Source organism: Triturus cristatus, chromosome 6, assembly GCF_964204655.1.
Source record: "Triturus cristatus chromosome 6, aTriCri1.1, whole genome shotgun sequence".
Classification (NCBI taxonomy): Eukaryota; Metazoa; Chordata; class Amphibia; order Caudata; family Salamandridae; genus Triturus; species Triturus cristatus.
This window is the reverse complement of record NC_140589.1, coordinates 1,730,407,700-1,730,479,788: the sequence shown is the minus strand read 5'-3', so window position 1 is coordinate 1,730,479,788 and position 72,089 is coordinate 1,730,407,700.

Here is a 72,089-nt window from a genome sequence, read left to right as displayed (position 1 = left end):
ACACAGACACTCAGACACCTACTCACACACCCATTCAGCTACTCTCACATACACTCACAGACCCACACAACCACTCACACACACAGTCATACAGCTACTCACACAACAGCAAAACCACTAACACACCACTCACAGACCCACATAACTACTCCCACACCCAGTCACAGACCCATACTACCACCCACACACCCATTCAGACACCCACAGTACTACACACATACCCAAAACATTACTCAAACACCCACTCATACATCCATACAGCCACACACACACCCAATCACAGATCCATACATCCACACACACACCCAAATACAGATTCATACAGTCACTCACACACCCATTCACCGACCCATACAGCCAACTACACACCCACTCACAGACCCATAACAAGTCACACATCAATTCACGCACCCACTTACTGACCTACATAGCCACTCACACTTCAAGTCACTGACCCATACAGCTACTAACACACCCACTCAGAGACCCATACAGCTACTCATACACCCACTCACAGAACACTACAGACACTCATATACCTAACAAATCACTCACACACCCACTTACAGACCCATACAGCCAATCAAACACCCAGTCACTGACCTATACACCCACTCACACACCCACTCTTAAAAGTTACAGTTAGGAAATAAAATTTAAAAAAAGCATTAGAAATTCTTTAAAAAACAAAGGTTACAGGAACATTATTGTTGGGAAATAACACTAACTATTCATTGAAAATTCACACAAAAAAACTAAAGGTTAAAGGGATTTTGTTTTTAATGAAATACCATTAAAAAACCATAGGAATTTACTGAAAAACCAAAGGTTACAGGGACGTTATAGTTAAGAAATAGGATTATTAAAACCTTCGAAATTCACTGAAAAAAAACAAAGGTTACTGGGAGTTGTAGTTAGGCTCGGATTTCAGTCATATAAAACCAGTGAAATTCAGCAGTTATAGATACATGAGCTAACTATAATGTATGCCCCCACAATGCAATGACTGTTTATATATATATATATATATATATTACCTACTGGCGGTCGCCAGTAGGTAGTTATAGTTAGGACCCTGTTTCCATAGGAAAACCGCAACATTCTATTTGGAATAACTTTGGCGCCGGTCGACGAATCCTCGCGAAATTTATAAAATAGGTGGGGCGCTACGCTCCGCTCCTACCCTGAAAGTTTCGGGGGGATTCGTCAAGCGGGGGCTGAGAAAAAAGGGGGGTCCCAAAACGCGTTTTTCCCATGCATTTTTCCAAAGGACCTTTAGACACAGCTACAGCCCGAACGGCTGAACACAGTTACTTGAAATTTGGCAGAGAGGTAGTCCTCAGGTCAAGGAAGTGCCTTTTGTAGGTCTGGTGTAAATCTGTTCAGTAGTTCCTGAGAAAATAGCATTTAAATCAATATATATATCTGTGGCAGCTTACGGTGCGCTTACGGTGTGCTTACGGTAAGCTTACCGTACGCGTACGGTGCCGTGCGCGAGCGCGAATCTGATTGGCTGTTAGATCTTAGTAAACATTCGAATCGGTCGAAACCAGGAAGCGGCGGCCGCCATTTTCTCTCTCGCACTCTGAGGGGGGGTTGAAAAACAAAGGCCAAAAACATGTAAAGGGGCTGTTTAGACAGCTCCTAAGCACCTAGCCATGATGAAGGAGTCCCCAAAGATCCCCCAAGGCCAAAAAGGCAATTTTAATTTTTTTGAAAATTTGCCAATTACGCTTACCGTACGCGTACGGTAAAAATTAAAAAAAAAAAAACAATTATCCATACTCTCCCCACCCCGTGTGCAAATGGTGCCCGCAGAGCACCATTTGTGCATGGCATATATTTTAGCTAAAAAATTAAAAGATTACCTTTCACAACGAAGCGCATAATATGTCCTCCATGTGCGCACGGTGCGCGAAGCGCAACGTGCGTCCATGGCCCATCTAGCGTAACGTGGGCACGCGGTGCACGTAGCGCACCGCGTGCCCACCGTGCGTGCACGGCACTAACTGCGTAAAGTTGGCGCGCGGTGCGCGAAGCGCACCGTGCGCGCACGGATTGAACTGCGTTAAGTGGGCGCGCACGCCACGAATGGCGTAAAGTAACTTAGCATTTAAAAAACCGTACAAATTCACTGAAAAAACCATAGGTTTCACACACGTTATAGTTAGGAATTAGCATTTAAAAAACCTTGCAAATTCAGTGAAAAAACCATAGGTTTCACACATGTTATAGTTAGCTGGACATTTTACTGATAAAAAACCATTGAAATTCCCCCGTTATAGTTAGTGCAGGCAACTATAACTCACGCGACCGCAATCCTCTGCTGATGACATATGTGTCTTTATGAAAAAAAAATATTTGTAATATATGTATAGCTAAAATTTAATGGAAGAAGACATGGGCAAATAAGTGTCTAAATACAGTATTAGCATCAGCAGAGGATTGCGGTCGCGTGAGTTATAGTTGCCTGCACTAACTATAACGGGGGAATTTCAATGGTTTTTTATCAGTAAAATGTCCAGCTAACTATAACATGTGTGAAACCTATGGTTTTTTCACTGAATATATATATAATTCACTTAAAAAACCATAGGTTTCACACATGTTATAGTTAGGTGGATATTTCTCTCGTAAAAAAACCAATGAAATTCCCCCGTTATAGTTAGTTCAGATAACTATAACTCGCGCGACCGCAATCCACTGCTGATGACGTCACATATAACATCACTCATGACATGCTCAGTGGCATCACTCATGACATCACTGATGACATCATCCTTGTGATAGAGTGGCGGCCGTGTGAGTTATAGGTATCTGAACTAACTATAACGGGGGAATTTCATTGGTTTTTTACGAGAGAAATATCCACCTAACTATAACATGTGTGAAACCTATGGTTTTTTAAGTGAATTTGCAAGGTTTTTTAAATGCTAATTCCTAACTATAACGTGTGTGAAACCTATGGTTTTTTCAGTGAATTTGTACGTTTTTTTAAATGCTAAGTGCACGGTGCGCGGCTATAGATATGTATGTGCTTTTAACTGCAATTTTCTCAGGAACTACTGAACAGATTGACTCCATATATGCAAAAGGCACATCCCTGAGCTGAGGACTACCTCTCTGCCAAATTTCAAGTAATTCTGTTCAGCCGTTCGGGCTGTACCTTGGACTAAAGGTCCCTATGGAAAATTGCATGGGGAAAACGCGTTTTGGGACCCCCCTTTTTTCTCAGCCCTTGCTTGACGAATCCCCCCGAGACTTTCAGGGTAGGAGCGGAACGGAGCGCCCCACCTATTTTGAAAATTTCGCGAGGATTCGTCAACCGGCGCCAAAGTTATTCCATTGCGGATTACCTATGGAAACACGGTCCTAACTATAACTATCTACTGGCGACCGCCAGTAGATTATATATATATATATATATATATATATATATATAAATATATATATATATATAATATGTTAGACTTGTCAGCCTTAGGTTGGTCTTGCCCCAAACCTTTTGCCTGCTTGCCTCCAATTTCTCTGTATTCATTTTGTTGGCCTTAGGACTCTTAGCACTTTGCCACTGTCAACCTGTGCTAAACGGCATGTGCTCTTTCCCCTAAACATGGTTTGAATGACTCATCCACAATTGGCATATTTAATTTACCTATAGGTTCCTTGTAGAGTGCGCTTCATGTGCCTGGAGCCTGTAAATTGAATGCTATTAGTGGGCCTGCATCACTAATTTTGTCACCCACGCAAGTATCAATGCAAATATGTCTCAGGCCTGCTACTGCAGAGCCTGTGTGTGCAGTTTACACTCCCATGAAGACTTGGCATTTAAAACCACTTGCCTAGTCGTAAGCTCCCTTTTTATTTTACATGTCACCTATAAGGTAGGCCCTGGGTAGCCCCTAGGGCAGGGTGCTATGTAATCAAAAGGTAAGGCATGCACTTTTACGTTTTGCCTGTCCTGGTAGTGAAAAACACCCCAAATCATTTTTCACTACTGTAAGGCCATCTCCGCCTTAGGTTAACATTGGGAATTCCTTATTACACTTTTAACCTGTAATTCCTGATTGAGAAAGAGTAGATCTGTCATGTTTCATATAATTGTAATTGTAATGATACATTCTCTTTACTGTTAAAGTCTACTATATTATTACCCTTTAAAAAATGGCCCTTTTAGAAAGATTCTCAACAAATCACAGAATGTTGGGCCCTAGTCAGTAAGGCTGGGTCACTACAACAACAAAATTGCCACTACTGACTTATATTCACCAATGATACTTTAGTCTGTGGTCAGACAACCAAATTGTATGATCACCATTTATTTTCACACTTTTTTATCCTTTTCAATTTTTTACAAATTCCAACTCTTTTCATTCTATTCAACAAATTATTATCATAAATCACACACAGCACATACATAACACTATTTACATTGACCTCTCACATCAACATGTACAGATGAACCCCAACATAACACATGAAATATCATGATCAATTGATACCGTTTTATGAACCATACCATATCATAACAAATCAAACTTTTTTGTGAAAACAAAGACAATTGTGCCCACATTCTGACTTTACCAAGCATATCCGGAGCTTCTTTACTACATCATATATTTAATGCTCCTCTCTTTGGCTATAAAAGCATACAGTGCTACAATAAAGACTCAGAAGGATAATAATAATGCACTTCTTTGTTCAATGACAACCCTAAGCATCAATGTTTCTGATTTCAAATGCAAATGATGGTTAAAAAACGGTTGATGCGTTTTGAACCCCTTGAGTATTCTGCCGTTCTCCTCAGAACTCAGAACGAATATGCGCTGTGAACCAAAAATACAAACACTAGACAGTTTTCAATGGTCTGTACATCCAACAGCAAATACACTACACCATCATTATTTTCATCAGTTACCCTAAGTTACACGGCAAAACAAACAAGCATTTGCAATACAATAGGCCTCACATTTGTTAAAGTTAGAGATGTTGATTTTGAAAATGACAATGTTTTTTAGTTTTGTTTTTTATTTGCAGTGTAGCTAATATATTTGCATAGCGCAATTGTCATTTGTATAAAAAAGCAAAAGTAAAAAACTGTGTCATTTTTAACACCAACTGCTCTAACTTTATGAAATGCGAGATCTATTGCATTGTAAATGCTTGTAGAAAGCTACTGATAGGAAGAAGAGAAACAGGAGGGAGTTTAAGGTGTAAGGAATAAAAACGGGAGGAGAGAGGGTTATAAGAGGATGAGAGAATGCCGACTCGAGAAAAGAACAACGGGTAAGAAAGATAGTGGGGAGTAGCGACAAGGGAAAAGAGAAGATAGGAGGCTAAACTAATAAAGAAATGGGAAGGAGAGGGGAGCGAGAGAGAGGGAAAGAAAAAATTGTACGAACGAAAAGGGGAAATTAAACAGGTGGAGGAAGTAGAGGAATTTAGTACTCTCTTGCAAGATCCTTCCAGCAGAGGTTGATGATGGCAAAAGTGTCCTATCTCCATGGAGAGCAATGAATCATGAGCAAAAATGAAAAAGAGTTTTTACATCTGTACTGCAGGATTCTGACATAGTGCGATTAGATAATTTACTCTGCTAACTCCATTCTTTGCATAATGGGAACAAGGGGCTTGTGCCTGGCCTTCACCACAGTGTGAAAAAATATTACGTTCAAATATTAAAATTGTGAGGCTTATTGTATAGTTTCAGTTAAATCATTTATGCTGAAATAAATAGGCCAAATTGCTTTTCACCATTGTTTCAGTCAGTTGGTTTGTGTACTTTCATAGGTTTACATCAAAAGATTGAATACTACTCGCTTGACACAATGATTTCTAGCTACCTGTACATTGTGCAGGGATTATCACATTTTTCTACATGCCCATGAGGTTTCAAGACATTTCCACATGTGGATTTTCATTAATAATATTGTAAATGTTTCCGGATTTGTAGACATGTGTGATGAAGCAGTGCGTGGCATTTAGACTTTGTTACATAAAGTGGTTGGTTATGGTGGCAACCTAAGACTGTTTTTTTGCCTTTGTACCAGAGTTGAGTGCATCTAGATTTTTTACACACTACAGATTTTTTTGGGATTTGTTTTTAAATCTGTATGTACATGAAGGAGGCTCAGCACTTACATTTCTTGTAAATATGCCTTCTTACAATCACACCGTGTTTTCTTATATTGTTTTGGGGCTTTGATTTGTATTTCTGTCACTCTTGACTCATAATAAGTTTACCTTGCAGTATCAGATTCTTGAGTCTGAGAATATGCTGGCATACAGGGGCCGATTCCGATCCTGGAAAAATATTCCCCGTACGAATCGTATCTGGATTTTTTACCGTATGAATCGTACAAGTCCCGTACAAACTGGCAAGTACGATTCGTACGTGAAAAAGTCCATACGAATCACATTGGGTAAATTCCCTGACACGTCCTCGGGTCGGAAAAGGTGTCCGACACGTCCCCGGACATTTTTACGTCCGAATCTGAAAACTGAAGTCCAAGCGCGCAAGTACGATTCGTACCGTCCGTCCGATTGTACAACCGTATGGTAAAAAGACCGTCCGGAGCGAACTCCTATAGCAACCATTGCGAGGTCCAAACAGGTGCCCGGTACGCGCCGAACACCCCCCCAGCCTCCCGTATGTATGCGCCTTCCCCCCCAGCCCGGCGGAGGTATGCGCCGTCCCCCCCCCAGACCCCTGTATGTACGCGCCGTCCCCCCCACAGCCCCCGCGGATGTATGCGCTGTACCCCCAGCCCCCCGCGGATGGATGCGCCGGACCCCCACCCCCGTAGGTACGGCGCGGACCCCGACCCCTGTAGGTATGGCGCGGACCCCCACCCGTATATGTATGGCACGTACCCCCACCCCCGTGGGTACGGCGCGGACCCCCACCCGTGTATGTACGGCACGTGTATGTACGGGACGTACCCCCACCGTGGACCCCCACCCGTGTATGTATGGCACAAACCCCCACCCCTGTAGGCACAGCGCGGACCCCCACCCGTGTATGTACAGCACGTACCCCCACCCCTGTAGGTACGGTGCGCGGGGGTGGGGGTACGTGCCGTACATACAAGGGTGGGGGTCTGCGCCGTACCTACGGGGTGGGGGTACGTGCCGTACATACACGGGTGGGGGTCCGTGCCGTACCTACGGGGGTGGAGGTACGTGCCGTACCTACACGGGTGAGGGTCCGCACCGTACCTACAGGGGTGGGGGTAAGGCGCGTCCATTCGCAGGGGGCTGGGGGTATGGCGCGTCCATCCGCGGGGGGGCTGGGGGTACGGCACGTCCATCCGCGGGGGGGCTGGTGTTACGGCGCGTACATACGGGGGACTGGGGGGGATACGGCGCGTACATACGGGGGGTGGGGGGGAGACGGCGCGTACATACGGGGGGCTGGGGGGGGACGGCGCATACCAGGCCCTCTATTCCGCTCACATCACGGCGTCCTTCGCTTTTTCGGCACTTTTTGGGTGCCGTAAAAATATTGCCGTCCGGACTGCTGTCGGTACGAATCGTACTTGCTGGGACGTAAAAACATGCCTAACTCCTCCGGACGTCACGTTCGCGGTGTCCCGGATCACATTCGTATGGATTTTGCTGTCGGTCGGTGTTTTTTCCGACTCGTACGGAAATGGTGTTTCCGTACGAATCGTACTTGCAAGTTTGTATGGTGTTTTTACCGGGTACGAGTCGGACGGAGAAAACGCTCCGACCGACGGTTCGTACCCGATTTTTCCAGGATTGGAATCGGCCCCTAGGTAGTTATTAAGCACACACACCTAAAAATATCTCTATTACTTGAAATGCTGCTAATATTTTTGTAGGCAAGGCCACACTGAGAGACATAGACTAGACACATTTGTGGAAATTTCACAGTAGTTTGTCATCCTTATTTTAAATGTGTACAGATTTTACCTCCAAAGAAACATAAAAATGGCTCCTTTCTGAGGGGTTTATTGGGATGGCGGGCGGATGGCCGCCGCCGGTGGCAACCAACAGACCGGCGGCGGACATCCGCCTGCGATCGCAACCCTAAATACCTCCGGTCACATTAGCATGGCGGTGACGACCGTGGCGGTGAGAATCTCCGCCCACCACTTTTCCGCCGGTACCAGTCCACACTCATGCCTAGCGGGCGGAACTGAACCATTACAATGATGCCGGTGCAGGGCCAGGCTCTGCCGGCATGATTATGATGCCGGTGGTAGCCAGCCTTTCCGTGGCGGTGGAACCGCCATGGAAAGGCATGCGGAGAATGTCTCTGGGGGCCCATTGCGGGCCCCCAATGTGTTGTGGGGGTGTGTGTGTGCACTGGGGGGTACCCATGGTACCCCCCTACATGTCCCTGTACAAGGTGGCAGGCACTGTGCAGTGCCTGCCACGCGGTGCAGTGACATGCATGACATGCTCCTTTTCACACCATGGTGGTGCTGCTGGCAGCAGGAACCGCCGCAATATTAATCGCCAGAATCTGACCGCCGTGGTTGGATTTCGACTGCGGAGCATCCTAATTGGACTGGCGGTTATGCCGCTGTACTTGCGGGCGGTCTTTTCCTGCCACCATGGCGGTCAGGGAGATTTTCCGACCATCATCCTAATAGGCCCCTGAGTGTGGTACTGTCTGTAATGCAGTTTACAGAGAGGCACAATTGAGGAAGTGTGGTGGTTGCTTGTTGCCTACTGAAGAGAGATCATTAGAAAGGGGTTTAAACACACTTGTATGCCAGTATTTGAAAGCAGTTGTAATGTGTGTGTAATGTGTGTGGAATTATGCACTGGTGTTTAAAATACTCACTTTCTTAGCAGTAAACAGGGTGGCCTTTGTTGTCAATGGCGTCATGTTGTTTCTAGTTAATTGTGGCGAGGGTCCACATTGTAGGCCTGACTGGCTTTACGAGCCTTCCTGATCACTGGTGCAATCAAGGGATAGTGACATGCGTTGTACTGCTGTGCCCAGGATAGAAAAGGACTCCAGATATGCACTCTCTGGTGACCATGGGGTCTTCTTCTGGGAGGATATATTTACAGGACCACTGATTTCAGTGTTGATGTTTCCTCACAAGTGGACCAACTGTGTCCTTATCTGAACATATCATTGGCTGTCCCCCAGGACATGATTAGGCGCCTTGATGCCCATTGGGCTGAGTTCTGCGCGTTATAAATTTATTTTCATTCATTTCATTCATTCATTCATGATTATTGTGCACACTTAGCAGACTTTGCATTTTTTACCAAACGTGAGGATGCCTGCAACTCACAGAGGAAGCTCATATTTTACTTTTAAATGCTTTGGTCAGAAAATAAAATGATCTTTCCTATGTTGCATTTCTGTTTGCCATATTTTCCCCAATTGCACGATCTGTAGAATTTAAGTAGTGAGTACCAAAATGGACGCAACTTTGTTTCTGGTTACCGCACATATGTATTGCACATTAAACACTTTACAGTGCAAGGAGTGACAGTTACAAAATAAATCAAACTGGGAGAGAGGGGCTAGAGGGGAGAGGCCAGGACTGGCTGAAAACACAAGATGAAAGTGCTTGTGTTTTGAACTGATCCTTGTTAATTTGCAAGCAATTAACGAGGATTAGCTAAAAACACACGCACTATTTACCCAAACTTACCCAAGTCCCTGGGAAGTTCATGGATCCTTCCTTTTCCCCCTCCTCCTCGTCCATAGCCAGGTTGCGAGAGTGAACGTGGGAAGGCTGGTCTTGGGCAGGTGCAGGAGCACTGGCTACAACCGGAGGAGAGGCAGCACTGTGTGTGTGTAGAGGTGGGGACAGAGTAAGGGAGGGTGGGGGTTGGCCCAATATGGAAAAACCAGGCAAACACCATGAAGGAGACACGCTACACTAAGCTAAGAAAAGAAAGCATGGCAGAGGAAAAGTGAAAAAAAAATGAAAAGGTAAAGAAATAGAAAATAAATGGCAGGACGGCCGCTTTCAGCATGCGGATTGCAGCGCCAGTTAAAAAAAAAAGACAATTCAAAGAATTGAAAGCGTTAGAGGAGAGCTTTGGCGCCGCAAGTAACAATCGGAAAAAAGAAAGACGGGACAGCCATTACTATCGCTGAGGCTGCAAGTACAGCGCATGCAAACACTATACTAAAAAGTACGGTGGGCGCCAGCAGCTAATTGGAACTGGAGTGGGGAGTGGTGAATTAAAAACAAGTAACCATACCATTGCAGATGCCCAGTACAGCATGGGAAGTGGTGTTAAAACAAGTAGTCCCCAAATAACCTCATAAACAACTACAGCGTAAGGTAACTGTAGTTGGCCAGTGCCCTGACCTAAAAAAACAGAAGTGAAGTTTGGGAGCGCATTACCAATAAGGAGTCAGGAAATGCCAGTGATGCAGGAGTGACCCAATGGAAGCAGAATTCAGGATTACACTCTCTATAGAGAAATGACAGCAGGTTTTGCAGATAGCACATGCGCAATGATGCTCAACCAAAAAAGTAGTCGGATAAGCTAATCAGGCTAAAAGAGAAACAAATTCAGACCGAATTACACTGACACTTTCTGTTAGAACATTTGAAGGCTGGCACTATACCGTGGGGACTGCAGATAAAGAATATTGCAGTGATTTTCGCTAAAGACCCAGGAAACAAGAAAGAATGCAGCTCCATAGGCACAAAATGCAGTAGAAACCTAATGGTTCTGATGATAGAAACGGCACAAAGATTGTCCAAGCAACAATTGGAAGAAATGTTTTAACTGGAACAGGAAATTGAGGACAACCAGTCAATGTTGGATGCCAAAGCTTTATTGGCCAAAATTGAAAAGGATATTGCAGAGTTCATAGATTTTACCATCAATCAAAAGAGCTCTACTTTCGAAAAAGATAAGAAATCTTTTAATCTGGAAACAGTCTACCACTATCTTCAAAACAATTTTTACACTCAACCAGATTCAAGGAGATTTCTACCAAGATCTCAAACTAGATCCAGAAGACAATTAATTTCTTTTTCACAGGAGAACCTGACTTAGGAGAAGATACTTCTAATCAAAACCAACATAATAGAAATCAGCCTACTTTTTTAGGGAGAGGCCGAGGAACAAACTGATACACAAATGAACCGTGGGAGCTGACAACCCGTCGACAGGTCAGTGATTTCTCCTGTTTTTAATTTGATCAATAGACCCCTTTTCAAACCTGAAGAAAATATTTGGGAGAAAAAACCCTCATTTATCAAGCTCACCAATTTTCAGGACTTTAAAACAAATCAGCATTTTGTCCATCACCTAATAGCATTTCTTGTTAAGTATTAATTTTTGAACAAATAGTCCTGTCAGCCATTCAGTAATTGGAAGAAAAACCAAAGAGCATCTCTTACTTCTTTAAAACAAGATGCCTCTATAGTCATCAAGCAGTAAGATAAAGGGGGAGCTACTGTTATTTGGTCAGCAGAAGACTATAGAAGAGAAGGCGTAAGACCACTGGTGGATGAAGAGTTTTATCGTAAAATCAATGGAGAACCAAAAAGGAAATTTAAGTAGAGATTGCTGGATTATTGAATCAAGCATTTGATGAGGGTATCATTGGACCAACAGAATATGAGTTTCTAAAGACAATAAACCCACAAATACCAGTTTTTTATTTACTTCCTAAGTTGCACGAAGACTAAGTGGCCTCTCAGAAATGTCTCATAGTTTCCAGAAGTGATTCCATCTTGGAACTCATTGCAAAATATGTTGATGTGTTTTTGAAGTCTTTTGTGCAACGAGTCCTATCGAACCTGAGAGGCACTACGGACTTCATAAACTAGATAGAAGGTTTGGAGATTTGTTCCAAAACCCAAAGATTGTTGACCCTTGATGTCATTTCTCTTTACACTCAAATTCATCAGGATGATGGACTTGAGTCTTTAGAAAATATTTTGGATGCAAGACTGAGACCACACCTGGTTCCAACGGGCTTTATTATAGAAATAGCCTGATTTGCATTGAAAAAAACTACTTTAAGTTAGGAGAGGATTTTTTTTATACAAGATAAAGGGACTGCCATGGGTTATCCCTTTGCTCCAGAGTTGGCACAACATGGGGAAGTTTCGAGGAACGTTACACATACCAAAATAATCATTTTCAGCATATTTATATTTCAAAATGGGTAAGGTTCATTGACGATATTGTTTGTGTTTGGACCGTGCAAGAGGAGTTATTGAACCGGTTTTTATGATGGTTGAATCATAGATCTTCTGACATAAAGTTCTGTTTAAACAGCAACCCCTCTAAGATAACATTTCTGGATGTGGAGGTCATAGAAGATAATGGGTATTTGAAGACCACTTTGTATTCAAAACCAACGGATCAGAATAAGGCATTGTACTATTCACGCAATCACCCATAAAGTCTTTGGTACAATTTGCAGTTTGGCCAATTTTAAGGATGAGGCGCAATTGCTGAGAAAAAACTATTTTTTTTTTTCATGCCAACATTTTGGTAAAAGAACTCAAGGAACTTGGATACCCCAAAACATGGTTGAAACAATTGATGAAGAGAGCCCGGTGGACTCAACAAGAATCACTTCTGTCAAAAAAGGTCAAAATAAAATCTGAACTTTTGGTCTGTGTATCAACGTATTCTCCTAAAACAATAAGCTCCAACGGTTTATCACAAAAAACTGGCATTTAATAGCAAAGTTGGATAACTCATTCGCTAGACTGTTGTTTGCTCTAAAGGAAGAACATAGCATATGGAATCAAGTGATCCATACCTACTTACAGCCACCATCAATAAAATGTGACCTGTGACAGCTTTCCAACTCAACACCGGTCGAAGAGCACCACAAATGTGGAATGTGTATTTGTTGCAATCAGAATGCAGAGGGATCAGATTTAATATACAAAAATGTAATATGGAAATATAAAACATTTTCCAATTGTAAAACCAAAAACGTGGTTTATCGGGTCATGTGCCCCTGTGAGAAACTATACATTGGGAAGACTAATCAAGAAATTTGTCAAAGGATTACGCAACATAAATCCAGAATATGGCAAAAAGTGTGTGCTACACAGCTAGTAAATCACTGGATTGAAAAACACCATGCAGAAAATGATTTACATTGGACTGTTCTAGAAATATTTCTTCAAAAACTACGAGAAGGTGACCTCAAGAGCCAGTTGGTAAAGTTGGAAGCCCATTTGATTTTACGCTTCAAAACGGTAAGTGATGGGTTGAATGAAATGACAGAGCTTTAAAACCAGTGAGAACTGTTCTCTTTTATGAATAAAAGTAAACCTCTATGTTTTTGTATTAAAGTACAATTTGGGACTACAATTCCCATAATGCTCCAAAATTGAATAACATTCATCTGATGTCGAAGTATGTCGTGGCCAGTCGGTAGCCTCAAGCTGGATATGAAGAAAAATTCACAAAACAAAGTGTTTAAAAAACTGATTTCAAAGACCTTTCCAAAGTGTTAGAACTATCCAGGGAAGTCAAAGTAATGCATTGATGCATCTGTGCACACTCGTAAATGGCACTTCAATGGGAACAGTTTATGATTCTGCTGATACGTTGCTTTCCAAGAAACACAGTTTCATATTTTCTCCCGTCTGTTTTAGATAGGAGGTTGGAGGTCAGCACCAAATAAACCATCCACCGTTTGATGGCTTTGAAATAAATCATGAGGACTCCAGTGCCATTTAGAATGAGTAATGGTTGTGTCTCAATGGCGTTGTCGAAACCGGTTTATTTTAATGAGAATACATGAAAAAACGAATTTAGTCACATTTATGGTGTCCATTGGTTTTGCAGTTTGGAAGTAAGAGGTCAGCCCGAAAGGGCTTCACTGCCAGGTTGTGGTTTTAAAGTAATAGGGTTCATCTGTACATGTTGATGTGAGAGGTCTATGTAAGTTGTGTTATGTTCATGCTGTGTATGATTTTATGATCATGATATTATTGAGAAGTAGTAGGCCTGTCATGTTTCATTTCATTAGAATGGTAATGATTAATCCTCTTTACTGGTAAAGTCAAATTTATCATTACCCTTTAAAAATTTCACTTTAAGAAAGATTTAATTTTTCTGCTCTCAGTCCTGTGTGCCTGCAGTCTGTCACCAATACACGTCTGGGGTGAGTGAGAGCTGGACTTTATGCATTCCCTCTAGACAACCACACACAAAGGGAGCTTAGGCGTGTCTGAGTGGCCATCCACATCCTGGGCAGGATGGGAGGGAGGAGCAGACACTAACACCTGAATAGGCAGTGGCCTGTTCCCACACAAAGTTCTGCACACCCACCTGGAGGGAGTCTGGATCCAGAGCTGGGAAGGAGGAGGACCTCTGTGCACTTACACACCCTTCTTTGAAATCACCCCATTTCAAAGGCATCACTGAGTATAAGAACTGGCCTTCTGATCCTACCACTCCAGTACACTACTGAACCTGTGAAGAACTTTGCCAAGAGGAAGGCTTGCTGTGTTGCTACAAGGACTGTCCCTCTGCTGGACTTTATTTTCCCCCTAATAAAGGGAACACATAATTGCAAAACAGAGTTTGCAGTATATGTTTTAACGTGTACATGCAACTTGAGATACGTGGGCAGTACAATATTACCAGTGGACAAAAGAATATTGCAGCACATGAGGTCCATATCCAACAGCGATCATGTCTTTCCAGTGGCGTGCCGTTGTGCAATCACATCACAATAAAGACCGAAACAAATTAAATGCTTTGTAATCGATGCAGTATCCTCCAGTAGGAAGGGAGATGACTGTGCTAAAATGTTGAGAGAGTTAGAGATGAGATATGAGATACATCATTAAGTTGGATTGTAGGGCACCAATGTGTTTAAAGTTTGATAAAGAACTGCACTCAAGTTTGTAGAAGACATGCAGAAATAGTAGGGTATATGGATGGACTGCAACTGACAGATTAGGGTAGGATATAATCCAAGAGGAGAGATAAAGACAGAGAAATAGGGGAGAGAGGAGAAAAAACAGGTAAACCAGAAAAAACAAAGGAAACATTAGAAACTTCAAGTTCTTGATCTCCACTTTGTGGATTTATAAGTTTTTTTTTTTTCATAGGACCAATACAAACAAGCTGTAGTTAGGAAAGGGAGTAGCTGTTGTCCCATACACAGATGGGGTTGTCAGATTATCATGTAGTGCAGTTGAATATTTCCAGTTTGGCTACAAAACAAATAACTCTCGTAGGCTCTTGTTACCGTCACCGTTGCTGATTCCTGTGTCCACGCGTGTGGTGTGCCCTGCTGAGGCATTTCTTCTACAGCGGACTACGGACTCTGGGGATTCTGGTCAGGACTGCGAGGCCCAGGGCGCACTGCTCCATCTCTATCGCCCGCACCTGGAGACCTCTTCCTAACCCCTCCCCTGTTTATTTAAGCCACGCCTCCTCCCTGCGCGAGCGGGACGCGAGCGGGGCGCAGTCCGGGGCTAAGCCCGGGCAAAGGGTGGGCCCTCTTAGGCCCTCAGAGGCCGAGTGAGGCCGGGCAGGGCCTGGTTATTAACGGGTTATTGTCAGTTAGCGTCTTTAGTATTGAATACCCTGGGTTACATTGTCACCATGTCCCAAAGTTCTATTAAAACTGTTAATGATTTGTCGGGGGGAATGTCATCTGGTCCGTTGGACATCTATTTTAAAAGGGTACTACCCGATGAGGAAAAGGATAATATTCTAGCCAAAAGAAGAACAGAGCGTCGTCGCTCAGTGGAAAGTTTAAAGCTTAGGGCTCCTGACGGTCTTATTTCCCAGGATTCTTATTGCGACGCGCTAGTCCCAATGGCTTGCTCGACCCTCCCTCTCAGGTGAGTGACTCCCTACCGTTAGGGGAGTGCGCTCCAACATCTAGTGCCCTTATGGCTCAGGATATTTGTGAAATTCCCCCCCTTAGTCTCCCCAGTACTCCTCAGGTTTTAAATAAACCCACTCCCTCACAAGGTAAACATGTTAAGAAGCATACTAAGTCCATTAAACTGGCCACGACCCAAGGTCCTCCACCGAGTAAAAGAAGACGCAAGAAAGGGGGTGATCCATCTAAACACAAGTTTAGCCACATTGATTTTGGGAAGCATTCATTGAAGACTGCTGGTTCTGCACAAGGGGAAGGAGCTGTAGAGATTTCCATGCTTAATTTGCCCCTCCCCTCTTCAACTACTATCATAGAACCCGAGGTGTACCCCACTGTGTTATCTCCTATTCCTGCTTAACCAGCATTATCAGCTGCCCCCCCTGTTATCCAAGTTGACGTCTTGGGCCTTTTGATTAAGTCTCTCATCTCACCCATCATTGAAAGTTTATTGAGAGTTGAGAAAAGACTTGCTGACTTAGATTCCGCCATAAGTAGGATAATGGACCCGATTACAGGCTATACGAACAGGGCCTCCCCTACTGCCTCAGTACCTACTATGGTATTACCTAATCCCATTCCCCATTCTACTAAGGTTACAACCCAGCCCACTAACCAGACAGTTTCCAACCGACATGGGTTATTGCCCCATACAACTGTGAGTATTCTGGGTGAGACTACTACTAGCGATTCAGGGGGAGGGGCAAGTAAACGCACACAAAGGGTCCTTGTGGGAAGAGAGGGAGAGTTCCTGTAATAGAAGGCCCCAATTAAATAATATGCCGCAAGTTGATCTACCCCCTGAAGCAGTGCCTTTGGTGGTTGTCTTGACGGGGGTGCCGCCTTTGGCCAATAACAAAAGAGAAGAGTATAGTCAGCTGAAAAATAAAACCATGCATTGGCTTAGTATTTACAGACCAATTGAGGAGAACATTAACGGGGAGATATTGCATGTTAGGCGCCTTTCTTGGTTGGGTGGTAGAAACAAAAACATCAAGGGTGACATTGTTTTAGTAAATTTTAGAGACCCTCGAGCGGTTGATCATATCCTGAATGGGCACCCAGGAGATGGTAACAATTGCATTATTCCACGAGCATTAACATATTTTTACCCTAGATCCTTGGTGTTCCCTTCTCCTTCTATAAACAAGCAGGTTTTATCTTACCCAAACTCCCTGGGAGCACCCATCTCTAGTCATCCGGCACACGACCACTATTTAACTATTGCAGCCGACTCCTCAAGGTGGAACCTTGTTCCCCCTAGATCTAATAGAAACTATAGGAGGAATTGGGTACACCCGAGGCCCTTTACTCCCTTGGAGGCAGTGAACCGGTTTGAGGTGCTCACTAGTATGGAAGACTGCGACTGAAGACTACAGGTTCCTCAGGGCATGGAGGGACGAGCAGGCATAGCCAGCCCTGAGGCCAGTACTCGTGAGTTGTATACAGAGGCCACTGGTTCTGATCCCGGGTTCAGGAGCTTAACCTCGGCAATTGGATCTGCCACTGGAAGGACTGTGTCCCCCACTTTACCCGTGTTCCCGGGCAACAGCGCTGTAGGTTTTCCACCGCTAAGCCCACTACACCAAACAGACCTTATAAGAACTTTTACTCCACTCGCTCTAGTCGAGAACTTGGGGGTCCTTTCTGACCTACACGCAGTAGACAACAAGGTTATCCACTTGATCTTGTGGAATGTGGCTGGGTTGCAAAGAAAGCTGGCTCTCCCTGAGTGGAATTCTCTTATTGAGAAGTTTGATGTTTGCATGTTCCAAGAAACCTGGAGTATAGTCCCAGTACATAAATCTGGATATACCACCTTTTTTCAACCAGCTCAAGGCTGTGGTAGAGGTAGACCAGCTGGAGGTTTACATGTCTGGATAAAAATTTCATTGAACTGGGTTGTTACTAACCACGACTCTGGGAGTTGGGGCATCCAACATATCTCATTTGAGGGACCAACCAAGGGCAGCAGGATAGATTTATTTAACATCTACTCAAGAGGGATCACGGGGAATACCACCTCAAGCACAGTATCTATTCTAGACCAGGCATTAGCCAATTGTTACCCCTCCTCTAAAATTATTGTGGGGGGGGGACTTTAACTGTACTTTTGAGCCCCTGGGTGGTGATGACCCCTTGGGTATAGAGGAGATAGATTCCAGATGGTCTATCCCGGCTCTGTCCTTGGCTCCAATAAAAAAAATGGTCTTCAAAGGTAATACAGCTCAACGCCCTCACCGTGGAACATAACCTTAGAGCTCTCAATGGCAGGACTCCCTCTGATCCCGACGGTGCGATGACCTTTAATAGGCTCAGTAGCCCGTCGAGAATTGATTATATTTTAATAGATGTGACACTATGGTGTGACTTAATAGACATGGAGGTGGTCCCCTCACAAGACAGTGATCACAACTCTCTATGTATGAAGCTAAGTTGGGGGAAGCGTATTGATGACAGGAGACTAACCCACCTGCGGTCCACCAATGAGGTGGTTCCATTCCAGGGTAACCGTAGGTTGAAATGGGACAAAGTTCGCCCACAGGTTGAGAAATTGACAAGGATTAGGGCGTTAGTAGTAGATCTGACTGTAGAATTGGCGGCCCACGATCAGGGTTGTGGGTTCGCCCAGGGTATGTCTTTTGTACAGGCTTATAAAAACACAGTAGAGGAAGTTGGGAATTTCTTTTTAATCCAAAATACAAAGGGTAGTGGGGAAAACAAAAAAAACAATATGACTAAACCAAGTAACCCTTGGTACTCGGCCCATTGCAAGGCAAAAAGAAACGAGATCAGAGTTGCCTTGCGTAAAAAGAGTCAACCATTAGTCAGTGCAGCCAGGAAAGAATACGCAAAGGCTTTGGAGCAGGCTAAGCGTGAGTGGGAGGAACAATATTGGCAGGACCTTAAAGCTGCTTCCAAAAGGAAGAACCCACTGCTGTTTTGGGACCTGATTAATAAAGCAAGGTCGAATAGTTCTCCCCCACTAGTCAATCACATAACTAGCCAGCAATGGCATTCCCACTTTTCAGCATTGTATGGTGGGACAGAAGTGGCCCCCTCTTCCCCTGTCCCCGCCGCTAGAGTCCCCCCCTTACAGCCGGTTTTGGATCCCTTTCTGTCCTCCGAGGTGATGCTGGCTATCAGGCACCTGACCCCGAAGAAAGCTGCTGGCCCAGATGGGATACCAGGAGACCTCCTACTGGAAGACCCGGAACTTTGGGCCAAACTTATTGCCCAAATAATGAACCTGATTTCCAAGGGTTTCCCCGTCCCAGAGTCATGGAAGGGTGCGGAGGTAATTACTGTCTTCAAGAAGGGTGCCAGAGATGATCCTGCCAACTACAGACCGATCAGTTTGATCGATGTTTTACAGAAGGTGGTTGGCAGGGTTATCATTATGAGGGTAGGCATCTGGATGGAGGAGAGGCAAATTTTTTCCCATTTACAAGCTGGGTTCCGTCAAAAGGTGGGCACGATGGACCAGGTCTTCCGCTTCTTTGCGATCTATTGGAAGACAGTTACCATCAACAAAGGTAGTTTATACCTAGCTTTCATAGACCTCAGGATGCCGTTTGACCTGGTCCCTCGTGATAGGCTGTGGGAAGTTCTAGAAAAGATGGGCTTCCCAGGTTCCCTCTTGGGCTTTATTGTGCAACTTCATGAGGGGAACTATGCGAGGATCAGATGGGGTACCCAAGGTCAATTGACCGAGAGGATTCCCGTGAGGAGGGGTGTACGCCAGGGATGTGTTATGGTGCCAACGCTGTTTTCCCTCTTCGTGAACTGAGTGGTGGACCATCTGAGAGAGGATCCGGCTGATGCTCCATCCCTGGCAGGTGAAAAAATCCCTACACTCCTCTTCGCGGATGACACCATTCTGATCTCCAAGTCCCCGTCTGGTCTCCAAAAGCTCCTGAATCGTTTTAGCACATTTTGTACTGACAGAGGTCTTATTATCAACACCACAAAAACAAAGCTCATGGCCTTAGCACCATCTGCTAGATTTAGGAATAATCTTTTGCTCAATGGTGAGCCCCTGGAATTGGTGGACTCTTTTGATTATTTGGGCATCAGGGCAACAATCGGATGAGCTGGAAAGACCATCTGGTCAAGATGTTGCTAAACCACAAAAGAGTCTCAGGGGCGGTCTTGCGAGAGCACCGGGAGTCCAAGAGTAAGCCAGTTGCACCGCTCCTTGCAATCTATGAGGGCCAAGTTCTACCATCTGCCCTCTACGGCTCCGAACTATGGGGGTTCGAAAATATTTCTGAGCTAGTCAGGTGTGAAAACAAGTTCTTGAGAGACGCGGTTGCCCTTCCTGCCTCTACCCCGTTAATTCCCTTGAGGGCAGATATGGGCAGGCGTCCGCTCAGGGATTTGGTACGCCTACGCCCGTTACTCTTCTGGGTCCGTTTGCGAAGGACTAGGGAGCTCCACAAGTACGCCGCAGCCCTAGACGAACTAATTTTGCTTAACTCTAACAACAGAATTAAGTGGTTGAGCAATCTGAGGCAGCTGGTTGTCCTTTTGGGTTTGAGTGATATTTGGGAAAGTCAAACCCCACCGCCTAAGCTAGTGATTAAACAGCTGTACTGGGATTTAGTCCAGATAGAGTCCATTACTAGTAGCTCAGGGGGATCTCTATCCGAGCGATTTTTGTCGTTCAAATGGGTAAGGTGCTTTGAACCATTTTTGGACTACATTGAGATACCCTTGGATAGAGCACTTTATCTAAAGGTTAGGTTCGGGATCCTTCCAGTTAATGATTTTACTTCGGGGTGGAAAAAACAGGATGGTCCACCGAACTCATGCCCTGGTTGTGCAGCACCTACTGAGTCTGTGGCGCATCTTTTTTTTGCTTGCCCAGCATATAGGGTAGCAAGAAGGATTTGGTTAAAGCCACTATGTAAGGGGCTGGGTCTTTGATGCCACAAAATGGCTCTGCGAATACTCTGCACCGACACGTCTTCTATTGCTATGGTCTGCGGAGTAGGCACATTTTTGGAAAGTGCTTGGAGGTCACGCATGAAGCGCATCAAGGCCCTGCCCCTTGTCACCTAACAGCGAAAGGCTTTGGTTTGGATGCCCCTACCCGTTGTCATTGTACTCCTTGTTTTGATGTTTCCTTGCTTCACATTTTATTGTATTGCTTATTGTTTTCTTTTATGATGAATTTTTTTATCGAATAAAGAATTGAATTGAAAAAATAACATGGAGCAATTGTGCAAATGATGTTGTAGAAAAGATTAGATTAGAACACTCATAAAGCGCATGGCTGCCTCGGCAAAGAGGCGTCCCAGCGCTGAAGCCAGATGAGAAGGCTTACAGCCTAGGGATTAGAGTTGAGAGAAGAGCCATGTCTTCACAAGCAGTCTGAAGACTTGGTGGTCATAGATGCTACAAATGTGTATGGGAAGGGAGTTCCTTAAGGATGGGGCCAATCGCCTAAAAGACCGGCCACCAGATCTGGCTCTTTGGATGCGTGGTGTATGAGCGAGCATAAGAATAGCTGAGCGAAGTGCACGCGGTGGGGAGTAGAGGGAGCACAAGCCACTCAGAATATCTGGGCCAATGCCAGTCAGAATCTTATGCACGATGCAGAGTTTCTTGAAATGTACTCGATGTGCAAGGGACAGCCAATGCAGATGAGAGAGAAGATTTGAAGCATGACTGTTCTTAGGGAGAAAAAAGATGGCACGTTCTGCAGCGTTCTGAACCCGCTGCAATTAGTTCACTACAGCCTTATTAGAGCCAAGGAGAAGCACGTTACAGTAATCTAATAGAGCCAATATGGAAGCTTGGATGATCATCTGCCGATTTTGGGCATTAAAAAGACCGAGTATCGGTTTAAGGTAGGCCTGGGCAAAAATTTCGTTCCGTTCGCGGAAATTGCGATAATTTGACATTTTTGCGTTCCGCGGAGAGCGCGAAAATGTCAAAAATTCCGGTTTCCGCAGCTTGGCGATAATTTGTTTCTTGCTCGCGCTGTAAAATGATACATTCTCTCGCGCGCGCGATCGCCTTACCTGAATCCCTGCGTTCGCCGACAAGTTTTCTTGATCCGGTCGCGTTCTCCATGAGATGTTGTATTGTTTTTAGCCATTTGCGCTGTCTCGCGACAGTTCGCGCCCGCAGTGACGTCATGCGTCGCGCGATCACGTCTTTCTTCTCGCGATCATGCACCGCGAGAACAACTCAAAACAAGATGGCCGCGCCCGCAAGCAACCACATGGGTAAGTTGGCGACCCGCAACCATGCAGAAAATCTCGCGAACATGCCGGAAAAAAACTTCCGCATCTTTGCGATATTTCTGCTTGTTTGCGATAATTTTAAACATTCTCGCGATAATTTGCGAAGGTTAATTCCGCAAATTCCGCCCACCCCTAGTTTAAGGCCGCGTAGCAGACCAAAACAATTCCCTGCCACTGATTTGGCATGTGTCTCAAAGGTAAGATCTTTGTCGAGCATAATGGCCAAATTTCTCACTGCAGGTTTAGGGGCCGGAGGGACTCCAAGGGCTGGAGGCCACCATTCATTATTCCAAAGATGGGAGTCTTTGCCAATCAGAAGGATCTCAGATTTCGCAGAGTTCAGCTGCAATAAGTTAGCTGTCATCCATTCTGCAATGGCCAGAATGTCTTCTCTAAACTTCATTCTGTCCTGGCTGGGATTGTTAGACAAGGTGATCACCAATTGGGTGTCGTCAGCGTACGACACCAAGGAGATTCCCCTTGCTTTGGCCATCCGCGCCAGTGGATTCATGTATATGTTAAAGAGCGTAGGGCTCAGCGCCGAGCCCTGAGGGACCCCACAGCGTAGTGGATGAATACGGGAGGCAAATTGAGGGGCTATCACTTTAAAGGTCCGATCGACCAGGAAGGGGGAGAATCACGACAAGGCTGTATTACTAATCCAGACGGTGGAGCAAGACTTTGTGGGAAACCGTATCAAATGAGTTCCTGCCAGTATCTGCTATGGATTTCAGTTGTTCTACCACCGTCAGCAATGCAGACTCGGTGCTATAACGTGGTAAGAACCCATTTTGAGAGTAGTCAAGTATATGATTAGCTTCCAAAAAGTGTGTTAGTGTCGAGTTCACATGGGCTTCCAGAATTTTACATAAAAATGGGAGCAGTGATATTGGACGATAGTTTTCTGGCTTGGAGGTGTCTAATGCAGGTTTTTTTAAGGAGTGGGACCACTTTTGCATGTTTCCAGGATTTTGGGATCACCGCCGAAGCGAGGGATAAATTCAGTAGATCAAGGCACTTTGGTAGGGGACCCTGTTGAGCTTTTCCTGAAGGCGTCTGATCTAAGGGGGTCATCTGGAGATCCTGATTTAATTTTAATCACTAGTCCTTCTAGGTCTTCGAGGAGGGTAATAGGTAGAGATGTGAGTGAGACGGTCTCAGGGCGGATGTTCATATTCCTCTCATTGATGTCATGAGTTCCAGCGTGATCAAAGTTATGGTAAATGCCCTCTGCTTTCTCAAGGAAGAAATTAGCCAGATCGTCGCATTGTTGACTGGAGGAGATGACACTGCCCTGAGCCGAAGGAGGAGTGACCAGATACTTTAGAAGAGAGATAATGGTTTTACTGTGATTGGTGCTGGTGGTAATCAGGCTAGAGTAGTGGGCTGCTCTAGTTTTATGCACTAGTTTGTGGTAGGATTTGATAGCTGCTCTATACTGAGATTTAGCCTGAGGGTCATATATGCGTCTCCATGCTCTTTCTAGAACTTATCATTTCTTCCTAGCTAGGGTCAGTTCCTCATTAAACCAGGCATTGGCCCGTGATCCTTTAGAATGGGTGAGTTTGAGAGGAATGCAGGTATCAAGGGCTTAGGTTACGCACCTATGAAAGAGTGCATCAGCCTCTTCCATATTAAAGGATCTGTCTGGAGGATTTGTCCTCAAGGCTGTGAGAAAAGCCTCCTGGTCAAATGTATGCCATGGCCGTTCCAGTGAGGGGGGCTGAATAGACTGGGACTTAAAGTCGCATTCGGATGAGAGAGTGATCTGTCTAGATCATGGAGAGCAGAGTTAGAACTTCCAGTGACTCGAGGTTAGAGAAAACAGGATCAAGGAGGTGCCCGGCGCTATGCGTAGCGCCGGGAACCAGTTGGGTCAATTAGCAGGCTGCTAAGTCTCCTAGGAGGCTAAGAGTATCTGGGGATTCTAGCATTTCCAGGTGGAGATTCAGATCACCTATAATATTGAAATTGGCAGTCTGGAGAGCTAAGATTGAAGTGGTACTCGCCAGGGCTTCTCTAAAAGTTTTAGATGGGCCAGGTGGACAATAGATTAGGAGGCCAGAGAAAGTGAAATTAGCACTCATAGCAATTTTAAAAACATGCATTGCATAGCAATGTTCGTGCTCATCTGATTAACAATTTCTACCAAAGCAGTCTGTGGATAATAGCCAAACATGAATGTCACAGCAGAGCAGTAACCAACCTGTCTCTCAAGCAATGTACGTTCAGTTGCTGCAATCGATGATACCAGCACTGCTATGCATCTGTGGAGTGTGATTGTAGATAGTTTTTGAGGGGCTGCCAAATATCACAAGTGCATGAAGTGGCGGATAATAGTGTAGCGTAAATGTCGCTTACAGTGTCACAGTAGGTGAGATCTCGGATCCACGCTTGTACTGACGGCATTGGCATCCTGCCTCAGTGCAGGGAAACTTGCCTCTTAGCTATCAGGAGGGCAATAGCACTAAAACATCTTATACTTCTTTTAAAAGGCTTAACATATCTTAATAGGGCTGTTAGCGGTTCAGGGGGTATATTATGTTCTACCATGATAAAGAGACGGCTAAATACATTAACCCAATACGCATTTACCGGGGTGCAAGTCCAAGCCAGATGGAAAGAAATCTGCTTCAATAATACTGCATCTTGCACAGGCACTAGACAATGTGGGATTCATCTTGGCCATCAGTTTAGGAGTAACATAGATTCTATGTACATATTTAAAATATAATAGTTTGTGTTTGTAGTTATTCGAGACATAAGGCATCTGTGAGCAACAGTAACGCCAAATGTCGTCAGTTATGTTTATTTCCAGATTTTGCTCCCAAAATGTACATGCTTTTGTGCCCACAGTTGGGCGGAGGGTGAGTGGCAGATGGTACATGCGGAAAACCAGGTGGGCACTGTCAGGTGAGGTTATGACAAGTGTAAGTGGCGGGAAATCGTCCGGTTGGGACGATTTATCAGGCAGCATTTTTAATAAGGAACTGCAGGTTCTATGAAGCAAAAATATGCCCATGTGTGTATTAGCGCTTCGTGCAGACAACTCCGTAGTAGAACATGGCTTGAAATCATGGAGCAGATCACCCAACTGCAAAAGTCTGTTTTTAGTTGGCGCTTTTTTCGTAATTGTTTCTAAAGTAGAGGGTATCGCAGGGTTATCAGTTAGCAGTATTTGTGGGGAGTATAAAGATGCGTGGTTTAAGTACTTTCGCAGTTTAGTTCATGCCCAACATGTAGTTGGAACAGTTTGAATTTCAGTGGGGATTTCAGTGGGGACTCGGGGGACCCTGTGGTAACAATGTCGATAAGGCATGTGGGTGAATCTGTGACCAGTCAGGTTTGAGATATTGCAATCTGGCATCTGGATGATACCAATAGTACTAAAGTGAGTTTGGGCAATCAAATAGTACAGATAAAAATCAGGGACACCGGAACCACCTCATTCAAATGGCATGGTTAGTATGGTCCAGTCCACTCTCGGTTGTTTACCTGCCCAAACTAGTCGAATTATATGTGAAAGGAGGGTATCGAAAAAGGCCATTGATAAAGATAAGGGAATATTTTAGAAAAAGGTACAGGAAGCACGGAAGTACACATCTTAATGAAAGCAATTCTGCCTGCTATAGAGAGCGGGAGTTTTGTCCACTTAAGGATTTGCGAGTCTAGTTTGGTCGATCGCAGGCCCGTAGTTCAACCGAATCACCTCAGAGGCATCACAATGTAAATAAACCCCAGGTATTTGGGAGGTTCAGTGCACCTTCGCAGGGGGAACTCAAAGTCACAGGGATGGGTACCAGAGGTCAAGGCAAATATTTCAGATTTGGTCCAGTTGATGACCAGACCTGAATACACACTGAAATGGACCACTTCTCGCAAAAGAGGGGGCAAATTTTCCTCAGGACGGCGTACAAAGAGCATAACATTGTCTGCGTAAAAAGATGCAATGAGTGGTCCCGTATGGAGCTGTAACCCGATGTGTAAGTGGCGTTCCTGAATGTGACAGGCAAGTGGATCCATGGCAATTATGAAGAGTAGTGGTGAGAGCGGACATCCCTGTCTGGTGCCCTGAGTCAAACCAAACTGCTGTGTGATCTGTCCATTAATTTTAAGTTGAGCAACTGGAGAAGAATATAATAAACAAACTAAGTTTAAAAAACCTATAGGAATCCTTAGTTTTTGCATAACTGCATTTAAAAAAGGCCATTCTAATGAATCGAAGGCCTTTTCGGCGTCTAGCAACACTGCAACTGCCGGCAGGGTAGGCTCCATTTGGTTTATTACCAAAAAAACTGTGCGTAGGTTAAGTGTCGTTGATCGTCCCAGTATAAAACCAGCCTGAAAAGGGCACAATGAGGTGTCAACAAGCAACGCTAATCGAGTGGCTAGTATTTTAGCAAGGATTTTGTAGTCGTGGTTTAATGGCGAGAGAGGTCTGTAGGACTGGCATTTCTGAGGGGACTTACCAGGTTTGAGTAGTAATGTAATAATTGCCTCCCGCATAGTCAGTGAGAGGGTACAAGTCTGCAATGATTCGTCATATACTTCAAGGAGGCGGAGGGCTAGTTTTTGTTGATACGCTTCGTAAAAATCTCCGGTAAGTCCGTCAGATCCTGGAGCGTGGCTGCTGGCTAGATATTTTATAGATTGTTTAATTTCGTCAAAGTCAATTGGGGAAGCTAAGAATTCCCACTGCCCATCCTCAAGCCACACCATGGCTATTTATTGAAGATATGCATCAAGGGCCTCTCCAGTGGGTGGGTATCTCGACCGATACAATTTGGCATAGTAGTCAAGAAAAACCTGTGTCCCTGTTGGCACCCGCCGGTCAGTGTCCACGTCCAGATGTGTGATAAATGTAGACTGATATTGTGGTCTAAGAAGGTGTGCAAGTGTTCTACTGGGTCTTCACGGATCACAGCATCTGTGAATTCAGACATCAAAGCTGAACGGTCGTGTAAAAGTGTCATGGTGGTTTGCATAAGGATATCTATGTATTTCAGTTTCTGCTCAATTTTTCTCAGTTCGGTCCGAATGGAACGCAAGACTCCAGCGTGCTTGGAGATACAAACACTGCAGATAAATGCCTTAAAGGTGTCCCAAAGCATGTGTTGAGGCTCAACCGAGCCCTCATTCAGCCCAAAGAATTCAGTTATAGCGTCGCCGATGTCGCTATGGAACACGGAGTCCATAAGCGCATTCGCAGAGAATCTTCACAGAGGACGTTGCTTGGGAATAGATGGAAAAGAGGCTTTGAATAACACCGAGGATTGATCTGATATGGTACGGGGGAAAAATTCTATGCTGCGCACCACTGTCATTAGCTGTGGTGTTAAATACCAATGGTCAATGCATGACCAGGTGCCATGAGGGGCTGAATTGAAAGAATAATTACGAACTCCTGGGTGATTAACACACCAAGGGTCCACCAGTAGTGGTCATCTCAGTAGTGAGATGAGGTCTTTAGTGGCCAGAGGCTTAGTGAGTCGGCCTGGTCCAGTAGTATCAGTGGTAGGGTCTAATGTAATGGTAAAATCCCCCCCTTCAGTATAGTGTCTGAGCCAAAACGTTCCATATGTGATGAGATTGTGGTAAAGAAATCGGGTGAGTCAACATTGGGAGCATAGACATTGACCAACAATATGGGCTGCCATCTAATAATCACCTGGACTAGCAAAAATCTACCATCTGGGTCTGATATAACCGACATAGTGCGAAAGGGGCGATAGCGGTGCACGAGTACACACACTCCACGTGAATATATATAGCAGGAAAATAAACAATGTTGCCCCCAGGACGCTGCAAAGCCATGAGTCGGGAGGGGCGCATAGTGCGTCTCCTGCAGGAACTCTACCTGTATGGAGTGTCGTGTCAAATATGTCAACACTTGTGTACTCTTTTTGGGACAGGAAACCCCTGTTACATTCCAGGACAGACATCTAACATGTAGGTCAGTAATGGTAGGTCCGTTCATGGTCGCATCAGCACCAGTGTTTGGCTATGAATAAGAGTATCAAAAGACTAAAGCGGAGCATGTTGCACATGGTAGTAAGCTCCAAAAAAATAAAACAACTATTTAACCATAACCAAAAATAAACATCCCACTGTAACACCCCACACCCCCATCGGATACTCAAATATAGGGCACCTGGTGAATCCCCAGAAGAAAATGAGAAACAAAAAGAAAAGGAGAAGAGGAGAAGATAGAGACATAGGGAAATTTCCAGGGGGAAGTGGCAATACTCCAACAGAGCCGTCACATGTAGAAATAGTCACTGTTCGATCGACCCCCACTCAGCCTGCGCTAACTTACAGGTCCATACCATCGTACACAGGAGAGAATAAGGCAAGGACAAATTATACATAGTCTAGGGGCCAAAAAATGCTGCGGATAATTGCAGTCGACCCAGGCGGTTTCGTCATGATAAAAAAGAGAATACAGGGGTTGTGTGGCGTTTCATACCATATCATATCTATGAACTTCAAGAAACCTGATATAACAAGGGGAGAGAAGAGGAAAAAAAATGTCAGGCCACTGAGTGGCGTTAGTCATCCTTGTCCAGTCGCTGCATCGATTATTGGTGATTTTTCCGGAATTTGGCCGCAGAGTCCGGCGTGTCGAAGATCTGTGATTTGTTCCCAATCTGCACACGAAACCTGGCAGGGTATAACATCGCAAAGCGTATGTTAGCTTTTTGTAATGAGCGTTTCACTTCCGCATATTTTTGGCGGGCATCCTGTATCGTGGGGGTGAAATCAGGGAACAGGGAGATGATGGAGCCCTGAAAGGCAAGTGAACAGTGTTCCCTGGACAGTCGAAGTGCGGTGTCTCGATCGTTGTAATTAAGCAGCTTGGCGATAATAATCCGAGGTTTCGCTGCCAGGGGAAGCGGTGGACCCAAGGATCTATGAGCTCATTCAACAGCAAACGTGTTCGAAAAGGCCTCCCTGCCAAAGAGATCAATGAGAATGGCTTCGATGAATTTGGTCCTGGGGCCTGTGTTGGTGGATTCTACAATCCCTGCAACCCGCAGGTTGTTTCTGCGTGAACGCGCTTCTAAATCCTCGGCCTTCATCGCCAGTTGTTTAAGGAGGCCTTCAGATCTGTCTAATCTTTTCTGGATAGAGGGATGCCCATCCTCTAAATCCGATATTCTCTGCTCAACTTTGTCTATTCGGGTATCATGTCCATCTAATCTCCTGTTGATATTATCCAGGCGAGTAGTCAATGTGTCAAGCTATAAATCAATGGATTGGAATCCCGCCATGAGCTCTGCTAAAATAGCTGCCGCTCCATCTAATGAAGACTGCTCCAGGCTGGAGGCCCCGTCTACTTCATCGCGCCGAGGGGTCTTGCCCTCATCAAAGTTAAACTGCTTCTGTTTCGGGTCAGTGTGGACCATCATTGCACTCAGTGGAGGTTAAAGTACAGCTATGTCTATAGGATAGCCAGTGAATCGCCAGGGCAAGAGAGCAGGGTCAGCTGGTGCCAGCTCATAGTGTAATGTCTCTGGAGCATATTATCAAGTCAGGCGATAAAATTATCGCCGCTTTAGCGGCAGAAAACTGCAGCTAAAACGGCGAAAATGGGCTTGATAATATGCTCTATGGAATTCCAATTGAAGCCCATGTTAGATGTGAAGGATATCTAACCTGAGCTTCAATTGGAATTCCAAAGAGCATATTATCAGGCCCATTATCGCCGTTTTAGCTGCAGTTTTCTGCCGCTATAGCGGCGATAATGTTATCGCTTGTCTTGATAATATGCCCCCAAATCTGGTGCAGTCTACCAAATGGGAGCAGTGAAATCAGAGTGGTATTGTACCGGTCTGATAACCAGAACTGTACACCCAGCCAATCTGATACAAGGTACCATCCTGGGATAACGATGTCCTGGTTCAGTATGGCATCCAAACAACTAGAAGTGAAGAGAGCGAACTGAACAAGGAAGATGGAAGCGGGTCTCATCATCAGCTGGTGGCAGCCCCGCCCTCGAGCATTTCATGGCGCAGCAGGGCAGTACGCATCAGAGTGTTAAGGAAAGGACTCTCGATAGAGCTCTATGCCACACTAGCGGTATTCACTTTGGGCAGGTCTAGGAAATGGTCATGGTGCATCCCAGTGCAGATCAGTGCGGGGCAAGTGTTGTGTATATTTCAGCAGCGCCACAGCCAAATCGGCCTAACCAGGCCCCTCCCGTTTTCCAAGTCAGGGAACAGGCCACCTCCATTACCGCTCAGCTTGCCGCAACTCCCGATTTCAATGGGAAAATGGCGTCAATCAGGCTCCGAGAAATGCAGGTCTTCACTCCGCGTAGCAACTCCGCAGCACAGCGCGCTCGAAACCGGAGGCACTCCATAGGTCCGCACAAGCCGAGCCTTGCCCTCAGGCTCACCCGAGTCCCCTGTCGACTCAGGGCCTCCGAGGGCCTCGTCAGGCTCAGGATCGCAGCGGTAAGATTGTCGGGTTGCCAACACCTCCGGATGTCACTCTTGGTGTCAAGATCTTCCTTACCGTGTCAGCTGTCAGTTCGCGGTGCCGGTGTTAATTTTAATAGCCAATTTTTGCTGGCTGGTGGCCTTTTTTTGCGTGGCAGCTCTGGAGATTTTGAGTTAGGCGGCCATTTTGAAAGCCGGCTCTGCCACGTCCCCCTCAAACAGATGAATTTAAGGGGTTTTGTACAATGTATTCAGCACATAGTGGACAGACATTTTATGGGCAACTTCCACATGCACATGGCTCAATAGATGGATATCTATATCTATATCTATCGATATATATATCTACTTTGATATACAACGAGAAACAAGACAACCGGTACTGATATTGCATCTAATAGATTGTTTAGGTCTAGAACTATAGCCAACAACTGCCGAATTCAACAACAATCTCCCCCCTACCCTCCCTTCCCAACCCCCAGGCATGCCATGATCGGCCCCTTCAGTAAGTAGGTGGATGTCTGGCCACCCTCGTCTCAGTTCTATAATCTGATATCAACAGTACTACTTGTACCTTTAATATGCTAGGCACACAAAGTGCTACAAACTCATCTATGGGGAAAAATGGTCCTTCTTAGTCCATTAATTAAACCTTCCCAAGCCTACCAACCGTGCTGTATTTAATCAGCTAATTTCCTCTAGGTCATCAGTTGGGGGGTCATTCCATTCCTTAGTTCCTCCACCACTACTGCCCAAGCTCTAGCTGCCTCTAGTGAACCCTGACTTCGCTTGGCCTTTCTAATCTGGACCACTCCCTCATAGCCTGACCAGCATAGTACCTCTCTTTTCCAATTTTATGGACTGGGACCCCACTGCCCCTTCCAGTTCCAGGCTATCTCTCTTTTAGCTAGGAGAAGCGCCAGGTCCTAAAATCTGCGAGTGACTCTAGTCGTGGTAGTATGCGGGAACCAATTGAGGAGGCAGTGTTGTGTATGGTGAACCTCTCTATCTAGCACCCCAGTCAGCGTGTCTATGATCGTTTTCCAAAATCCCTCCAGATTTGGGCAGCCCTAGAACATGTGGAGGAGCCCTGCCCCTCCCTCTGCGCACCGAGGGCATCTAGCATCCGTCATCGCAAAGTAACGGTTTATCCATTCCGGGGGAAGATATGCCTTATGGAGCACATAAAAGTTAATAAGTATAAAACGTGCATTCCTAGCAACCTTAATAATGCAGCTGAATAGACCATCGCACACTTTCACCTCTATGGAGCCCCCAGATCGACCTCCCAGCTCGTCCGTAGGTTATCCAGTGGGGACAAACCCTCATTTCAGAGGTGACGGTACAGGCATGTGATTGCTTTGTATGTTCCTGAGGATAGCACAATGTATTGGAACCCAGCTGATACCGGTGGTTCCACCATCCTCTTCTTGTAGTGTTTCTGTATTGTTATCTTTGGTGTTGTGGTAAATTTTTGCCTGTAAGTACAAAAGTCATCTACGCTCCCATATCACGTCCTGTCCTACATTGGTCTGTCTCTACCTGCGGTGGCCGAAAAGAGGCATGATTTTCTCTAGTTTACACGGAGGCCTGTGACTCTTTCTAGATACATGAGTAGCTTTCTTGCACCCATCAGGTCTTCCCTCGTATACTGGAGGAAGAGCAAGAGATTGTCAGCGTATAACACAATATAATGTTGGTCCACTAGTATCGTCAGTCCCTTGTATGGGTTCCTAGACCGGGTGTGATATGCCAAAGTCTCCATGGCCAGAGCAAACAGGAGTGGCAATATGGGGCAACCTTGTCTGGTGCCCCTGGTCACTTGATATCTGTTTGAGGTCATTCTCTCAGTCCTCACCTTGGGCAGGGATTCCGCATAAAGCAATCTAGTCCAGGTCACAAACCCCTGTTCTAGGCCGAGCTTTTCCATTACGCAGTAAAGATAAGGCCATTCCAGGCTATCAAAAGCCTTCGATATCCACCACCAAATCGTGGATTCCTCTTTAACGTACGTACTCACCTCTAGTACTCTTAGTAGCCTTCTGATGTTGTTGGCTGTGCTATGCCCCGGTATAAGCCCTGCTATGCCCCGGTAGAAGCCCTCCTGGTCTCTGTGTATAATGGTACTCATATATGGGAGGAGGCAAATAACAAGGATTTTGCTTAGGCCCTTATAGTTGAGGTTGAGCATAGATAAAGACCTGTAAGCTGTGTTGTCAACGGGGGACTTGCCTATTTTCAAGAGTGGCACCACCAGGGCTTCTTGTGTCGTTTCGGGGAGTCTCCCGGTTCGATCCCTCTCTTCAGGTGCTCTTATCATGTAATTTCTACAATCAAAGCACCATAACCTTTCAACCTCCTCTGCTACTCGCTCCTTTGCTTCAAGAAGCTGATCCTGTAATCCCCATGTTGCGGCCCAAGTTGTTATATCCCCCTTAGCCGTTGTTCTGCATCTAGCATCTCTTTAGGAGGGGTTCTGATCCCCACCACTTCAGATATATATCTTCCCCTGATGACCATCTTAAAGGCTTCCCTTACTACTTGGGTGTCGGTACCCCACCCATCATTCTCCTCAAAGTATTGGATAATGGCATTTCTAATCACAACTTGGAATATAGAGTCTTCAAGGGACTCTGGTTTTAGGCTCTATATAGGGATACAGGGTCAGGGACTTACCCATTTCACTCCCAGAAGTAGGGGGTTGTGATCAAAAATCATCCTGGCTAGGTACTCGCTGGTTACAACTAGCTTGTGTATGTCTGAAGTACAGCATATCATGTCTAGTCACACATGTAAGTCATGTAGGTGAGAGAAATATGAGTAGTCTCTCTCAAGTGGGTGATGCATCATCCAGGAGTCTACCATTGCCCACTAGGTCTGACATTCTTTTAGGCCCTTTCCCGATCCAACTATTGGAGCGCCTCTAAGTGGTGGGTGGGAATGGTCTAGTTCTATATCTGCTATAGAGTTATAGTCTCCACCCATTAATACAGAGCCTATCAGGTGTGGAGCCATTGTCCTGGATAGGGCCAAAAAGAATGAGGGGGGCCATATATACTCTCTATGGTGATATCACCTGTCTAGTTTGCCATGCACCGTCACATATCTTCCCTGTGGGTGTACTAGTTGTCCAGTGCATTTAAAGGGCACCCCTGCCTTAATCCACACCAGTACGTCTCTGGCAAATGCAGAGTAATCTGTTTAATAAGCCTGCCCCAGCCATCTACATTGGAGAGCTGCCCCTCCTTAGCCTTGAGATGTGTATCTTGTAGCAGGGCAATCGGTATTCCCCTTCTGGCTAAATAGGTGTATTCTTTGTGTCATTTGGTCATGGAGTTCATCCCCCTGACATTCCAGGTGTGGACTTTATATTCTACGGGGTTACTGGTTTCCTATCTGTTCTCTCTTTCCTTGAAATTATCATTGCCCACTTGGCCCACCATGCACGCCCCCCCTTGGTAATCCCCAACTCCCAACATAAATACAAACTCCCACACCCCAGGACAGGCATAAGAACAAACCCCATCCAAATCAGACACCAACAGGTGTCCATTCGCTGGGACCGCCCACATATCAACAATCAGGGTGGGCTGGTATTACAGTTTCGGATCGGAACTCCCCATCCCGGGTCTTCCCCATCACAATGACCGCAAACCTCTGGTTACAGCTCCAATTTTTTCTGTGGAGGCATTATCTCTTCAGAGGCATCAGGCTCCCACCGCTGGTGAGCGTTCTATCTCAGCTTGTTACGATTGTCCCTAAATAATCTCATCTGCCGTTCTCGGGGTGATCTTAAGCAGTTCAATGTCGGTGACCTCTGCAGAGCTAGTGTCCTTGGTCATCTCAGAGTTCCTGTCTTCTAGTTCACTGACCGATGAACATGGCCTCCCATCTGTGTTCCTAAGTTCTGTAAGTGCCCTAATCACTTTTCCTCGTTCACGTTGGGTTTCTGCTAGTGTGAGGGTTCCTTTCTTAGTGGATCCTGGTTTGCATCTGTGGGTCTCGGGTCGCCTGGGTTCACCTCTCGGTTGAGCATCCAGTCCTGATTCGATCCAGTTCCAGGCATCTTGCGGGGTCTGGAAAAATTGTTTTCCAGTGGGTGCGATCACCCATAGATGTGCCGGGAATATCATTGCATAGGGGACATTCATCTGCCTGAGACGGCTCTTCACCTTTAAGAAGGTTGCTCGTTGCTTTTGTACTTCCCTGGTGAAATCTGGGCAAATCATCACTTTGCTATTATTTATTGGGAGGTCTCTCCATGCCCGAGCTTAAGCCAGAATGTGGACCCTGTCTCTACAGTGAAGGAGTTTGGCTATTATGGGGCTTGGAGGCGCCCCTGTTCTGGAGGGGCAGGCAGGAACTCTATGTGCCCTCTTCAGGGCGTAAAATTGGGAGAGACCCTCTGGTGTAACTTCTTTGTCATTTAAAAACTCATTCATTTGAGGTGAACCTCTCAGCCAGCCGTCGGTGGTCATCTTTCAGCAATTTGAGCTCTGTCCCTATGCTGTCTATCTTAGTCTCAAGTGCTTCTCTAGATACTTTTATTGCTTGCATTATGTCACAAAGTGTCGGGTCATTCCTGGGTTCTTCCTGTTGGGCCATCTCTGTGTCCAGCTCATCGTCCCTCTGGCTGGACGGGCGCCCTAAACATAGGCCAACTGGCACTGGTTTCTTGACGGTTTTCCCCATAGCCTTTGGATTACGTCCCCTACAATTGTCTCTATCGCTGCCACTCGTCAGAGGGAGGACACCAGAGTTGGGGCTCCTCTCTCACCCACCTCCAGCTTCTCCTGATCTCTATCGTAGATGGCGGGGACCTACCCGTCTCCAGGGATCACCATACTCAACTGGGGTACGTGCTGTGGTTTTACACGCCTGTTTGGAACATCCCCCAGGTGGACCCAAGCTCTGTCTCATAATAGTTCACAATCAGTCTGGCAGTAATCAGATAACTGACTGAGGGTGTGCTCCTCTGAAAATCTCAGACTGCTGCCCCTGACATACCTGGCCACTTCTTGTCTTGCGCAGCCGCCTTTATTGTTAATTTAGCCCTCCAATACATTTTTTCTATGTGGCCTGGGGAAGTGGTGGTCCCCAGGGCCTGGGTCTGAGAACCTCCCTCTTTATTAACACGTGTGCCTGGGGAGGTGGTTGGTCCCTGGGGCTTTCATAAGCCCCAGTTTTAGACCTGGCACCTTGGCGTGAGTTTCCCTTCCACTTTTTGCTGATGTGCCTCATTGTGATTTGTTGGTGTTAGCCGCTCAGAGCACTGTGCCACTGCTGATCAGTGCCACAGTGCAAGTGCTCCCTTTGAAAAGTGCATACATTGATTGGTGTCCATGATTGGTTCATTTGGTTTACTGTCAGCCCCTAGTAAAGTGCACCAGGAGTGCCAGGGCTTGTAAATACAAATACCGCTGGTGGGCTTGCAGCACTGGTTGTGCCACCCACAGAAGCGGCCTAGTAAAATGTGTCTAGGATCTGCCACTGCAGAACCTGCGCGCAGTCTGGTACTGTCGCGCTGACTGCGCAAGTGCACCCACTTGCCAGTCCCTAAACCTTCCCTTAACTACATATTAGTCACCCCTCTGGTAGGCCCAAGGGCAGGGTGCATTGTAGGCATAAGGTAGGACATGCCCTGATGTGTGTGGCATGTCTTAATAGTGAATTACAGCCATTTTCGTTTTTCACTATTGAAGGCTACCTGCTCTCCATAGGCCAGAATGGGCTGCTGGAATTACTACACCCTGTAATCCCAGTGGACTCATAGAGCATGGTAGGAAGTCATGTTTAGTATGCCTGAACTCAGAATAATAGAATACTTCTTTTAGTAAAGTTTATTTTAATATCCTGCGTTTGTAAATACTACTTTTAGAAAGTTAGTATTTACTGATCTGGCCATTCAGTCCGCCTCTGCGCTGTGTGTGTGTGTTCTGCCTAGTAACAGGGAAGGAGCAGGGCTGGGGAATTCCAAGAGACAGGCTGGCTGCCAGGTGGTGGGTAGAGAGATTACACCAGGATGGGTGGGAGGAGTACACCTTGACTCTTGAATAGACCTGTGCTCTGCCAGCACAAAGCCGGCTCCGCCCCCTGTGGAGCGGCTGATGTCTCTGCCCTGCTGCTGAAAGGAAAGCGCAGAGTCACCCTAGAAAAGTGCTCCGGAACTGGACTGAGCCAGGCCCCCTGGCGCTAAAGAACAAAAGAATCACTGTATAAAAGTAGGAGCCTGGCTCCTAAGAAATCAGATCCTGTTTGCGCCAAGAAGAAACTCTGCCTGAAGGAGAAGGACCTGGAGAAGCTGAAGGAGGAATACTGTCTCTCTGCCTGAGAGACTGGCCTGCAGTGGGTGCCTATCTGCTGGAAGGAGAAGGAAAGCCTGAAGAAAAATACTTTAATTCAACTTGTGCTTTTACAAACAATCTCCAGGGGTGAACTTGCCCCCTGACCTGCGCCCCAGGAACAGTGGGCGCTACCACCCTGAAAGAAGAGGAGAAGTGCCGTGGGTAATTCCGCAAGCTGACCCCTGGGAACCTGTACATCCCCTGACCTCACTGAGCAACGCGACTTCTGCTGCTGGTGTGGCTGCAAACAAAGTAAAGGCCTGACAGCCCGAGCACCGTGAACAGCTGCACCCTCGAGCCGTAGCTCGCAAAGTAAGGAGGAGAGTCCTGCGTCTGAGCGCCGAGCCCCTGTGACCCCGCCGGGTTGTGGAGGCTCTTGTGAGGACCTGAAACGTGCCCTGGTTCGCCATACCAGGACGAAGCTGACAGCGCGCTGCGCTGGGAAATCAGCCCCGAGGCTGCCCTTCTGCTTCTGACCCCCCCTTCGTGGCAACCTGCATCCTGCCCGAGCGCCCCATGAAGCTCCGCCATCCCCTGGACGCTTGGGACGCCAGCGCGACGTGGGACACCCCTGGACTGGACTGCGAGGCCGCCACGAACCTTCCCGTGAAGCTGCAAGGTATTGTGCCCCTTCGCGCTAAAACGTACGGCCCGCACTGCCCGTTGTACGAGCCGTACCTGCCTTGACAGTTTTGTGTGCTGGAGTGTACTGAGTTCGAACCGTACTGCCTTTGAAGATATTCCCCGCACTGTTTGAACCGTACTGCCTTTGAAACTAGTCACCGTACTGTTTGAACCGTGCTGCCCTTGAAACTAGTCACCGTACTGTTTGAAACCGTACTGCTTGCACCGTACTGCCGTTCAAAGAATCTGGGTTCGCACTGTACTTTCAAGTAACCCGTGTTCGCACCGTACCGGTGCTTTAATCCATGTACGGCGCGTCCCTGGCTGTCCGGACCGTACCGCATTAAAAGATATTGCCGGTGCTCACGCGAGAAGCGTGGGACTCGGCAAGCGTACTCCGGCTCACGCGAGAAGCGTGAGAAACGGCAAGGTACTGCAAAAACCTTGCCCAGAGCATCCCAAAGGCGCTACGAAGTGCGCAGAAGACCCAAAGAACTTATTTCAAGTAGAACTGTGCCATTTTGAAACCTGTGGCTGCCCTTAAACCTTTACAAGTAACTGGAACCCTAATTCACCAAGAGAACTGTATTTATGCAACCTGCCTGAAAGAAAACCTTTTATATAAAGAATTATATTTTGGATATAAATACAGCCTTGTGTCTTTGTGTGGTGGGGTGGTGATTATTGTGTGGGACAACTTGAACGCTTAACCTACATGCCCTCTGGAAATTTAGCCTGATTGCTCGCGCCACGTTACCTAGAGGGTGAGCAGGGGTTATTTTTAAAGAGGTGATCCTTTGCCCTGACTTGGATGAAAAGGGTCCCTGCTTGTCGCAAGTGCATACCTGCGCCAACCAGAGACCCCGGATTTTAACACCCAGGATGGTTGACCATGTGTCCCCCTCCTTTAACTCGTGCATGCTCCCGGGACCTGGAGAAGTGCAGGAGTCTGTGCTTCTTTTTTTTACCTTTCCAATTTTTCTTTTGTTCTTTAAATGTTTTTTTGCCCTGGGGGACCTTTAAGGACCCTCCCAAGATGCCTATTGGGTCAAGTTATTCCTACCCTGTGCCCGTCTCTTTTTTTCAGCGCAATATCGGGTTCACGAATGAAGCAGACTTAATAACAGCAAGAGTGTCCAGTAATCCTAGTTTCCACCAGCTCGCCACCAATTGCCAACCATACCAGGGATCGAAGACAAAGCATGGTGGTCTTACGCCACACAATGCAAGAAGTTGTCTCGGATCTTACTTACCACTCATTGATACTAGAGCACCAATTTGACCTCATGAGCACTCTTTCTCTATGTGTGTCTGGCATCGATGCAAAACTAGAAACCATGAACAATTTAGTTACAAGGGTGCAGCCCTATTCAGGCTCTACAACTGTGGCTGCTTCCCCTTCCTTGATGATTGAGCGAACTCTTCTCATGTATACAGAGATAATATTGACACTGAAAAGAAGGCCAACCCTTCCTCCACTACAAGAATCTAGCAACGTGCTCCTTACCATCAACCCGGAAATGTCAAAGGCAACCAAAGGGGCCCCCCTGGGCCTCTGTCCTCAAGACACTCCCAACAGAGGAACCAAACGACACACCCACCTCCGTATCCCTAGAAAAAGAGGTAACCACAAAAACCCCATTAATACCTGCTCTCTGAAGCAATATGCCTACCAGTGGGAACATCAGACTCCTTACAAAAAGGGAAAAGAAGAAGAAGCAGAAAAGCTAAAAAAAGCAATTAAAACTAAACTAATAGCTTAAGAGATTGCAAGAGCTTAAACTTCTTTTATATATTTCCTCCCAAAACAAACCAGCAACTCAGCCCCAAGGCTAACTTATAAGTTATTACAAGTTAAACTTGGAGGAAACCTCAGCGTGCCCAAGTCTCCACACAGGAACTCCTGACACCTCAGAATTAAATAACGCGCACAACCCTCGGGAGCAAGGCAATGCACCAAAACAGACAGCACCCCTCCTGGATGGAATGCCAGAGGTATTAAGGCTGTTACAGTCTGCCCTCCGCTGGGTAGAGCGTCAAGTGGCATTACACACAGACTCTCTTGCACAGCCTGCCTCCCCCTCAACAACTGGGACTAGAGGAAAAGAGCAACATCAAACCTAACTGCCCTGTGGGCAGTTACATAGCTAGTTGCCCCTCCAACCCTGCTAACACCTGCTTCCCAAAACCCCCAAGCCCAAAGGGCCGAAAAATCTGATAGCAATGTTAAAAAAAAACACTGTTCCCACTGCTCCCAGGTCTTAAACAGCCTTAAGCTCAAAGAATCCGAACACACAACTTGTGTTTTACCCGGAATATGAATCTCAGTCGCGGCTCGCAATGCTCGCGGGTGGGGGGTTGGGGGTGTTCACGCAGGGGTTTGCAGGGGGGGTTAAAATAATTTTTTTTTTTAAACTTACCTCACTGGGTCCCGCGCTGCCTCTGCTCTTGGGCCGGGTCCCGCGTTTGGCGTTTTACTGCTCCTGAACAGGAACAGGCATTCTCCCTCCCCTCCTGTAAGCCAATAACAACGCTGTAATGGCAGCGTTGTGATTGGTGCAGACAGCGACCAGTTGGGTGCCTGTAGGGATGCAATTTTCTCTATATAGGCTGCATTCAGCCTACATTGAGAAAATGTATTTTGCGCATGACTGGTTCATTCGGCCCCAGAGGAGCGACCAAACAGTCAAGGCCCACAACAGTGGGCAAGCCACTCCTCGCCGACTCAATCACCCCCCTGCCCCCAATCAGGCATACCCTTCTGCCCCCTCCAACCAGGCATACCCTGCCTTCTGCTTTCTCTCAGTGCGAGAAGCATAAACATAAAATGGTATTTAAAATACCATTTTGTGCTTCTGCTTCTCGCACTGCGAGAAAGCAGTGAGGCGACGCTCCTCCACCCTAATGGAGGAGCCGCCGTTGATGAATCTAAAGGCCTCCAAGACATTCTAAACAGAGGCAATATTTTAACATTGCTCAACGCGATCCCAGGCTGGAGCAGATACGGTCCCAGGATATCGATTCTGTACAAATTCTATCAAGACACAATAAGCAGGAGAAAGAACCAACACTGATTACATGGGCCTCCGAAACATTTGCTACCCTCGTCCTGCTGAAAACGTTTGCCCTTCTGAGACTGTGGTATCAAGTTACTGAAATACACAAACAACACCTACCCCGCCCCTGTGTCTCAGAGCTCAGCTGAGAAACATGAAACTGGTAAGATGGTCCTCTCCCCAGGCCTCAGGATACAACAAATTTATATTCCATCTAAGAGGGGCATCCTCATTTCCTATCTCAAGCACATCTACATTACCACTGAAAATTACTATAAAGAGGTGAATCACATAAACACTTCGGGGCCGATTCACAGAACTAACTTGAGACAAAATCCTAAACTTACAACTTTTGGTATTCACAGAAGTTAGGATTTTGTCATAAGTTTGTCTTAAGACAAACTTAAGACAGACTTAAGACACACTTAAGACAGGCTTAAGACAAACTTAAGACAGACTTAAGACAGACTTAAGACAAACTTAAGACAAAATCCTAACTCAAGTCTGTCTTAAGTCTGTCTTAAGCCTATCTTAAGTCTGTCTTAAGCCTGTCTTAAGTCTGTCTTAAGTTTGTCTTAAGTCTTTCTTAACCCCTTCAGCGCGGCGCTGATTTCCGCGCCACGCTGAAGGTTCCGTGCGCGGGCGGGGCCATGACGGAACGGTTCCGTCATGCGCACAGCGCAACCGACGTGCATGACGAAACCGTTCCGTCATGCGCGTCGAACGGGTTAAGTTTGTCTTAAGTTTGTCTTGAGACAAACTTAAGACAAAATCCTAACTTCTGTGAATACCAAAAGTAGTAGGTTTAGGATTTTGTCTTACTTTAGTTCTGTGAATCGGGCCCATTGTTACAGCGGTTCAAGGGGTTATAGCTTGGTCAGCACCCACAAACGGAGGACTCTCTACCAGTAGGAATGCGGCTTGTGAAACTTGATTAAGACTGCCCAACTCCTGGCTTTTCCATCTTCTCCTGGCCCTGGCTGCCATCAGTCTCATTATCACACAAGGAATACTGAAGCCCAAACCTTGGGCGGTCCCTGGGGTTGACAATCTGCTCTTGGAATGTTAGCAGCTTGAAATCAATGTGGAATGACAGCAATTTCATACATTACCTACAAACATTTGACTGACTTGCCTTTCAGGTGACGTTGGCAGTCGAGCCAATTCCGCTAATTGGTTTAATCAAATTTTTCAATCCAGCAGAAAAGAGCAACCTAAAAAGCAGACCTACGGGAGGCCTCTCCACCTACATCGCATTCATTTTAGCCTAAAAAAGAACTAAACTAGGATCAGCAGAATCCTTGCTGCAATGGGTAATGCTAAAAAATGGACCCCAGAGGCCGCCTTTTAAACTTTTAATAATGAATGCTTACATCAACCCACTGAGAAAGTTAAAAAAAGTACTTAGTCCCTAACCTACAATCAGCTATCATGGAAACCATCATCAGACTACATGGACTCTTACATACTGATCACAGGTGATGTAAACATGAATCTCTTTGCTACCCCCATCACAAATGATATAATGAAGTTGCATGACACGCGGCGATACCCTTCCAAGTAAAACCTAAACATTTAAACAAAGGTAACCTGGGGAAATCATTAATAAATCATTGTACATTCTGCAGCCTAATGCCCCTCAATGGCTGATTGAAGGATGGCCAGAAACCCCTCCCACACTTGAGACTTCGGGCAGATTTACGTTTCCTGGCGCATCCCTGCAAATCAGCAGGGATGCGCCAAGAAACATGCGACAAGCAATGCCATCGTTGCGCCACCATGGATGTGCCGCATTTACAATGTGGAGCGCCATGGGGCAATGATAAGCAGATGCGTGTCGCATCTGTTGGTGTAAGGTTGGTGCAGTGCTGGAGTTGTGTCGCAGACGCGACGCAACTCCAGCGCTGTGCCAACCCGGCCTATTTTCCACATGGTGCATCACACCTTACACCTGCTTCAAACAGGCTGAAGAACCAAGACCTTAGGGGCCTGGCGGCGCAGGGTACACCTTAATCTCCTGAGTTCACCTGCTTTGTCAAACAGAGACACGGGACACTCCGTTAGGCGTAGAAGATAAGGTTTATTAGCTGCAGCTAAGTACAGTTGTCCCAGAAGTACACTCGGTATGTTCTTAGGAGACTGCCACTTTACTTCGTGGCGCACAATCTTTTATAACATTCAGATTCCCAAAGAACACTCCCAATGCATACAGGGTCAACCAATGAGAAGAATGCGAAAACAAGATATTAAGTAACTCAAATAAGCCCCTCTCCCAATTATGTTTGTCACCCTTCCCCACAAGTTAATCAGTGGTAGTGTTTATAAGTCGACTTGCAGGTGGCAGGACACATTTCTATGGCCTAGAGGACAGTTGTGAAATGAGAGAATACGAGTAAAGAATAGCGAAGGCCAGAGGATAAGATAAAGTCAGGAAAGAATGGTGCGAACCAACAGATAGTTGAAACAGGGCTCAGTCAGACCAGACGAGGATTAGTGGAGTTGGCCGGACCCTGACACCAGCTATAAACAGAGGCAGAAGGTTATTTGACACGTTAAAGTAGGATGAGGAAAAACAACTCTTCGTTCACCGTGCCGCCTGAGTGAGGGCAACACAAAATGGCAGAAAGACACAAAATGGTGGCTAAATACGAACGAGATCGGAAACTGAATTACCTAAGACCCTCCTTTTGCCATTACTCAGGCAAGACACACAGACTCATTTTAATCTGAGTCGACGTCAATGGCCATGAGGTCATCAAGCTGTTGCTGCAACATCATTTTAATGCTCTCCGTCTTCCGTGGGACAGGCCTTGGGACACACATAGTGGCACAAAGACCACAGATGGCGGGGCCACACTGCATACAGAGACAACAGGAAAAAATGATGGCCAAAATCCCTCCAAGGAATGTTAATACCTTCCATCCCCATTTGGACAGTAATCCCCAAAACCATTCCAACAAAGACCAATCTCCTTCGTCCTGATGAATCGGAGATCACATGTAATTTGGAGATGGCTTGGTATACCGTAGGGGCGTCGTCAGGTATATAAATGCAACAGCTAGATCCGATCAATTTACAAACTCCACCACGATCTGTAAGAATAACATCCAATGCAATCCTGTTCTGTAATGTCATGAGACGGTCCGCCTGAAGTTCAGCTGTGAGATTGCTCAAGGCTCCCACAGTGACATCTATGGTAGTCTCAACAACACAAACCAATTGTCTCATGTTTCTACTGTTGGCCATTGGGCCCCAAAAAGGAAGAAATCCTTTAAGGAAATCACCTCCCTCTTGTCCTGCCGTGTCTTTAGAATCAATAATCCCTCTGCCATAGCTGTTTCTGTGATGTCCCGAAGGAGCAGTATATGTAGGGGGGAGAAGAAAGGCTATATAGCATGTTCCTGAAAATCCGTCGGTAGCCACGTATAGGCTCTATCGTGGCAGACAAAATACGTGCCCTGGGATGGCACTAACGGTGGTGAATTCTGAGATGTGTGAATGTACGTATGGGAACAAACACTCTTTCCTTGTCCAGTGTAAGTAGTCTGGCCATTTATTTGTAAACAAAAGTTACCTCGATGAGGCACAGTCCAAATTGGTGGAGATTTTTCCTGTTTACTCCTATCTGTAAGGCTAGTGGCGTAACGAGTCACGTTCCAAGCATCATATGCCCGTTTCTCATCAACTGGAATCTTACCATTCTCTACAATTCTAGGCATAGCCACTATTCCTTTTATCAGAGAACTATGACTAAAATCTTGTCCATTACCATATGAGCCGGCTGGACGTCTAAATCGGTTCTGATATGCATTTGAAAACATTACAAAATAGGCCCAAGCGGAACCTTCATAGGAAAATGTAAGGGCTAAATATGGCATCCCTTTTTCTGTGGTATGAGGCATAGGTCCACACACCCAACAGTCGGTTGTGTTGACTACCAATTGGTGTTGGTGCAATAACTGGACAAATGAATTGTTTAAATATTCTGTTCTCCTGATTAGTTCATGTTGGGGAAGCGTATATGATTGATGTGGGGAGATAGTAGAATGAAAAGGCAAGGAAATAGAAGTAGGAACAGATTTGTGCTGCATAACATGAACAATCCAACCTATACAAGCCAATAAGATACTAAAAAACAAGAACACACAATGTTATGCCACATTGACTGTACACTGATTTACAATATTTCTTTTTCATCTCTTCCTTCCTGTTATTCTTCTGCAATTTGACATCCATCCTCTAAAATTGTTGCTCACGGCAATCTTCCTTACTCACTTGGCTGTGATTATTAGCCGTCCTATGACACTGCAAGTCCTGGGGGCCTAGCCACTATTCAGGTCACAAACCAAGACTCCTACCGTGACCCTGCAACCTGGACAGATGATACATGTCATGAAAGAGATGAACATTTCAGGTGTCCTTGACCAGTCTAGGCCTTAAATTATATCGAGTTCTGTTCAGTACAGTTTGGTCCTGAAATAGTGTCTGTGGATCCGTAGTGTTCAATCGAAGATGTGGCGGTACTACTTCTTGTAAAACATCGTCATCCTCTTTTTCAGACCGAGCTCCATCTAGGTGTGCAAAACTGAAAGGTACAAACCGAGGGACCCTTTCGCCTTCAAAATCAGGGCCCGCAACATACATGAAACTCATAGCATCTCTGGCTGTTTCTTTTGCTACCTCATCCGCAAAAGCATTCCCACAACCAACATCATCAATAATCCTCTTATGCGTACTACACTTTATGATTGCTATCTGGGTAGGCAAAGCAAGTGACTCAAGAAGATCAGTTACCAACTGGCCATGCTATATTTTGGTACCGTGGGAGGTAAAGAATCCTCTTTCCTTCCACAAACGGCCAAAGCTATGTGCCACACCAAACGCATACTTGCTGTCGGTATATACATTCACTCTCTTCCCCTTAGATAACACACATGCTCTGGTCAAAGCTATCAGTTCAGCCGCTTGAGCTGAATTATGTCTGATGCGTGCTCTCTCCACAATTGTATGCAAGGTGGTAACAGCGTAGGCTGAAGTTGTTTCACCATTAGAGAGTTTAAAACAAGAGCCATCCACCCATAGGATTCCATCAGGGTCCATTAGTGGTGTATCTTTCAAATCAATCCTACCTTTTGTCTCCTCCTCAGTGTGGAGAAAACAATCATGTTGTTCCTGAATACCTTTCTCTTCTGGAAGAGGTAACAAGGTGACTGGATTTAAAGTTTTACTAGTCTAGTCAAATAGCTTTATTGCGGTTGAATTTACCATAAAAGCACATAACAGAAAATAAGCAAAACGACAAAACAGACAGTCCGTTTCATGGATGCAGTTACACAACATTACATGATTTTTAAAACATTTGGTCCTTTAAAAATATAAATAATTCCATAGATTTAAAAGTTGTCATAGCAATACTATCCTAAAAAGAATGAAATATTTCTTGCTCTCTTAAATTCACTTTGGCTAGTCTTAAGTTAAAATAGCATTATTGATCAGATTCCTTCGAGCAATCCACATTGAGTATAAGAATTTGGATACTGTGCAGACAATTAATGGGTTGGTGTCTGTTTTTAACATCCTAAAAAAGGCCAAATAATGCTTTATGCCCAGGTTCTTGCACAACTGTATTATCCATGGCTTCCTAACATAGGCATAAGCTGGACAAAATAGGATGACATGAACCGGGGTTTCATCCTCAGTAGTGCAGCCAGGGCAGGAGCATACAGCTCCCCCCTTCCACCTATCAGAAATGTGAAAGAATGGCAATGTGCCGTATCTAAACTGTAGATAAAGTTTCTTAGCTAGTGTTGGTTGAATTAAATCAATCGCAGACTCAAAGCTATAGACGGATTTTACATCCAGAAAAATATCGGATAAGCTTGAGGATTTTACTGAGCGAAAAAGATTACTTAGGTTATTTTCCCTGACCGCACTAGTCACAATCTTCTTTGGAATAGCTGTGCAGGAAGCTTCGGGATTAAACCAGAGTTCCTCAAAGCCATTCAATATAAGTGACTGTTTTACAAAGGCTAGCCAGGGAATCTTTCCAGAACCAATAGAAGCCATGACAATTTTGAGTTCCTCCTTGTAGCTCACCAACTCCGGTGTACTCCAGAGACGCTTCCAATAGAGTAACGGTCGGATGGCAATAGCGTCTGCAATTGGACAAACATTAAGATCAAGTCTTAATGGGAGTAGAGGAGTACTTTTTGGGAGATCCAATAGTTGTCTAAGAAAGTTATTTTCAGTTATAGATAGGTTACTTGTTGATGTATGACCCCAAAGTTCTGCCCCGTAGAGAGAGGAGGCCCTGGCTTTCACTTTAAAAATTTCAAGCGGGGCACCAACTATTTTAAGGGTACAACTCTTCTGTACTTTAAGAATACCCCCTGCTGCTTGCGTTAGTCTTAGATTGGACTTGGCCACTTGAGGACCCCAACCCATTTTGTCATTTAAAGCCACACCCAGATATTCAAATGTGGAAACCCTTTCAAGAGGTCTGCCACCCAGTTTTTGCATTAAAAGCCATGTACTTAGTCTTATTTATGTTGATCACCAGGTTTATTTTTGAACAAAAATTGGAGAATTGGTCTAACACGCGCTGCATCCCCATTGGAGATTTTGAAAGCAGAAGCGTGTCATCCGCAAACATTAAGGCGGGAAATTTACGGGCGCCTATTTTGGGGGAGTCTATATCTTTTTTGGCCATGAGGTCTTCGATAAGCCCGTTGAGAAAGAGGGAAAATAGAGTTGGAGCAAGGACGCAGCCCTGCCTAACACCTTTCTCAATCGGGAAGGCTCCAGTTAACTGGCCTTGTTTACCGAAGCGTACTCTTGCAAAGGTGCCAGCATGTAAAATTTTAAACTGGTGGCATAAATAGGGTGGAACCCCCATTGATAATAAAATGGACCATAATTGTTTTCTATCCACCATGTCGAAAGCAGATTTTAAATCAACAAAAGTAAGATAAAGACTACCCCCTTACAAGGTCACATGCTTCCAATATATCACTTGTAACCGGAAGAATTGATCAATTGTTGAGATTTTCGCCCTAAATCCCGCCTGAAGTGGCGTCAAGATATTGTTATCACTAGACCAGCTCTCCAAGCGTTGTAACAATACCCTGGCATAGATTTTTTGTGTAACATCAATAAGGCTAATCGGCCTATAATTTGAGGGTTGGAGCGGAGAACCCTTCTTATATATTGGGATAATCTCCGCCCCAAGCCAGGTACTAGGCAAAGGTAGCCCCTCCAAAATTGCATTGAATAAAACCAGAAGATAAGGGTCCCAGACTGATGGTTCTTCTCTAAATAAATAACCTGGGATACGATCAAGCCCCGGAGCTTTATTGGGCTGGATCCTGAGTATTGCCATCTTTACTTCGGCCAATGAGATTTTTTGCACAGGCAGAATGGGGTTCACAGCCAAAGGACTCTGCGGAGCCTCCTGGATACAGGGGGGAGAGAGAGAGTAAAGATCTTTAAAATAAGAGGAACAAGCTTCCTCTGAAATATTAGGGATAATTGCAGATCCTCCTTCTGAATTCCCAGTATGGACAAGGTTCCAAGAAGACCTCGCATCCTTAGCCGCGAGGGCAGATGAAATAGCGGCCCAGCGATCAGCCTCCCATTCTGATTTAGCATTTTTTATCAATTTCTTGTAGACTTGTCTAGCCTGGATAATGTATTGGCTATCTCCTTGGTTTAAAGCCAGTAGTAATGCTGATTTGGCGTCCCTACATCCTCTATTAAACCAGGGGTTACCTCCAAGACATGGTTTAGTTTTGATAGGACCTACTTTATAAAAGGAATCCTTTAATAAAGAAACCATCTCACTATGGATAACTGTGATTACAGTCATATCCATAGTGTTAGGATCACTAAAGGCGTGGTTGGTTTTTTCGAGAAGGGGGACTACGTTTCTATATAAGTTTGGCATTAATTCCGCAGAAGATTTCGCGGCTGCCCATCGAATTCTTCTCCCACCTTGTTCTAGCCTTAGATCACTTCTGGGGGAACTGGTTTTGGCACTCTCCCCACAAGTTAGTTGGAAATCCATCTCAGTTATCAAAGGATTATTATCACATTCTGAGCGCCGACAGACGGTAAAATCCAGGATGTTTGACCAGGATGTCAGGCTCACCAGAAAGTAATCTATAACTGATGTATGCCCCAGGCCATTGTAAGTAAAGTAAGCAGGGATGTCGCTATTAAAATGACCATTACAAGCTCTGAGGGAAAATGTGAGGGAGAGGGAGGTCAGTTGTAGAACTAAGGCTGACCAGTTTTTAGCAGGGTAGGCAATAGGGGGAGGAACTGACCAAATCTCATCCTCAGCTTTGGTCATTGTAGGAACCCCGTGTAATGGTTCAAAGTGACAATTGAAGTCACCTCCAATCAGCAACACTACATCGCCCCCCAATTTATGCAGTAACGCAGTTAACATATCCAAGGTGTCAGAGGTGCCACCAAGTTTTACTGGCCGCGAATAAATATTAATCAAGGCCAGCTTGGGTGTTCTCTTATGAGACATCAGGATACACGTGAGATCAGGGTTGTTTGTCACTATTCTTTTCAACGTGAATCCAAGGTGGATGCCTATCCAGGTACACAACCCCCCTGACGGTCTACCTCTTGCACCTTTAACTGCAGGTTCTGCAAAAGTTACATACCCTGCTCTATGGGTGGGACCTGTCGCCCATGTTTCCTGAAATAAACAGATTCCATGGGAATCCACAAAAGTGTACCAATCTGGGATATCTAGATTAGACACAAGGCCTGCTATGTTCCATGATAAGATTTTTAGGGAGCCTTTAGAATTTGGCTGCTTGGTTCCTACATTGCCCTCATGACAGGGGCCAGCAAAGTCATGTGTCCCAACACCAGGTAAATTAAAATCTGCCTGTGCACTGGTATACTGAGATTGAGGCACCAACGAGCAATTAGGAATCATAGGGGATGGTAGATCATCCCTAGACTCCCCGACTATTGTAAGCAAATTCTCATTGGGCACCACACCAACCTCTATAAACGACCTGGGGTTGGATAAAACATTTACCACCTCTGGATGCTTATTTCTAATAGTTACAGAAACTTCATCATTTTTGTAAGCATCAATTTGGTAGGGCAGGGGATGACGGGACGACACTGGGAGTCAGTCAACTTGGTCAAGCAAGCTGTATCGATTGTATAACGAAATACCCATCAATTCCCCCCTAGGCTGTCTACCCCTACTTCTGGGTGCAAGCTGCCAGGGATCCTCTTGCTGTGGCCTCGAATCAAACCTCCCGTGATCGGGAGGAGAATAAATATGAGCTGTTGGATAAAAATAGTCTAATCTCCATGATTTAATCATTGTATTAGAGCTTGATTGTTGCCAACTGCATATATGATCAATTGCCCTAGAGTCCTCGAAATTAATGATTATACAATCTCCTCGGACATTTTTAAATCTGGGACCTACCCACCTCACTCTTCTAACATGCAAAATTTTACTATAAATAGAACTAGGCAAGGATCTATGAGAATTCAGCCAGTGCATAGTCTTGTTCCTAAGTTCCTCATAAGATTCCGATTTGTTACTCGGTAATTCCGGGACCTCCGTTAAAACAACAACATATGGAGCACAATCGGGAGGTAAATTGATGCATGGTAGAGCTTGAGAGTTAGTGTTTCCAGCAACATGCACCTTCCCTGGAATAGCAGAGTATGGTAGGGATGGCGGTAACAGCGGTTGGATGGGATGTACCTTATCCGCAGAATTAGGGCTATTGCTAGAGTCAATAATAAAAGAGCCCAAGGTTGGCCCCTGTGTGTTGGACCTTGGAGGTTGATCTTTTGCAATAATATCAGTTTGTGGGTTTAAAGCATTAGGTGGAGGAGCTAAGGCTTTGACTTGGGTTTGTATGGCAAGTAGGTCTTTTATGATGGCCATATTTTCCGCAAGTAAAGCCTCCATTTTTCCAAGTCTGGCATCTAAATATTGCAACTTTTGCTCCACAGGCTGGATAAGACAGGATAAGACAAGACTCAGTTTTCCCACTAATGAGTCTAAATCCAGGGAGCATGAATTTACAAATGGTGAGCCATTCTCAGCAGGGGTATCTATTAGGGTCCCAGGGGAGCAGGACTCCAGAGGTACCGTAGTCCGGGGAGGAGATTTGGTCGTGATTTTTGGATATTTCGATTTTCTTCCCCTTGACGAGGTGACAGCCTTCCTCTTCTTTGGGATAGCACCCTCCTTAGGTCTTGACTCCTTATCATTATTTGGGTTCAACTCAATTGGGGCCGTAGTTATATTGATGGACTGCCCACGTAATGGTTGCGTGGGGTCATCGACCCGGGTGTCTGTACCGGTCCCAGTGTTCAATGTAGTTGTTGGATGGTCCTCAATAGCTAAATGTGATCGAGTGGGAGCAGGTGAACTAACATGAGCAAACGGCCAAAGCTATGTGCCACACCAAACACATACTGGCTGTCGGTATATACATTCACTCTCTTCCCCTTAGATAACACACATGCTCTGGTCAAAGCTATCAGTTCAGCCGCTTGAGCTGAATTATGTCTGATGCGTGCTGTCTCCACAATTGTATGCAAGGTGGTAACAGCGTAGGCTGAAGTTGTTTCACCATTAGAGAGTTTAAAACAAGAGCCATCCACCCATAGGATTCCATCCGGGTCCATTAGTGGTGTATCTTTCAAATCAATCCTACCTTTTGTCTCCTCCTCAGTATGGAGAAAACAATCATGTTGTTCCTGAATACCTTTCTCTTCTGGAAGAGGTAACAAGGTGGCTGGATTTATAGTTTTACATCGTTTGATGTGCATGTGACTAGCCAAGAGCGTCAGTTCATATCCAGATAAGCGGGAGTTTGTAAGATGCTGCGTTTTTGTCCTATTTAGCAGGGTATCCACTGCATGTGGTACCATGACAATAAGAGTGTTATCAAGCACCACTCCAGCAGATTGACAAATAGAAATTGCTGCTGCTGCTGTAGCTTTAAGACAACTAGGCAATGCCTTGGCTACTGGATCTAATGTAGCCGAAAAGTAGGCACATGGCCGCTGCTTGTCTCCAAATCACTGTGTTAAGACTGACAACGCGCAACCCTCTCTTTCATGGACATAGAGCGTGAAGGGCTTACTGTAATCCGGAGTACCCAACACAGGAGCAGAGCACAGGGCAGCACGTAAATCAGAAAAATTCTTCTGACATTCATCAGTCCAAGGAAGGGGTTGGGGTGTGTCTTTCAAAGTGAGTGCCAACAAAGGTTTAGCCAACAAAGAAAAATTTGGAATCCATTGTCTACAAAAAGAGGTAATGCCCAGAAAGGCACGCACTTCTCTTTGTGTGGATGGCACAGACATTTGTGCAATTGCTTGAATACGTTCTGGGGTCAGTCGCCTTCCCTCCTTCGACAAGAGATGACCTAGATAGGTAACCTCTTGGCGGGCATATTGTAATTTAGAAGGTGAAACCTTATGGTGAAGGTCAGACAAGTGACGCAGTAGTGCAATAGTCACGTTTTTGCAAATATCCTCTGAATCAGCAGCAATTAATAAATCGTCCACATACTGAATAAGGGTAGCACCTGGCGGCAAAGGAAAAGCATCAAGCTGGCATTTCAGAGCTTGGCTATAGATAGAGAGACTTTCACAATAGCCTTGGGGTGCGCGCTTGAACCGGAAACTTCGGCCTCCTAAAGAGAAGCCAAAAATATCCCTACTCTCTTCAGCAATGCGGATGCTGAAGAAAGCATTTTTCAGATCGATAACAGAAAACCAAGCTGCCGAGGCAGGTATCATAGTTAACAGGGCAGTGATATCTGGAACAACAGGAAACTGCGGTACAAGAATTTTATTAACCTCCCGAAGATCAATAACAAAGCGATAAACAGGAGGCTGAGAAGGATCAGTGCGTTTAAGAACCGGAAGAACAAGACTGTTGCATACATTTCCCCTTGTCTCCTCGACCACACCCTTCTGAACCAAATCATAAATAATAGCAAAAAGTGCTCTTTCACCATCATTGGGAATTTTGTATTGAGGGATGCGTGGCAATTTAGCATTGGGCTTGAGGGTAACGACATAGGGTGGGATCTCAAGACAACCAACATCATTAGGACCCGTAGCCCAAAGTGTTGCAGGGAGAGAGAGCAATTCAGGTGGAAATTTATCTTTAGACAAATACATTGGGGAAGTCAGTTTCTGCCCCAAAACGAGATGTACACCAGAAGGAGAACAATATATCGTTGCATGCAGTCTTTTCAATAAATCCAAACCCAACAGATTTTCGCCGCAACCAGTCGTTAAAAGAAGCGGAGCTTCCAAATCATATGAACCAATAGAAATAGGCAGAGGACAAGAAACTGGGCTATGAACTGGGGCGCCAGAAAATCCTACGGATACGTTCGTTAAGCCAGACAAAGGTGCCCCAGGGAGTTTAGAGTGAATAATAGAACTTCTCATCGCACCAGTATCTAAAAGAAATGGCTCTGAAACACCCATTGTAGTGACATTAACATAAGGCCCATTCTGATCTACTGGAATCGATACAACTCCCTCACTTTGTCTATGGCTGTCCTAGTTAGCATGAAGACCGTCATTCTCACCTTCAACATAGTAATCATCATTGTAATACTGTGTAGACTGAGTATTTTGTTGATAAAGTAGTTCATAGAATGTGGAGGTGGAGGGGAACGCTGTGTCTGGGGCGACATACCTCGACCTCTACCCCTGGGCGCTAACTGGGAACCACCACGACCTCGTTGAGTAGATAGTCCTCCATTACGCTGTAATAAAACCGGGCAGCTATTCTTAAAATGACCTTCCTCCCTCCAATAGGCGCATTGGTTAGGCCCTAACAAAGGCCGCGGAATATAGAGCTCAGGCTTTTGAAACACCCTCTGAAACTGGGGAGGTTGTTGGAACTGGCGCGGAGCAGGGAGAGGAGGATAAGCTTGTTGCAGAAGAACCTTTGTTTTTAATTCTTTAGTCTTTTTCTCTTGCTTGTCTTTTTCCTCTTTGTCCCTGTTTTCGTAATATTGAGCAGTAGCCAATATCTGAGCCGAAGAAGAAACAGCCCATGAACTTTCAGAGTCTTTTAACTTATGTGACAACTCGGGGAGCAAATTGAATACGAATTTATCTACAAATAATCGCTGTCCACCCTCCGTAGTCATATCCTGACCACTGTGATCAATAAACATCTCCTCAAAACGAGTGAAGAAATCGGAGACACTCTCATCTTTCTTCTGTTTGCACGCGGCTAATTTATCCCAATTAACTCGTAAGGCGGGCATCATTGTTTTCATTAAAGCAATAATCCTACCAGGGAGTTCTGTGATCAAAACATCAGGCTTAGCACCACCCACTTGTGCTCTATCCGAGGCAGTTATAGCATTCCATGTACCACCCAATTCTTGAGCGTGATCCTCTCTTCGAATCCGAGCCCATAACACTTGTGGGACTACATTTCCCATCAGCATGTCAATATCCGCTAAGTTCATAATACAGGCATCAACAGTCTGAGACAATTCTTTATAATAACCAGCAGGGTTTTTAAGGGGATCCGGTAAAGATTGTTTGAGGGCCAAAACATCAGATCTCTTCCAGGGCACATGTACCCATATACGCTGGAAGTGAGCGGGAATAGCTGGATTATTACCTACTTGCGCAACCTCTTCCCTCCATATCGGAGGAACCTCTCTCATTGGGTAATGTTTCAATGTCTGCCGAACAGCAGGATCAGAATCAAGAAAAGTTTGTGAAGAAAATAACGACCTAAAAGTAACAAGTGTCCTTACGGCGTCCTCAACCTTAGAACCCACAATGAGTCCTTTATCGAAATTAGCCCGAACATCCAACACACCTCCCATTCTTTAGCGAGAGTGTCACACATAACATTAAATACATATCTCTGCGTGGGCGCTTCCCACTGATGAAAGGTGACCATGATATCTTTCACACTGTACTGGGGACCCTTCTCGATCCATTTGCGAGCGAGAGAGTCCAATACCACCCGTTCGTCGGAACCTGGAAATTGACTACGAGACTGTCTTCGAGAGAAAGCCGGAGACATGTTCAGAGTCTCAAAGAAAGGGGACAAGAAACCAGATATTCGTTTGCGCACAGTAGGAGAATTAGACATAAGGACAGGGGACCAGGTATTAGGCAATACAGGAGAGGAACTGGCAGTTCTAAGGGGAGCCGAAGGCAAAGAAGATTGAGGTTCAGGAGATGGGGACAAAGGAATCTGTTGCACGAGAGGTGGGGGTGGCAATACCGGAAGAGGCAATTGTGGAAGAACCGGAGCAGGTGGGGGGCAACAGGTAGCTGAACAGTTTGTAACAACGGGGGTGCATTAGCACCTTGTACATAGGGCGGAGGCAATCTCAATAGGTGAGACATCAAAGCGTCTTCCTCCAGATCCTTACTTTTATCAGAAGGGGAATTAGGCAACACCGGATAGCATCTATCTATTGCCATACGATGCTGTCTTTCTGAGATTTCCGTTGCATTATCAATCTCATTATCTTTAAACTGCTGGGCAGCCTGTATGATCGTCATATTTTGTGCTTTCTTATCTCGTTTTGCCTGCTTAATTTCTTTCTGTTTGGCCTCCTTACGCCAGAGGCGGAAAGAGTCAAACATTGCCGGCCGGGCTTGTTTTTTGAACAATATCGCTTCCAAACTGTCTAATATGTCAGGCTCAAAACTACCATTTAGTGGCCACTGTAGAACACCATCGTTCTTCGTGTATCGGATCCATGCCTTATTAAAGGCAATGGGGCCGACACCATGTTTTGCATAGCGCTCATAGGTGGGAGTTCCAACTGGAGGAATCGGACAAGCGTCCTCCAGCCGGGAATCCCTATTACAACCAAAGCAACAGAACTTCCTAAACTTATTCAGACCAGGCATCGTTATTTCACTGGACTGTTTACAAACATCAAGGGGTTAAATCAAATACTATAGCACAAACGTACTCACCCCTCGGCTTCGGCTTTTGCAATAGCCGAATCAACGACCCAAATCAAAACAAAAATAGTGGGAGCTACCCACCAATACTTAACTAAGTGTCTTCTTACGCCAATAGAGGCCCGTCTGATGTCTCGCGATACCAAACATCATCAAAGGGACCAAAGCAGGGCGGCAGTCAGGGCAGCAGTCATCAGTAGCCATCAGAAAGGAGAAACCACGCTGCAAAAGACCTTCGGACCACTTCGACATACAGGGGTCGCTTGACGTGTTTCGCGATTCCTCCAGAATTTTCCTGCGGGGCTCCTCACGATCCTCGGGCAAGAACTGCTACTTCTGAAGCCGGCCCACGTTCGGGCGCCAATTGAAGAACCTAGACCTTAGGGGCCTGGCGGCGCAGGGTACGCCTTAATCTCCAGAGTTCACCTGCTTTGTCAAACAGAGACACGGGACACTCCGTTAGGCGTAGAAGATAAGGTTTATTAGCTGCAGCTAAGTACAGTTGTCCCAGAAGTACACTCGGTATGTTCTTAGGAGACTGCCACTTTACTTTGTGGCACACAATCTTTTATAACATACAGATTCACAAAGAACACTCCCGATGCATACAGGGTCAACCAATGAGAAGAATGCGAAAACAAGATATTAAGTAACTCAAATAAGCCCCTCTCCCAACTATGTTTGTCACCCTTCCCCACAAGTTAATCAGTGGTAGTGTTTATAAGTCGACTTGCAGGTGGCATGACACATTTGTATGGCCTAGAGGACAGTTGTGAAATGAGAGAATACGAGTAAAGAATAGCGAAGGCCATAGGATAAGATAAAGTCAGGAAAGAATGGTGCGAACCAACAGATAGTTGAAACAGAGATCAGTCAGACCAGACGAGGATTAGTGGAGTCGGCCGGACCCTGACACCAGCTATAAACAGAGGCAGAAGGTTATTTGACACGTTGCAGTAGGATGAGGAAAAACAACTCTTCGTTCACCGTGCCGCCTGAGTGAGGGCAACACAAAATGGCAGAAAGACACAAAATGGTGGCTAAATACGAAGAGAGATCGGAAACTGAATTACCTCAAGGCACAAGGTTTTGATGCAACGGGGTCGGAAAAGTGACTGAGTGAAATCTTGTAGATTTCACTCAGGCACTTTTCCGAGGCGTTCCTGCGCCGGAACGCCCACCCTGCGCCGGTACACCCACATGAAACCTGACGCAGGTTTCATGTGGCGCAGGGCTTTACAACGTGACGCATCTCCCTAGATGTGCCATGTTGTAAATCCCCCGCAGCATGGCGCTAGCTTCACGCCACCGCTGCGTCACAGAAGTGACGCAATGGTGGTGCAAAAGTGGCGCACAGGGCTTGTAAATCTGCCCCTTCAAGTTCAAAGTCAATATTCGATTACACACTGGTAAACAGGCTATTGTTTACCAGCATCAAATCATTTAGAACTAAGCAGTGCACAGAAAGCAATCATTTCATACAATACATCAAAATTAACCTCAACATCCCAACACATAAGTCATCTCAGTTTCTGGAATCCACACCGTACACAATGAACCTGAAGAGGTCATTCTGGAAGGACTTCATGGCAAACTCAATTGAGTTAGCGCTTGAAGCCATCCCAGCGACTCCATCAATCAACACCCTGAATCCAATCAACGTATGGCAGGCCTTAGTTACAACTATACTCACCTGTCAAAAACGAGCAACCTGCAAAGCCCACCGATTGACTCTCAGTCCAGCAAGGCCCCACAGTCTCCCGACAGCACTAAGATCCCTAAAAAGGGTGCTACATAGGGACCTACGATTATTGGTCCTCGACTGTTCAAACAAAGATAACGTTGCAAAGTCACGGGCTATGCAGACAATACAAAATTAAACTCTGGAAGCACAAGAATAACCATGGCAACATATTTTGGGTCAAACTGCTTGCAGCACCAAAAGCTGCAACTCCCAAAAATTTTGAGGGAGATTGTAAATAACCTCGAAACAGTTCAGGTAGCCATCAACATTTTGGAAGGCGCCTAGGTCTCACATCTTCGATCTTCAGAGCAGCAGATGGACTCCATGATCACAACTGAGCTCATCCACCAGCACACCTGTACCACCTCAACCACCTTGTGCACCAAATCAAGAATAGAGTGCACCATCAGCAAAAGTACCGCAGACAGTACCCCTGGCCCCAATAGCCTTCCCCAGGAACCATTTTAGGCTAAATCCATCTACATGAGCCAAAATCTTAGCTCCGCTTTATAACCAAGTGCAGATGAATGGTCAGATCACAGAGTTGTGCCGAGAGGACATCATACACCCAATCTTTAAAGGCAGAGATTCTTCAAACCAGGGAAACTACTGGCTAATCTCACTGTTGGACAATGATGCAAAATACTATGGGGGCCTTCTCCTAGAGGATCTTAAAACCTGAGTATCTGAGAACAACAGCATGCCAATAAATCAGACCAGATTCATAAAAGGAAATGGGCACCACCACCAACTTAAGGGCCGTTTCCCTTATGATTGATACAATTTAATCAAGCCGCTTCCTTCTCCATATCTGCTTTGGAAACCTCAATGCACACTTTGATTCAGTTCCAAGATCAGTCTTATGGGCAAAATGGGTCACCCTTGGGATTCCACAAAACATTCTCAAAGCAATAATGGAGCTGAACACAAAAATGTGGGTGCGCATAAAGGTAGGGGATGGAAGCACCGTCTCCAGAAAAACCCCAGCCACCACCAGCCTGAAGTAAGGATGCATACTCACACCCCTTCTCTTCAAGCTCTTTCTGACTGATCTGGCAACCTCCTTGAATGACCTTTCAACCCACCTTCCCAAACTAGGCAGAAATGATCTGGGCAGCTTGTTTTATACAGATGATGCACTCCATTTTTGTTGGACAAAAATGGGCCTCTATCAACTATTAAACATCCTACAAATACACTCCATCAATAATCAACTTGTGGTAAACCTATAAAAAAATAAAATAATGGGAATGGGAATACAATCAGAAAGTTGGGCAAGTGGTTCCTAAACCGCAGCAAGATTCCTAAAGATAACACCTACATATCCCTGGGTGTCTGAATTGACAGCAGAGGTTCATTCCTGCCACATAATAAATATATCTGAAACAGGGAAGGATGTCTTCAATATGCTTTTAGAAAACTAGCAGAGAGCCTGTCTGGGCCCTCCTTGAGACCTATCCCTGTCACAAATATGGCTGGAGTCTGAACTTATCAGCTGAAAAGTAATGTAACTGGGGTCATTAGTAAAGCTCTGTCACAGACTCCTTGGCTCCAAAACACACAAAATCAACTCATATGGACAGAAATGCAGACTCAAAGATCCTCTCCAGTGGACAGGCCATACCTTGATCAGGCACTTGCAAACCTACAACTAGGTGGACACTGGGGCCCAGCAATTTTATTCTTGGCCGTCAAAGCTGTAGTCAACAAAGTCATGTGGCCTCTATCCTTCATCAACAACAAGAGTACGCTGGCAAGGAGATCCCACACCTACCGGGTTATAAACAGCTACAAGGCCCTGTACCCACATTCCTACTTTGCAGTCAGCCTCTCTTCAACAGTGAACAGTTAATAGCAGCTCATAACGTATCGTCCAGGTAAGTTACCGACTTTAGACCTGACTTGAGCTCGCGCAAGCCAGACAGAAGGAAGAAATTCCAGTTATGTAACTATCACTGAGAAATCATCAAACACATAATATGCAATTGGCACAGCTCTCCTGATAGAACATAGACACTGGCTCAAACCAAGGGGCATATCAACAAGGGCTTTATCGCTGCTTTTTTGGCTTTAAAAGCCAAAAAAGCAGACATAAAACTAACGCCCTATCAGCAACTGGGTGCTAACACACAAATTTGCATGTTAGCACCCTTTTACTCTACGCTTCCCCTTGCATCTATAATGAGATGCAAAGGGGGCATTCCAGAGTAAAATAATAGGAGAAATGTCGCTAAGCGACATTTCTCCTATTATCAAGGATATCGTTAACCCTGTTAGTGATAAAAAAGCAGCGCTAACCGCAGTTATCGCTGCTTTTTTACGTCTGGTATTTTTCTGACTTAGCCATGATATCCTATGTAAGGTGGATATCATGGCTAAGTATGTCTATCCCTATCAGCAAGCTATCGCCAAACCTTGTGGGATTATCGCTGTATTTCCAGCGATAATCTCACAATTGGCAGCTTGCGCTCTGAATTTTATCACTTTGGAGATAAGCGTTGCTAATAGCACGCTATCTCCGCGATAAAATTCAGAGTTGGCCAGCGATAATTATCCTCACGCTAAGAGCACTGAGCGATAATTATTGCCGGCCCTTGCTGATATGCCCCCAATTTTTCTAACAAGAGGTAGTCGAAAATGCAGAAGAGCTGTGATCAAGATCTCTGTCAGCCACCAACCTCAGGCTAACTGCTCGCTTTGTTAAATGCTTTACCAGAGCATCAAAGAAACTAAACGTCCAACCAGCCTTGTCTCCTTAAAAAGACCTGAGGAGAGACGACAGTCACATCAACCTGGCTATTGGCCACCTGATTTATAGTGTGCTCTTCCGCATCGCACTGCCTGCAATTTTATCTAAAAATGTTAAATCTTCAAGACTTGATTGTTTGAGTTTGTGGCAATATAAGTAGCTCGATAATAGTAGTACTTATATGAATTACTGTACTATTTTATATTTAATATTGTATGCAACAGTTTTATTAACATTGCTTTTTTCCATATTTGTCTGCCTACACTTCTACCTAAAGACTTTAAACTTAGTGACTTGGTTTAACCAATTTTAGGTAGCCCAAAAGAGTAGCACTCTTGTGAACTACTGCATTTTTTTCAACACTTTTGTATGCAATGGTTTTTAATAACTGTGCATGTACTAAAATACAAAAAAAAGATAAAAGTGATGCATTGTAAAGCCGTATCTCCTGTGCCTCAGGATTCATGTCGATATGCACTACAATACAAGGCACTATGGGAGATATAGTTGTACTTATTCATGAGTACAGTGTTATATACCTTGTAATAGCCATTGTTATAGCCAATTATCATGAATGGATTTGCAGTGTTTTATTATCTATCTAATATTCATATCATGAACATCATATATGGCCATAAAACTTGTGTTTGTTACAGTATTTTATCTACCAACTCAATTTCACCCTCTGTTAGGATATCGCAATGCCGCTAGTATTGATCATTTCTTGGCTCCTCTTGGAAGAGGCTTGAGTTCATACCTATAGGATCCTGGTGAACTGATGCAACATCTACGAAATATTCCTTGGAAAAGTGTATGCAAATTGATCTCTATTGGTATGATTGCAAGTTACACCAGTAAACATAATCATGTTGGTATTAAAGCTTGTGAACACTTATTAGCTACAACACAAATCCAGCTCCATCAACACAGTGCTATGTTGATTGAAATGATAACATTGTTTCTTGAAAATAATATATTCATATTCAACAATTGCAAGGACAAAGAAATGGAACAGCGATGGACTATTCCTTCTCTCCTTGGCCAATAAAGCTTGGTTATCGGAAAAGATACATTTGTCAATAAAATATACTATGGTTTATATCGATGCCCTCGTATTATTATGGGATGGATCTGAAGATGAATTTGTGGAATATTTAGCTATACTCAACAGCAATCATTTAAACCTCAGATTCATCTACAATAGCAGTGAGAAGAGAGGAGTATTCTTGGACACTGAAATTTACATTAAGGACGAACAACTAAATATGACATTACATAGGAATCCAAACTCAATGACTCAGTGCTGCATGCCCTTAAATGGAGTATACCTATTAGAGACTGTGTGTGAATTAAACAAAACTGTTCATAAGTGGAGGAGTTCATAAAAAATTGTGAAACTACAAGCTCTTCAAACAGAAATACCCCCCCAAAATAATTAAGAAAATGCCTCCAAAAAGTATAAGATCAGATTAGAGAGCAGTCTTTAGTGTACAAAGAGAAAACAGAGGAAAAGGTACCAATAAGGATGATCATGAACTTTTCAACAAAAGCCAATTTGATTAAAAAGCCATGAAGTGTATCATTCAACAATTGTATCCCATGGTCTTAGAGATAATGGGTGACCAACTAATGGTTATATTTTAGAAAGAGAGAAAGTCCGAAGGACAAATTAACACAAAGTCACTTTTCATTGGTATTTCAAAGTTAAAAGACACAAAAAGTATACATGAATAGAATATATATAGTAAAAATATGCAGAATAATAAAATACACATATTGCATTGTAAATATTCCTAAAATATGTCATTGTTATAAATGTAATAGAAAATAAATATTGAAGAAGGAATAAACAAGAGCTACTTCTAATGTGATAGACTTTTAAACTACGTCTATTAGAAAAAACAAATATAATCAATAAATACCTTACATGTATGTAGTTATACAACCATCAATAAGACTCAATAGCTTTTGAAATAAAGAAGCATTTTTACATGTTCCTTTAAAGGATAATTGGGCTCCAGTTCTAATATCCGTAACATAAGACCACCAAGCCTGTACCCACAATGCTTCAGGGGATTTCCAATTAGACGTTACAGATTTGATGGTTATAGAAATCAGGAGATCAAAAACTTTATTATGTAGGTCTGATCAATTCAAAGATAAAGCATGAGATTTACAAATAATCATGCTAGAAATGAGAGTATCAGTGATGAGGAGTATTTTAACAATAATGTCGCAAACATTTTTCCAAAACTGTAATATTACTGTACAATCAAATAAAACATGTTTTAGATGTTTACAATGCCAATAAAGAGGTGAAGTCCACTAAGCTCCATCTGGTAGCTTCTGCTGTCCCCACTACTGCTGCTGACCCAGAGGTCAGGAGTTCAAGGCCCTCCTCCAACTGCAGACTCCTGTCTGTGCCTCATCCCTGGTGTTCCAGTGGTAGAGTGTCACTACTCTGCTGCTTGACTGCCCTTCTTTCTCTCTGTCTGCTTTTCTCTCTCTCCTTCATTTTTTCTGCCTCTGACTCTGCCTTTTGGCTTTTCTTTTTCCTTTCATTGTCTGCTTTCTCTCTTGCTTATCTTTTTTTCCTGCCTCCGCCTTTTCGGGTTTGATTTTCTTTTTCCGTCATTGTCTGCTTATCTCCATCATCTGCCCTTCCACTGCTTTCCCCGCACCCCTCCAGTGGCCCTTCCTGCTCCTGCATTTTCACACCTCCCAGCTGTCCAGCCCCCCTGCATGCTACTAGATGGTGGCTGCTGTGTGGCCACATGCAGGGCCACATGCAGCGGGCGTGCCGCTGGTGCCCCGAAGGCATGTCAAAGGCAAGCCCGTCTGTGCGCGTCCGCGTCTGAGCCGCACCCAACACCAGGGACTCTGGCTCCTGGACCTTCCATCGCTACGATGCTAGCACCCTCCACGCACTTAACTCTGTATGCCACACCACCTGCCACCTAGTGTCACCGAAGGAGACCCACTGACCTTTTGCCGCTCAGCTGACCAACAGTGCACCTGACCTGATCAACTGTATCCTCCTCAACATGTGATCCCTCCACAAACACACCACAGATATCTAGGACCTCCTCCACGCCACCGCTCCCGGCATCGCCTTCTTCCCAGAAACCTGGAACAACCCCAGTTTAAGACCATACATTGCAATTGCCGTCATCATCCCCAGCGGCTACAAAATCACCTGTAAGGACCACACTGACTGACCAGGAGGTAACACCGCTATCGTCCACAAGAAAACCTTCCGACTCACCACGCACTCAAATGACACAACGACAACCATTGAACATCTCTACTTCCAGATCCAGACCAATCCCAAGACCTCTCCGAGCGTCACCCTTGTCTACAGGCCTACCGGCCCCTGCCAATCATTCACCGACACCATCGTAGATTTCATTGCACCCCAGTCTCTTGCATCCACCGAGTACATCCTACTCAAAGACTTCAACCTCCACCTTGATGACCCTATTGACCAGAACACTGCCTCCCTACTGGAGAACCTCGCCAATATCAGACTCAAGCAGCTAGTGACCTCACTGACCCACACAGTCGGACACACACTCAACCCTGTTTTCTCCGCGAGTGGGAACATCACCTACATCCACACCACCAAACTCCTCTGGACCGACCACCAATGCATGCATCTCGCCTTCACCATGCCAACGTACATCACCACACTCATCACCCCCTGTCGCAGCTGGAACAAGGCCCCCAAAGAACATCTCGTCGACCTCCTCAGCACAATCATCCCGCCAGCACCAACAGACTCTAACACCGCAGCTTGCAATGTTCACTGATGGATCCCTAGCACTCCTCAAGATGACACCAGACAAACAACACTCCAAGAAAGCCAGCTGGTTCACTCCCATCCTCCACAAGTCCAGAAGTGTTTGCTGACAACTTTAGAAGAGATGGAGAAACAACAAAACCCACCTATGTGCCTTACCATGTCAGGGGATCAGGCAGTGACCGCGGTTGTGACCACAGAAAGGTATTGGAGTCGGAACATAGATGCCGTGACTTGCAGTTGTGTAGGGCTGCCCTGAAGATCAGGAAGAGTCACAGGGCAGCAGGTAGAAGTTTCTTCAAGGCTAGCGGTGGCAGCATCAGCACATACGCTGCACCTGCTTGCTCTGGAGGCCTGGAGGGCTTACTGACGGATGACGGGAAAGGAGCTGAGGGGCACCCGGCTAGTGTTCCCGGGAAGGAGACCATGGACAGTAAAGGTAGGGGGTCCAGTTCTGGTGGGGAGAAAATCAAAATAATAATAATCGTAGATCTAGAGGTAAAACAGCTCTCCGACCAGCTAAGAAATATCCCTCCATATTTTGTACCGGCTACTTACCCTGCAGAAAAGGCTCTCTCTCAAAAACAAGTGTGCAAACCTAAAGTGAAGCCCAGGAGGGGGAGGGGGGGTCAAAAGATAGGGAAATCGCAGAAAAAGAAAAATGATGACACTTTCGACCGCAAGGTAAAAATGACCCCCTCCCTGAGGTTCTTTTTCAAGGTTTTTACCCCATTGTGACTCTGCAAGAACAGAAACAAGAGCAAGTTCAGGTATGGAATTTGGATGCAATAAGGTTGGAGACAGGGTGTACTAATATATTAGAAGGTGAGTCCCAGGTGCTTGACACTACACAAGAATAGGATGAAAGGAAAAGCCCACCAGATATAACATCTAAGAACTTGGGAGAAGGAAAACCCAACGTAGAGACCTCGATTAGCTCTCTAGAAGCAATGCTCTCTTCACTCACTATGGATATTAAGAAGGGTTTGCAGTATCAGAAGCAAATCGGGGGAGATACGTGCCTTCTGTGAGGCCTTGGGAAAAAGATGGATACCCTCTGAAAGGATGCCTACACTTGAAACTACAGTGGAGGAATTGAAAAAAGATTTAAATAATAGTAAAATGGAGCTTCAGGTGCTGCGTCAGGACGAGCAAGGGCTGCAGGAGAAAGTGGAACAGCTGGATATAACTCCAGAAGGAACAACTTGAGGGTTTTGAACATTCCTGAGGGGACGGAGGGGGGTAATTTGAAAACCTATGTAGTGTCATTGATAAAGGCATAGGTTCAGATCAAAGAAAGTGAGGCTGACATTGCGAAAGACATTCAGAGAGTACACAGAGATCCCTTTAGGAAAAATCCCAAGAGAGTCAAGCCAAGGAAAATCCTCATGAACTCTCAGAAATATGCCCTAAAAGAAAAAAATCCTCCTATGCGCATTAAAATCGAAAACTCTAAGGGGGGTAGACTTCCCATTTGAAATTAGATCGGATCTATCTCGGGTGACCCTAGATAGACAATGGGAGTTGGGAAAACGTTTGGATGAATTAGAAAAAAAGTAGGGGCAACAGCACAGCTTAAGTTCCCTGCATCCCTGAGAGTAATGCATAACAACAAAATGCACATGATGAGAAGTCCAAGGGAGGCAGATGATTTATTAGAAGCCATTAAGAAGGGAGGAGCAGGAGGAGTGGGAAGCTGAATGATATATATATAAAAAAAGTTACAGCTTAGGATGATTTTTCTTTGTACGGGGGGACACACAAATATAGGATACATATAGGACGGATCACTGACAGAATATTGAGGAGAAGAATATCGAGCTGCATCAAGGTAAAAATATCGAGTAACAGAATATCGACTCCCTATCTACAAACAGGTAAGTACAAAAATATCGAATCCTAAATATCGTTGTTAATAATATAGTTTGCTAAAATATTGACCTTTTTAAATGTCTTAAAAGTAATATAAAAATTAATTAAATCATAAATATAATTAAGTAAAACATACTTAAAAAATGTTATAATTATTTTTTATATATATTAACTGAATAATATTAAACTAATTAATGTTTTTAATTATAAAATGTTAAAAACATAATTTAAGATATAATTACAGATATATATAAATAAAGCTATAATATAAATATAAAAATTAATTATATATAATAAGTTAAAATATTAAAATGCATTTTTTTTTGTAAATTATATTTTACACTACATTAAGGGGTCGATTCCGATCCTGTATTTTTTTTTCCCGTACGACTTGTATCCGTATTTTTTTACGTACGAATCGTACAAGGCCCGTACAAACGGCGAAGTATGATTCGTACGTGAAAAATACATACGAATCGCCTCGGGAAAAGTCTACGAGACTTCCCCGGACAGTTTTACTTACAACTTGTAAAACTGAAGTCCGAGCGCGCAAGTACGATCCGTACCGCCCGTCCGAAAACAAAAGCGCATGGAAAAGGCCCCGTACGGAGCGAACTTTGTACAACCCCTACCCCAAGTACACTTGTGCCCGGGGTACGAGTCGTACGCCCCCCCCCAGCCTCCCACCCCTCCCGCGTATGTATGGACCATACTCCCCACCCCCCATATGTACGGACCGTACCCCCCACCCCCCTGTATATCTGCACCGTACCCCAGGCGTACCCCCCACCCCCGTATGTCTGCACCGTACCCCAGGTGTACCCCCCGTATGTCCGCACCATACCCCAGGCGTACCCCCCATCCCCCGTATGTCCGCACCGTACCCCAGGTGTACCCCAATCAAAAAAAGGATTGGGTACGCCTGGGGTACGGTGCGGACACACGCAGGTGGGGGGTACACCTGGCGTACGGTGCGGACATACGGGGGTGGTGGTATGGTCCGTACATACGGGGGTTGGGGAGTACGGTCCGTATATACGGGGGTGGGGGGTATGGTCCGTACATATGCAATGTTGGGGTACGCACCGTACATGATGACACGAACGATGTGGGTGATGGCATGTACGTCGCGTAGCGGGCCCCCTTTTCCTCGTGCATCACAGCGTACTTAGCTTTTCCGGCACTTTTTGGCTCCCGTAAAAATATAGCCGTTCGGAGTGCTGTAGGTACGAATCGTACTTGCTGGTCCGTAAAACGCTGCCTGACTCCGTGCGGACGTCGCGTACGTGCTGTCCAGGATCAGAATTGGCGCTTTCGGACCCCATCACCATGCCTCCTAAACACAGAGGCAAAACACTGATTTGGCGGCCTCCGGTGACATCCTTGTGGTCTAAGGAGCCCCATCTACTCAAGAGGATCCTATTGCCTCTTTGGCACCCTCAGGCTTGTCCGCACATGCGGTACCAATCACTGAGGCCCTATATGTCGTCCTTCCTGCAGGAAATAAAGACCGAAATCAGCTCTCTTCGACATTACTTCAAAGCTGGTTTGCAAGATATCCGCAGAGATGTCATAGAGATTGGCAACAGAGATGATGGCCTTGAATGGACACTGGATGCTAGGACGGAAGACATTGATGGCCTCTGGAAGAAGGTATCCAAGTTGGAAGATCAGAATATCACCCTGCAGTTGAAGCAAGAAGACCTGGAGAACCGCAGTCGGCGGAACAACCTTCGCATCCAAGGCGTCCCAATGGGCACGGAGGGGACAGATATCCTGGCGTACACGGTGGACCTCCTGCATGCCGTCCACGAGGGTGAGGCTACTTCGCCACCCATGCTGGATAGAGCGCATCGAGTTCCTGGCCCCCACAACCGTCCTAATTTTGTCCCGGAAATTATCACAAGAGTCTACTTTTTGAGGACACAGAAGCCATCCTTCGTAAGGTGCAGGGGATTCAGGCGGTTTCCTATAATGGGCTCTCTATACAAATTTTTCAGGACCTTGCACCTTCTACGCTTCGCCGGAGTAAGACCTTTAAACCTGTGACTAACAAATTGCGGGACCTGGAGATTAAATACCAGTGGGGTCATCCCTCTGCCCTGATGTTTACCTGGGAGGGTCAACGGCGAGCTGCTCAGTCTTTACAGGAGGTGCAACGTCTCCTCTGCCTTCCTGTGGATTCAGACAATGATGATCTTCCATTCACTCACTCATGCCCTGCGGGCTCGTTCCAGCCAGAGTGGTCCACTGTTCCTCCCCCTCGCTCCAGACGACTATCGCGAGACCTTGATTCAACACAATCCAAGCAGGACGTCATCAACCATGTTCGCTCCCTGAGTGCCTCCCCGTCTCTTATTAACTAGATGCCTTCTTTGCAGAGCAGTGCTTGTTTGTGTTTCTACCGGGGGTCGGGTCCTTGGGGCCCCCCAACCGGGCCTCGTGGCTGGACTAGGCTGCGCATTTTCCATTGCTACATGGAGGGCTGGCAGCGGAGTCTCCTCGCCCTCTGTGTCTCTGCAGCCCCCCCACTCCAAAGTCTTATATGAGAGTGACTTCTCTGGAATGACCCACCATCGGGAGTCCGGGCTGTTCCGAATGGACTCTTCATTGCCTTGGCCCAGTTGGCCTGTTCATTCATTTTTCTTTCTCTTCCTTCTCTTTTTTCCTCTTCTTTCACCCCTCTATGAGCTCTCTTTGGATGCGTCCCTGCTCGAGACTGTCATGTGGTGTTGTCCTGGGGGTGTAACGGGGAGATGTTGTCAATTGCTCGGGCTGGTTGGCCCTGTCCTCCTGTGCCATATACATTCTCTCTGTCATTGTCCTTGTCATCGTACCCTTCTCCATCTCTTGTACGACCTTGGGGGGCTGCCTCTTTCTCAGCCATGGGTTTTTTCCCCGCTGTTTTCTAGGAGAGTGCCTGCTTGGGTGTGTGTTCTGGGGGTCTCTAAGATCCGCTGATGTGGCTGCAGCATGTTGCCTCTACTCTCTTCCACCATGACCCGCAATGTCACCTTCCTCTCCCTTAACGTGAAGGGTCTCAACTCCCCTAACAAGCGCCGGCAGGTGTGGCGCTATCTACTTCACCATGACCCTGGCGTGATTTTCTTACCGGAGACCCACTTTCCTCGAACATCCACCTCATCTCGCACCGCAAATACCCTACTCAATTCTGGGCGTGACTTGTGGGTTGGTAATTTTGTTTAAACCTGGTTGGCGTGCGACAACGGCTCAGACTGTGGCTGATGCTGGAGGGAGGTATCTTAAAGTTGACATGGTATGGGGTTGGGATTCCTGCACCTTTGTTAATGTATATGCACCTAACCAGAAACAGGATATGTTCCTGCGCCACCACCTTGGGTCTCTGCTACGTTTCCTCTCGACCCCTTGGGGGTGATTTTAATTTGGTTTGGTACCCTGAACAAGATTGCACTGCGCAGGGGCACCATGTTGCTGGGGCGATGTCAGCGCCATTGAGGAATGCCATCACTGACTTGGGACTGGTTGACGCCTGGAGATACCTCCATCCGGATTCCCGGGACTATTCTTTATTCTCTTGCTTCCATCGCTCTTATTCACGTATCGACTATTTTTTTCTCTCGCTTCCCTTGGCTCATTTGCTTTGCACTGCGGATATCTCAGACATCTCCATCTATGATCACGCGCATGTTCTGCTTACGCTCCGTGTTCCCGATGCCCGTGGCGAACCTCTCCCATGGTGGCATTTGCTCCCCCAAGCCCTCCGTGACCCGGTTGACATGGCGGATATTCGTAAGGAGTTTAAATCTTTCTTTGTGACGAACTCTCTCTCTGATACTCCTGAGGACGTCCGTTGGCATGCCTTTAAGGCTACTATCCGGGGCGTTATCACCTCAATCTCCATTGCCCAGACTAGAGAGGCGCAACTGGTTGAATCCACCCTCTCCCGGGATATTGAGAATTTGGAGCGTGTGGATCATACCTGTCCCTCCCTTGCCAACAAGCGACACCTGGCTACCCTGCGAGGTCAACTGCACTTACAGCGCACTAATAAGGCTGAACGTCTCCTTGTAAACCTTAAACAGAAGTACTACATGGATGGTGATAAAGTTGGGGCATGCCTAGCTCGCCGTCTTCTGGTTCAGACGGCTCGATCCCATATTGCGCAGCTCAAGCGACCGGATGGCTCCAGGGATACCTCTGAGGCAGAAAAGGCTCATACTCTGATGGCCTTCTACTCTGATCTGTATCCTTGGTCCCCAGAGGAGGTTGCGTCGTTTCTTGACTCCTGTCCCTGGGACCCTATTGATCCCTAACTTCAGGGAGATACTTGATGAGCCTATCTCCCACGAGGAAATTGCGAAAGCATTAAATCAGCTGCCAACGGGCAAAACCCCGGGTCCCGACGACCTCCCAGTCATTTTTTATCAAATCTTCTACCCGCAGCTGCGAGACCATCTTCTCCATCTCTTTAATAACTTTACTGATCGCACCGGCCTCTCCCCCACGATGAATCAAGCAGAAATTGTACTTGTTCCTAAACCTGGCAAGGACCCGACCCTGGCAGCCTCCTTTCGTCCCATCGCTTTATTAAATACTGATGCTAAGCTATTCACCAAAATCTTGGCTAATCATCTGGAGCATCATCTCCCAGGCCTTATAGACCCGGATCAGGTGAGGTTTATCCGACACCGTCAGGGCGCAGATAACATATGGCGGATCGACCATTTGGTAGAAAAATCGCGATTTAGAGATATCCCTTCATGCCTGGTCTCTCTCGACGCCAAAAAGGAGTTTGATCGCGTGGATTGGGGTTTCCACCGGTCCATCCTCCAGAAGGTTGGCTTGAGGCTAGGTTTAATCTCTAAAGTGATGGCCCCCTATGCGAAACCTACCACCCGCGTTCGCTTCAACGGAACCCCCACCGCTCCTATCGCTATCCATCGAGGCACTCGCCAGGGGTGTCTGCTCTCCCCTCTCCTTTTTGAACTCGTCGTTGAACCCTTAGCTATCCCTATACGTCGCAATCAGACTACATGGGGTATCCGTATGGGGGTGCTGAGCACAAGGCGTCTCTTTTTGCTGACGACCTGCTCTTGGCTTTGTCCTCTCCCTCAACCTCTCTTCCGGCAGTGGCTGGGCTTTTGAAGTCCTTTGAGACCGCTTCAGGCTATCAGATTAATTTTGCCAAATCTCATGCTCTTAATCTCACACTTTCACCCTCGGAGGTCCAGGGTTTACGGGACTTGCTCACGGTGCAATAGACAATTTGCTTTTTGGGTCTCGACCTGACTCCTAATCTGGCTATTTGGTCCTCCTCTAATTGGCTTAGGTACCGGAAGTCCATCCGTGATGACATGCACCGCTGGGAGAAACTCCCAGTGGCATGGCTGGGACACCTGAATACCGTCAAAATGTCCCTTCTCCCTAAGATTCTTTATTTTTTTCAGTCCCTTCCTACTCCAATTCTGCACGCTGACATGCTGGCTCTACAAAGGGATTTTACCAAGTTCATCTGGGGGAAGTCCCGCCCCGCTTCTTTCAGAAATTACTTATGCTACCCAGGTCTCGGGGTGGCCTGGCCTGTCCCGATTTGTTGGACTGTCGGAATGGATTGTCCCCGAAAGAGAGAAACACTGGTTCCATATGGACCGTGCGGTGGCATGTAGACCTCACGAGAAATGCGCATGCGTGGGCGTCCACACATGCGCATTTGTGAGAAGAAGTTGCCGTCAAGCAGGAAGAGGGAGCCCCGGGATGCCGCACCACAGGTAAGGCATTTTATTTGCTTTTAAAATACTTTAACTTATTTTAAAATGAGGGCGGCGGGAGGCGGGCGGTACGTAGTGGGGCTACGCGGAGCGCGCAAGTGTGCGTAGATTTGGCCACACTACGCGATGCTCCACGTAGCCCCTCTACGCCCCCTATGCCCAGGGCTAGTAAAAATTACCATTCCCACTCCAGTGAGTGCAACAGTAGGAAAATTGTTAGATAGCGAGTGGGTAAAAATTACTATTCCCACTCCAGTGAGTGCAATAGTAGGGAAAGTGTTGGATAGCTTAGGGGAATAATTTAGTATACCCACTCCTGCAATATAATTAACATTAATTAACAAGTAATTATTTTTTCAAAATCAATTTACCTCCCACCATTTTCCCCTATAAACGTAATCTACAATATTGTAAAATATTAATACATTTACATAATTAATGAACAATTAATTAACTAATTACAATTAACAATACAATTAGTAACCATCAAATCTAAATGAATTCACACAATCAACACTATAAAATAACTTTTAATAAATATAATATAAAGAATAATAAAAATTACATTAAAACTAAAGTACTTCCTACCCTACTCCCCTATCAACCCACAACCCACTCCTAAAAAAAGTACACAA